General features: G+C 31.7%; 4 protein-coding genes across 11 annotated transcripts in view; 1 reads left to right on the top strand and 3 right to left on the bottom strand.

Annotated features, from left to right (window-relative positions):
• Positions 1-34067, bottom strand: part of Kank (KN motif and ankyrin repeat domain-containing protein 2 kank) — a 39529-nt gene extending 5462 nt beyond the window's left edge. Inside the window, exons 1-7 of one of the 6 annotated variants that reach the window (XM_083043599.1) lie at positions 33865-34067; positions 13320-13414; positions 11901-12100; positions 11128-11368; positions 1803-1909; positions 1412-1492; positions 545-775 (exon numbers count right to left, since the gene is read on the bottom strand). In XM_083043599.1, coding sequence (XP_082899725.1) covers positions 545-775; positions 1412-1492; positions 1803-1909; positions 11128-11368; positions 11901-12100; positions 13320-13365 — 906 coding nt within the window. In that variant the 5' untranslated portion in view covers positions 13366-13414; positions 33865-34067. Of the gene's footprint in view, positions 1-544; positions 776-1411; positions 1493-1802; positions 1910-3511; positions 3667-4270; positions 4659-11127; positions 11369-11900; positions 12101-13319; positions 13415-15289; positions 15521-23032; positions 23154-33736; positions 33817-33864 lie in introns of those variants that run through there. The other 5 variants (XM_083043601.1, XM_083043602.1, XM_083043600.1 and 2 more) reach the window with 5 other exon arrangements.
• A 6387-nt stretch (positions 34068-40454) lies between these two features.
• Positions 40455-51165, bottom strand: LOC145939239 (uncharacterized). Of its 2 annotated transcripts, XM_083043475.1 has the most exons (6): positions 51037-51165; positions 50068-50124; positions 49815-49919; positions 48586-49403; positions 46679-46729; positions 40455-46583 (listed from the first exon to the last, which is right to left on the bottom strand). In XM_083043475.1, the coding sequence occupies exons 1-6, from the start codon at positions 51119-51121 to the stop codon at positions 45702-45704; spliced, it is 1998 nt and encodes a 665-aa protein (XP_082899601.1). In that variant the 5' UTR covers positions 51122-51165; the 3' UTR covers positions 40455-45701. The 2 variants fall into 2 exon arrangements, with proteins under 2 accessions (XP_082899601.1, XP_082899602.1); XM_083043476.1 differs by lacking the exon at positions 46679-46729.
• Positions 49299-62305, top strand: LOC145939240 (vitellogenin). Of its 2 annotated transcripts, none has more exons than XM_083043478.1 (3): positions 49299-49423; positions 60484-61154; positions 61677-62305. In XM_083043478.1, exons 1-3 carry the CDS (start codon positions 49393-49395, stop codon positions 61917-61919), a joined length of 945 nt encoding a protein of 314 aa, XP_082899604.1. In that variant the 5' UTR covers positions 49299-49392; the 3' UTR covers positions 61920-62305. The 2 variants fall into 2 exon arrangements, with proteins under 2 accessions (XP_082899604.1, XP_082899603.1); XM_083043477.1 differs by lacking the exon at positions 49299-49423 and adding an exon at positions 57894-59998.
• Positions 52405-53972, bottom strand: LOC145939241 (uncharacterized). Its single transcript, XM_083043479.1, has 2 exons — positions 53835-53972; positions 52405-53325 (listed from the first exon to the last, which is right to left on the bottom strand). Exons 1-2 carry the CDS (start codon positions 53835-53837, stop codon positions 52765-52767), a joined length of 564 nt encoding a protein of 187 aa, XP_082899605.1. The 5' UTR covers positions 53838-53972; the 3' UTR covers positions 52405-52764.
• Positions 62306-72089: the final 9784 nt, after the last annotated feature.

Raw genomic sequence — 72089 nt, 5'->3', positions numbered from 1 at the left:
TTTCACTTCTAATTAGAGAAAAGTGACCGCAACTTACTTCGAGACGTACGTAATTCGATGATCGTACGATTCACCGAGATTCCTAACTAATTATATATAAGAAAAACTATGGGAAATTACATGTACTCTCCAACATAGAAATCCAAAAGGCTGAGAAATATTCAACAAATATTTACAATCTTAACAACGTTAATAAATTTTAATTTTAATTCGATTAACTTTTTTATTTTAATTATTTTATTTTATTTACTTCAATCATCAATTTATTAAAATTAACGAGAATAATATGTTCCAAGGAATATGTAAAATGTCTAGATCTTCTGGATTTGTGTAAAAATTTAGATGATTAAAAAATAAAAAGGGGGTCTTTCATATAAACATATACTCTTATTCCTCCCTGAGGAGTTAATTACTCCTCCAAAGGTGATTCCTCAGAAGATGAAAATTAGATTTTCATTTGTTTTCTAAAATTTTGGACAAGTCAAAACATAGCTTACAATTAAATAGGCAATTTGCAGGGTGATTAGCGGATGTGCATTCATACCTGTTGATGCGACACCCCGATGTCTCTCGTCATCACACCGCACATAGTTCCCATGTCCCTGGTGGATACGACTCCTGCGTTCTTCAAGTTTCGCAGAGCGGTAGCACGTTGTTCCGAGAACGATTGGCTACGATGCCTATGCAGGATGTCGTTGCAAGAATTTGTTTTACTCAGCTCATCCACTTGTCGCAGAAGATTACGCTTCTCTTCTTTCAAGACCGAGACTTGCACCTGCGAGAGAAAAGGGAAGAAATTACATGCGCGCGTGAATAAAGTGTCGGATAAGCTCGCTAATAACGTGTAAGCTTTCATCGAAACTGATAAAACAGCAAGCGTGAGAAAGTGTGACTTTTAGTTGTGTGAAATGATAGAATGTTATATTACTTATTGATAAATTGCAGAAATAGAGAATCTTTGGTATGTTACAACATTCTCAATTTTTTGCTAAATAAAAAATAAGAAACAAAATATTTAGTGTGCAAGAATATAAAATATTGATTTAAAAAATATTATATTTTTTAATAATCTTTTACGTCGATTTAATTTCATTAATCGAAATAATAAAAAATAATAAAAATAATAGAATAAATTGCGATGTGCAATTATAGATATAAGCTTATGAATCATTGCATTTCTTCGGAAGTGTACGAAAACAATTTCATTGTTTTGTATCGCAACGATATATATCTTCGTAATGGAAACAACGAGATCACGATAAAGCAGTGAGAATATACGTGTATATCTTGTGCTCTCAAGCTGTTTCGCTAGAATGGAAGAGCTCGCTTGGGTGCAAATTACGTGTCGGGCGATGAACGTTACGAAAGTGCATAGGAGGGAAGAGAATATGTGAAATTAGTGAGAACTCACCTGCAGCATGGGAATCGCCTTGACCTGTTCCTCGAGCTCCTTCATCCTTTCCAGCGATGCCGCCATTTGTTCCCTGATATTCTGTGCGATGCAAAAAAAAGGTAGTTCATCATTATTATTATTATTATTTTTACATTTTCCACGTACAACAAAATAAAAATCTGAAATTATTATTATTATTAAGATTATAATTGAAAATCTCTAATAGGAATTAATTGAAAAGAATAGAAATAGAAGCAATTTTCATATAATATACAAGCGTTTTCATTAAAACGATGAAAAAATAAAATTGTTATGCGCAACTTTGTGTTTGTACAAATTTTAATTGCTCGAATTTTAATTTTTGTATAAGTAGAGATTTCTTTTTCTTATAATAACATAAATTTCATACCTGAAGCGCATTAGTACTAAGGTTCGAGTTGCCGCTTCCGACACTTGCATTATCGCAATCTGCCAATTGGGCTGCATTTTGCACCGATGCTGTTTCATGTATACCATCTAGCAAAATGAAAATTCGTTCCTTGAATTAATCGCCGTACTAATTAGTCGTTAAATATTTTGCATAAAATATTCGCTGGAGAAATGCAGCAGTACTCGATATTAAAATATCCACTTTAATCCATTCTTTGTCCTTTGTTAAACTTCAGTCAAAAGAGTTAATTAAAGAGTTAAGTAAATTAAAATTTAAATAATAAATAATAAAATTAATAATAAAATAATAAATAAATAATAAATTAAATAATAAAATAATTCTTCCGATACAAGAGATGGAAATGTATATTCTTGAAAAATAAAAGTCACGCGATTGATGAAATTTATTTTTTATCGGAAATAAAAGATTTTTGCGTGTATTTCTTTATCTTGAGAAATATTTAAAATTAATAATAATATATCCTTTATAGTCTTATTGTTAGACGAGTTCCACGAATAATCTTCTTTATTGTATCATTTCTTACGACACAATAGGTACGAAAGAACAATTAAACTTTTTTTGTGTTATTATAAGTGCATCCTTATGCAATATTCAATAACAAGTTGCATTCACCTATATTTGCTCTTTCATTAGTGTTTGCGCAATTGCATTACACAGCAAAGTGTTATCTCGAATAGAACAATGAAGAAGTGCGACAAATATCATGACGAATTCCTTCGACAATATCGTGACATGTTTCATTTCGATCGTCGCAATATTTTGCAAAATTTTTAGCACGCAAATCGTAATCTTAATTTTAATAATATATCTCGTAACAATTTTTTTAGCAAGATGACAATATAGTTTTGAAGCTATAAATGATAAAAAAAAGTTTCGAAAGAAACAAATGCTAACAAAGTAGTCTTCTTCTACTAATTTTAAGCAAATTTATATTTTACAAATTTTAATTTTAGAAACAGAATTTTAAATTGGAACTTGGTATTGCAAAAATATTAGAAAGTGATAAGTTTGCAATAAATGTGACGACTCGCGCGCCCGACACTTTTTCGCTGAGAAAAAGATGAACTTTAAATTGATTAAAGAAATTTATCATTAAAATTAAGGCCACGAGGTTACTGGACCTCATATATATGCATTGTCATTAATGCTAAAACACTCGAACCACATGCCACGCACGTTGAACATGTGGATTAGGCGAAATAAAAAGTCGATCTCCGGTATGTGAAAGTTTCGCGGCAGAAACAAACGTGTGTCAATCATGAGATTGCGATAAATTCATTAGGAAGAGAATTATGAGCGAGAGAAATTAATAAAGCGTCCACATCTCTTTAACACAAGTCTAAAGCACTTTATTGCACGTGCCTAGGGGATACATATTAATTTTTAATAAACCAATATTTATTTGCAAACTTCAAAAATTAAGTTTTTGAAAGAAATAATCTAGGGCTAAATTTTTTATTTTTATGGAAGAGTATTTTATTTCGACCGAATTGTCAAAGTCACAGATGTAAAAAAAGAAACAATAGTGAATAATATAAGATATATGAACGATGCAACTTGTTCTGTCATATAGCTATATAGAATATTTTGACAAATCGAGTTCTGTTGTGACACGATAACGCGATGACACGCGACAAATAAAAAAATTTCCATTCCAGAACACTAACACTTGGATTTCGCGACGTCCCTGGCACTTCCTTTTTTCGACCGTTCACGTTTCAGACAGATGCACTTGTCGAATATGGAAAAAGGCATCGCGCGTTCCTCGCGTACACGTTAACTTAACAACGTGATCGGATATGAGCATATAAAGAAAAAAAAAGAAAGAAAGAAAGAGATAGAGATTGCGAGGTCGAAGCGGAGCCGGGGGGGATATCATTCGTCTGATAATGAATTCTCATAACTTGTTTGGATTTAGATAAAGTATCTGTTAATTACTTATGTCATCGTCTAGTGACGTCTAATCGAAACGATAAACAATAGCGAGTCGCATCGATCGCAGTTGCAAAAGAAATATGCTGAAAAAACACACTGTTTTTTCATCTCATTCGGAAATTAACGATCGAGAAGTATTGATTGTTCGTTGTTGAAGATCGATGAATAAATGTCGTAAAGTATACTAATTAAAAAAAATTTTTTAATTTACTAATCAGAAAAAATTTAAACAATCCAGAAAAATATAAGCAAAAATATAACCGAATATTATATCATCAATACAGAAATGACAATTATGCACTTTAGAGGCTGTTTTTTGGTATGCATGATGATTCGAACTGAAATCATTTGCACATATCTATCTGCGATGTAAAATTGTATGCCAAATTTCGTTGTTATTGTTTTTCTGGTTGCTTAAAAATTTTTTTTGTCGATGAGTGTAAAGATTTCACAAAAATATATTATTTCGTCTACTTTCAAAATAAACTCACGATATTTCCGCTTCGCCTTCATCTTGCAGAAGGGAATCCTTTTCATGATGAAATTTTTTACCCCCATTTTCACTGTTTTTAGCAATTTTTATATCAAAGTGCTCATTAATTTGTTACTTTCCAGTCCAACCGAATTGTTGGTTAATATTGCACTTTAGTCACTTACTAACTTCACATTGTCGCAGACTTGCGCGTTCGATTTTATATCCAGATTCACTTTATTATGTCCGAATCACCGGTTGATAATATTTCGCGAATAAATTGAAATTAAATTAGCGATTAACATAGCTTTTTTCATTAATCGTTTAATGCCTTTATAATGTGCAGATATATATTATAATCACAATTACTGATTAGTTTTATGAGAAATAAAATTTATTAGTTTTAAGAGAAATAAAATTTATTTCTCGATGCAATCAATATGTAAATTATCGCATTCTTTATTTACTAATTTTAAATCGCTCTATAGATCGATAATTATATCTCGATTCTTTCAAAAGTAGAAAACAATTTTCGTGTAGAATTGCAAGCTAATATTTCGCGCGCGTTTTCGAATTATCGACTATGATCGATGATCTCGTTCCGCGTCCCGGGATCTATGATTTGAAAAACAAAACACTTGACCGCGAAAGCATCGATCTTTCGCCTTCACACTTTAACCCTCGCAATCATCGACGTCCCGCAATTTTTTCCGCGATAACAAGGCCTTGGGATTGATTCATCTCGCCATCAAGAAAAGATATTTAACCGGAAAAGAACATTACACCAAAATTAGTGTTCCCCATTTTTATCGTCAATTCTTGTGTTCCCCATTTTTATCGTCAATTCGGCGAATTGACTGTCGAGAGCGACGAGAATAGTCACATCACGCCTCGTAGGTTAAATTAGATTAGATAGACAACGTCGTTCGTTTGTTCGTTCTCGACGCCCTGATATTCGCGGCAGCCCGGGTTTTATGGCTCTTCAACTACCGCGCGACGACAGTTGACTGCCGGTGATTCCCCGACGAGGCACAACGAACGCTCAGCTGCTCTCGTTAAAAGGTGAATGGTGGAGGAAGGGAAGAGAGTCTCTCTTCCTTTTCGCGGCGGCCTTTTCTTCGTTCGATGCTCCGCCGATTTGCTAATCGCGGAGAAAAAAAAAAAAAAAAAAACACCGGCATCCGGACTCCAGTTCGCGAGAATGAAGATGCTTCACGCTGCTGGTTATCGCGAGTTATCAAACGATTCTTCAAGGAGTCAATCTCGGGGGCGAAATGGCAATCAATTAACTACTCTGTAAAGGCAATTTTATGCCGAAGGAAATTAAATTTCTAAAATTAATCAATTTTTTTTTTTTTTTTAAATTAATTAAAAAAATCAATTAAAAAAAATTTTTTTCAATACGGAAAAAACAAAGATTAAATTTTCGGAGAAATCGACTTTAATTAATAGAGAAATATGTCTGCAAGTTTTTATATTGTTGGTCACACCACATAGATATTTGTGTTGCCGTATAATTTCGGCGAGTTTTTATTTACGATTAAATTATTTTGACTGAAAAAAATATTGCGCTTTCGTATTTCTCGAGAACGAAAATTAATTATATTTGTTGCGCTTGAAAGAGAGTTTCGGAGAGGAAACAAGTACAGTAATAGTTAATGATGCACGGAAAATTAATGACGTACCCGAAAGATTCTCATCGTATCTGTATATCTTTTGCATACGCTTGTATGCATTATTAATTAATATTGCTTGCTCGCGATTATGCAACAATATTTAATCAGCTGTTGAAAATTAACTTGATGCGCTGTACTGTTTCTTTAATAAAGATACACTTATAAAAGTACAAATATATTGGGCGACCTCTTTTATATTTTTAAAATTTAATTATGCACGTTATATAGCAAAATTAATACCTTAATCTCTTTTGCAATCGTGAACAATGACTAATATTCTTTAAATATCGATCGACTGACGTATGTGATTTTAATCAAGTATGTGCAACTACTTTGATTAAATAGTGGTTATACATATAATGGAAAGACGCTAAATAATCGAGTATAAATCGCCATTCATCGATAATTAATTAGGCTATTTATCGTAATTATCATGACATTTTAAATACGCACATTTACGCATTTTATCAACTCAATCCTAAACATGATACACGATATAATTATTCATAATTCACGTTATGACTTGTAATATCGGCGAGAAAAAAGTCTGTACTTATATTTATTTATATCGCGTGATACACGTCTTTTTCGCGATTGTGCTGTCGTCGAATTTGTGTCGCTGTTTCAACGGTTTTGCGATCTTATTTTCGTTCGTTCCCGATGTGCGTGGAAATAGTTGAGCGCGTGTTTAGCTCGACAGGTGCGGGCAACCATATGTGACCACCTTACAGGGCAAGGTTGCACCGAAATGGCTAAGAACTGTGATGGTGAAGTCACGCTATGCCATTAAATCGACCTAGACTCACTATTTCATACTCAGAATTACAGAGTTTAATTTCAAATGAAACTCGAACGGGGTCTGACCGTGGTTATTTTGAAAGTAAAATAAAATTTCGGCTCTATTTATGACATTAGCTAACACCTACAAGGATATTATTACGATAATATACAAACACAAACTCACAAATACACGTGTGCTGCTTGATATTTCTTAATTAACGATGGCGGAAATTATTCTGAGAGTTCACACATTATGGAAATTGTGTTGCATCAATATAACGTGGAAATCATATCTTGCTTTTAAACAGTTGCAGTAGTACAGAGTTACATTATGCTAACATTTTTAATATTTATCGAAAAATAATAAAAATAAACCCTGTACATACGCATATATGGAAATATAAAATGACAATTTTATATATAAAAACATCTATTTTTTTGTATACTTGTGTTTTTTTAATTTTATATTCTAGATTAAAATGTTTTTAAATAAAAACATTTAATATATAAATTTTAATAAATTTGTTATTGTATTATATATTATATATTATTATTATATTATGAATATAATATATTATATAATATATTATATAATATAATATATATTAAAATATAATATTTAATATATCAATTTCAATTCAATTATAATAAAAAAGAGAAATGTTTTTAAATAAAATATTTTTCTTTCTTATTATTTTGTTTCCTTTTATAAATATCATTATCATAAAGATTGTGAAAAAAAAACAAATATTTTTTACACGAATGCATTTGCATCATCGATTAAAAATTTCTAATATAAGAACATTTATTTTTCTGTACCTATATGTTTTCTTTAAAATTTTATATTTTAGACTAAAATGTTTTTAAATAAAAACATTTAATATATATATATAAGTTATAATAAATTTGTTATTGTATATTATATATTATATAATATATTATATTATATATTTAATATATAAATTATAATAAAAAGAAAAATGTTTTTAAATAAAATATTTTCCTTTTTATCATTGTTTGCTTTCATAAATGTCATTATCATAAAAATGTGAAAAGAAACAAATATTTTTTATATAAGAATGCATTTGCATCATAGATTAACGTAGTGTTACGTATATCACCGATGACGAAGTCGCAACTGGAGGGTGTCGCACAACTATGTAACGGCAGTGTAATCGCGGGGTAGCCGCGGTTGCATCGCGTTTCCACGCGTTACAACCGCCGTCGTCGGTTGCAGGGACAACGACCGGAAGCAGGTGGTTCCAGCCATGCACCGGCGACTTCCCCGTCGCGTTTCACAGCGTGCAAAAGTCTCTACATATACATATATATATACCATATTCCTCTTTGCGTGTTCGCGAGGAGAAACGATGGCTGCTTATCTTTGAACCGCGATTTAATAGCACGTAAAAAGCCATAAGAAACGACGCGACGTGCAATTAAAAGTATGTGTAAGTACGTTGCCTCCATTTTCACGTAGAGCGATTTAGTTGATGAGCAATGTCGAGGAAATAGTTTTCATGTAGAAAAAAAAAAATAATTGAGATAATATTTTCTATATTGCTATTCTTTGTTAGTTCATGATGTAGAAAATGCGCATATTTTATTAATTCATGATGTTTTGCACATATTAATCTTCTAAAGTTATAATGATATATCTTGTGAGAATCTCTCCCCTTCTTGTTTTTCGTAGATTTGTAATGCATTATTTATTATTTTTTTTATATAATATATTATCTTATTTTATATAATATATTATATCTTTTTTAATTGTTATAAAATTTTTTGTTTTCTGAAATATTTATATCACTATAATTTTGATTTATATATTTGCCTAATATTTCGTTTATATATTATTATAAATAAATATATATAGTAAATTTTTTCTTTTGTATACATACATAAATAGATATTTTTTTAATCCATAATGGATATCATATAGAGAAAAAGATGATACAATAATAAGGAAAACATCAATAAAAGTGAAACTGTTTTGATATCATTCACATAATTAAAAAATCCTAATAACAATTCACTTTCAAAAAAGTGAAACGTGAACCAACGTAACATTAACGTAAGATTATCATTTGTAAACACCAGAAGAATATTTACAAGAAAAATATTCGAAACTAACTTTGACCTTTGATAAGTTTTAAATTTCGAGGCACAATATTATGTTAGAATTTTAAAAATTAATAAATCAACCTGAGAGTTTAAAAATGCTAGAATAAAATTAAGCGATGCAATTTTCAGTCTCTTTGTTTAAGTTTTACACTTTTCCGCGAGAACACATTGTTGCTATTATACATGTCGCGCTAATTAAGAGTTGATTGGCAGGAGAAGATACAATCATTTCCGCTTTGGGACACATTTCCGTTGTTAATAGTAGTGCCGGGTCGCACGATAAGTCGAGAAACGAGAGTAAGAATGAGCTCTCGTCGACATATAAGGAGATCTCTTCCTTTCGCGATGAGGAACTCTCTCGAAACCGTGAGAAATGTCGCCTTGTGAAACACAATTGACCCGGGTAACAGTTTCGTTAATCGGCGAAAGAGTGAAATGTGCGTGCGAAATGATTATCTTTCTTAGAAGATTAGCGAGTGAGAGTGTGGCGAAATAAAAGATTATAATGACTAATTTTTTTAATCATTCGCGAATGACACGTTTAACTCAACTGGGACACTTCCTGTTCATTGCATTCATCTTTAAATAAAATATCTCTTTCTCATTGCATCTCTAATGACACATTTATGCTGTTCAAAATAGCTTTAGTTTTAAATGGTTTTAAATGTCTGATGAAAATGGAAATTAGATTTTGTTGTAATAAAATAAATATTACTGTTAATTATGTAATGTGTGAAATCTGTTTCAGACTTCTACATTACTTTTCTCGCATTAAAATGTTACATAATGCAAAATTTAGGAACCATTGCACAAACCGTTACGGAATTTGTTTTCTGAGATAAAAGATAAGCTACTTTTTTACGGCAATTATAAAAGGAGTAATTTTAAACAGACATCTCCGATAAAAATTTAAAAATCTGCCAAGTAAAATATTCGATAGCGCAATTTCTTCTTAATTAAAGGCAGACGATGCTTAAAAAAAGTTACGAATTTATAAAATCATGAATTTATAATAATAATTTATAATAATATTTCCTCATCGCATACTGATGATAAAAATTGCTTATTAATTCTGAGTGCGTCCTTTATAAATAAAAAGAAGAAAATTGCATATTCCAGGTCGCATCCCCTCGTTATCGAGAGAGAGACTGTATTTTCCACGATTTCCATAAAATGATATTGCAATTCGAGGAAAAAATATTGAATGATAAATACGTTTGCTTTAACTTGCCAAGGATATAACGCGCGAGAGAGATCATAAGTGCAGCGAACCGTTCGTTCGTTAACCTTACTTCTTTTCTACTAATTATAGCTACGAGATGCGCGCTTTCGATCGACAAAATGTTGTTCAATTATCACCTGTTGAAAGCTCTCGGTATAATTAATTTCTAATAGAAAGTCGATTTATATATGCGAGACTCGTTTCCCTATAATAATTTCGGACAATTCGATTTTTGCGGTGATTAGCAAGCCAGAACTTCGCGAAGTTAATACAAGTGTGTCCATATAACAAGGTGATCGCATAATGAAATAATTAATATGTTCCGGTATCGTGAAATAATTAATATGTTCCGTATATATCGACTTCAAAGGCGGCTGCTTTGAAGACGGAAAAGGCCGTTACCCTCTTTGCGTTGCTTGCTTACTATATAGCAGGTCATTGGGCCATGAAGAATCCCAAGATGGCTGTGAGCGGATTCAGCGCACGGAAATCGAATGTGCGTGAAGTTGTCGGATCTCTTTTATATTTTATACCGATTTGCTTTTACTGCGACCGTTAATTCGTCGCACGATTCAGCGTTTTTTGCGAAAGAGAATTTTTTCGTTTCTTTTAAATAATACTCCGATTTTTCGACTCGCTGAAGCTCGACTTTTAACCGTTAATTCAGAGATCGGATAAATTTTTTATTCCTTAACAAAGTCAGTGATCTTGAAAAAGAACAGTAATACTCAACAGATTGTAAAATCTTAAAAAAATAGTATCACTAATTAATTGAAAAGTTTCTAATGAAAAACGCTGCAAACGTCGAATTCCTGATATGATATGTTAATATATAGAGAATCGCGTAATTAAGAATATAATTATAAAATGTTTAAATATTATTATTATTTCTATGCATAATAGGAGATAATGTAATCCCCCCATCTCTCGTGTGCAGGAATTTTTCTCCTCGGTTTAACCCTTATTATCTGCACGAGAGGGGGCGATTATTATTGCACAACCTGTGTAATTTAAATAATATGAAGAAAACACGATGTTTTTCGCTTTAATCGAGAGATAAAAGGGATATCTTACCAATCTCCACGGGAAATCGATGTTCAGAGACCTTCGATGACCTAGAGGATCGTTTGAGGGTCGCCTCGAAGTCGCCCACGACGTCGCTGAGATCCACAATTAACGAGGGACGCGAATCTTTCTGCTGCCTCAGCGTCGACGTATGATTCGATTTTAATAGAGTAGCAACGCCGTTCGCAGTCGTACATTCTTGCGGTATTTTTGATAATTCGGCTTCTATACCCGCTAGTGCCGGACTCACCTAAAATCAAAAATAAAGAAAATAATAACTAACGTTGTAAAATGGAAATATACTTGTTTGCTACGTCCAAATGTGAATTATGTCGATGCGTTTTGCCGCGCTTTATCGAATGATTTATCTCGAATCTTCACGGTTTCGGCTCGCCTTGTGTGACGAGCATAATCATCATTAAAGTCAGTAAATTCTAACGGTAACCAAGTGTAGAATCAGACGCAAGATGTGTGAAATAAGTCGATACAATGTTAAGATTACGGTATTTTTTACAGAGATGTAAAATTTTTAAAAATCTGAATATAATAAATCTATATTTATATTCAAGTATAAAATTTATCTCTTAAAAAATTTCTACATTTTTGTCAGCACTATAAAAGTCAAATAATATTTATTATATTAATCGTACTTCAAATAAATACTAGACTTATTTTAAATAAATCTTGTTATCTGTACAATATTTTTTAAAGTACTCCATATTACTTTGTACATTAAATATTTGTATTAAATTAAATATTTTTATAATTATAATATTAATTACCAGGCCTAGAAGAACCTCCATTGACTGACATTGTCTACGGCGTTCTCGTTTTCTGCGTCTTTCCGTGCTGAGTCTATCTCTGGTGCTTCCGGCCGCGACAGCTTCGCAATAGCGTACAAAATCCAGATCAATATGATATCCATAAGGGCAGCAAAGGCACTTCGAGCCCGTCGAACCGGAAACGTACGCCTGCGTTCCCACTGTAAAGACAAATATAACACCTCAAAAAAGTTCATAAAAAGCGTTATAAATATTTATCTAAAATAAGATGAGAAAATATTTATATTGTGTTGAGAAAACTAATCAAGGTTGTATTTTCTCAGAAAAAAAAAGATAACGCGGATATAATTTCTACGTAAGTTAATTATATAAATACTTACATAAGTTCTGTTTATTCAAAAACATTATACTTCTTTGAAATTAATTAAAATAAATTATTCGTGTGAATTCTTAATTACAAATGTATTCAAATTTTATATTAATTATTTATTACAATCGATTTATTACGCTTGCTGAAAATGTATCGTTTATATTTTATTTTATTTATATTTTTATAATCAATTTTTTATACCCAGAAGATATTTATATCAAATTCGCGAATGACTAATGATTAATATATTATTCAGAGTTCTAGATTGCAAACGACAATTAAATTAATTAATCATATGATTCTATCTGCGTGTTTTGATTCAAGAAAGAAATGTGTGAGCTCTATTGTTAGAAGCAAATCAATCGGGCATTGTTCTTCCTAGTCGAACATACGTTTGTTCGAGGTTGACGGCCGCGATGCGTAAACCGAAATATGTTGTAACCATTGGCGACTATCCAGAGAGACACGGTAATAATAATCTCGCAAAGTTCATCAACCTGATAAGTACGGAGATTTCATTTACGAATTAAATTATCCCCTTGTATCGCGATATATGTGAGAATGACTTAATAAACTTCGCCTCGACGCATCGCAGTCGATGCCTGAATTAGGTTCTACATGTGTCAGGTGTCTATTTATGCACACAGATACAAATTGGGAAAAATAAATAATCTATGCAAAATAAAATAGCAAAGTATAGCATAAAGAATATAAATAATTATTTTATTAAAAATTTATTACATTTAATCTCATTAATAATAAAATAATTATTTTATTATTAATTTATTTTTATTATATATTTAATCTTATTAATAATAAAATAATTATTTTATATTATTAATTTATTATATTTAATCTTTTATTAATAATAAAATTATTTTCATTTTTAATCTTTCTATTTTTTATTTTAATATCGTGTGGTTTTCACTAGAAAATTATATCGAGCCGATAAATTTTCTGCATTCTTGCGCTTACAATTCCCGGATTCCTGGCAATCAACGATTTCCTATTGTACAGATACATATACACTTTTATTAAAAGTGACTCACCGTTTCCATTAAAAACGCGGGTCGAGGGAACGACAGTCAACGCCATAATTCCGTCTGATTAGCAGACGCGCTCGTAGATTCGTATTTCCATAATCCTGAAAGTGCAAATAAAACCGTAATTAGTCGTGTAAATGTCACAGGGTACATCATGCATGTAGAAATTTTACACGTCTGCAAAAATGCGCAAAAGAGGAAGAATAAAGGCGATAAATTTTTCGAGGGAAAGTCGAGACAATTGGTTGCACATCCTAATTATAATTATTGCGCAACAATTGCCACAATCGTCTGATTTCTCGGAATAATTGCATAATTTTATTAACCATCCGCCTCGTGAGAATCGTCCTGATTTAATCAGCCGCCCCGTCTGCATTTCTTAAATTGTACAAATAGTTTTCTTGCAAAAACTTCGTTAATGCAGTTAATGCAAGATGTAGCAAGCATTCAATTTACGGTGAAAGGATTATTCTATATCAATGAGAATGCACATACTTTTATAGAAAAAATGGCGAAAAAGTAAACGCTCTTTAAACTTGATTTTCATTTCACAGCGTGTTCGCGAGCTAATTTCGTATCCCGGATTTCTGGTCTGACGACAGCAACGCGTCCTCCCGCAGTTTCTTGTCGGTCGGTCTTGTCCCGCGAGCTTTTAATTGTTCGGAAGGTGTGTGCGAGTCAAAAAACTCGGGGATATTTTTACGAACGTTTCCGGCGAAACGCCACCGGAGCTGTAATTTTTTTATAAACACGGCTCTCTCGTGCAGACTCTTCTTGCCACTGAAAAAATTGTATTCTCGAAGTGGAAGACTATAAAAATTCTTCTTAATAGATATTTTCTCTTAAGAATCTTCTAAAACTAAGATAATATACGTATATAATATTTTTAATATATCATATCTAATAAATATATAATTAATATCTCTAATTAATATATAAAATATTATGTATATAATATTTTAATATATAATGTTTTTGTTCTATTCATTTGACGTTATATAGTCATATTGCTGCAGTTATAGTGTTGCAATTTATAGTGCAATGCAATGTTGGTCAGTGAATGATTTTATTTAGTTTATTAGAAGAATGAATGAAGTTAATAAGTGTCTTGAAAAAGAAGACTTGAGAGGATTTCTCTTTTAAGGTAAGAGGATCCTTTTGACGCCTATATTTTAGAACAGAGTATTCTAAAAATAAGTGGGACATTCTTAAAATGAGAATACCATTTTTTCAGTGTGGTAACGTTACTCCTTGAAATTCCACGGTGCTTTATGGACACTTGAAAATAATTAAAAGCTAATGTTTCTTTCTCACTCGCTCCGAAATTGGCTAAATAAGTGTGTTTCGCATACATCATCTTCATATTTAATACATCTTGACATTCTATAATCGAAAGCCCCTTTTATATATCTTCAGAGTAACACAAAGAATATATAAATAATAAAGATAATACATATATATTATTTATCGATAAAATAAAGATTATATATTATGCATTTTTTTTATAATTAAACAATTTCAGAATTTTCGAGCACAATTTTCGCTCGATACTTTTCTTTAACGTCAAATGATAATATTATCCCAAACAAATGAAACACTTTACATTATTATCAAACATATAAAATATAAAAAATAAGCGAAACTCACATTTTATTCAAATGATCAAACTTCCTGTCTAAAATGATTTTTAACGCTACTTGTCTTTATGTTTTTAAATCAAACGCATAATATGAAATGTAACAAACATGATTGCTCATTGATAAGTGTATAATTTCGTGGAAATCTTTATCGAGAGAGTCACGTAGACATAGATCGTTTATCAATCAAATATTTCCGCAGTAAACCGATTCAAAGGGAAGGAGAGAGTTAATGAGTTTTCCAGCGAGCGAGAGGTGATTTCTCGAGTCGAGGTCAAGTCGAGAGTTTTTTCTCGCGACAGAAAACCACCTCGAAGAGATCACTTAAAGGCGACTCACGTATATACGCTGTATAGAGAGACCCGTCGACGATCTCATCGCTGAATGGAAAGTAAAGTCTCGGGGAGCTCCATGAGCTCTCGTGGCCTAATTTCAGAAAAACGACGAACGCGATGATGTAAGTCGATGTGAGTCGCGTGAAATTTTGCACTCGAGAGAAGAAAGAGAACGTGAAATTAAATGTGCGAAATGCGCGAACGTGATATACATCACGTTTGTCCGACAGTGCTAAACTGGATCGATACTGTATTTCTGTCATTGTTGATAAGCCCGCGAGACCTCCTGAGATAACGAATTATAAACGCTCCTATAGGCGCGTATTATAAAAATTGGCGATAACGCGCGACGCCTTCGTGGAGATTGATTTATTCGTTCGATATTCTATATAGGGTGTTCGTTAAAGATTATTTTTTTTAGTCCAGTCATTTTAGGTTTTCTGTGCAAAAAAATTAGAAACTACTTTTTTTTTTTTTTAATCGTTTTATTTCGTTGTTTTAAATAACATATTAAAAATCGAGAATCTTTGTATCGATCTTTGTATTTCGCAAACGGTTCATCGTACGTGAAAAATGAATACAACCATTTTTGTAGAGAATTTCATGATCTTTTTTTTTTGTAACCACCTTAATTGACCTCCGAGCCATACAAAACGAGATTTTCGCAAAAAACTGATTTTCGTGACCTTTCATCTTGAATAACTTTTTTAGCCCTGCCGATATCGTTCTCGATTTTTAATATGTTATTTAATACAACGAAATAAAGCGATTAAAAAAAAAAAAAAGTAGTTTCTAATTTTCTTGCACAGAAGCCATATTTTCGTCTAAAATGACTGGACTATTCCAAGCAAAAATATAAATGAAAGAATTTTATACAATTTGTAGAAAAAAAATTCCTTCATTATAATTATATTAATAAATGTTTTCAAGTCGGACTTTATTACGTTTCGCTAGATTTTCTTTCCAGTTATGTATAAAGCGAGCGATGAAGTAGTGGAAGTAGCGATGAGAACACGGCAGTGAATAATGATTGCGCGTCCTTGCAAGGCTAATTGCCCTTGCGCGACCACTTTTCCTCTCGATTATCTATTAATTTCCAGAAAATTATCGTCATCGCCATTTAATATACACGCATGAATGTGGTAATAAGATACTAGACGCTTTTACACAGCTGTCTCGGTTACGTATATAATCGTGTAGGAGTGTGAAAATATGTGTGTGCGCCAGATAAAGAAGCTTTCAACTCCACCATTTTTCATTTAATGTTATAAGAAGCGGATATTATAGAACATGTACACGTATCATGAGCTCTTGATCAAAATTGAGAATTTCAATTATAATAATTAGTTTATATAACCATATATTCTCTCATTAACCTTTTATAAATGAATGATGTAACTACGATATTATATTCTCTCTTTTTCTTTAATACTGTAGAAAATATGTAAGTGAGAGCAAAGAGAATATAATATAAAGTGGCAGAGTGGCTATCCTACTAAGAGAGGAGAGATAATTTTAATTGATCTAACTTTAATTGTAAAAGTCTTTTCTGAGCAGAGAAAAAAATCAGGAGCTACATTTTCCTTTTAGGACCCCTGATTTTTTAAAAGTAAGGACGAAGATGACGCTTATAGCAATGAGATTTCTGCCTGGATAAATCTTACTATCTTACATAATTTTATTAAATATTATTAAATATTATTAAATATTTATTTTACTAAAAATGCAATTTTTTAGAAGAATTTTTAAAAAGTTTTCAATATTCAATATCATGTTTTCTACACGTGTTTATCTAATTTTAATTTATCTAACTTTAGTTATAGGTCTTTTCTGAACAGAGAAAAAAATCAGGGGCTACATTTTCCTTTTAAGACCTCTGATTTTTTTCTCTGCTCAGAAAAGACCTATAACTAAAATTAGATAAACACGTGTAGAAAACATGATACTGAATATTAAAAATTTTCAAAAACTTCTAAAAAAATTGCGTTTTTAGTGTTTTTAATAAAATTATGTAAGAGATAGAAAGAAGATTTATTCAGACAGAGATCTCATCGCCATAAGCGTCGTCTTCGTCCTTACTTTTCAAAGCAAACTCCGTCAGTAAAACGGTGCCATAAAAATCCTCGTCGGCATTTGTCACCTACGCGGACTGAAAAGAAACGTTCGAAAGTGCCTCGGCGCGGCACCATATTATACACGTTCCTTTTCATTCTCGCTGTATCTGCCAAAAGCGATCGAAATGAACAATCATTCGCGAAGTGAAACGCGGTATTCCATTAGCGGCGTGCATATAAATACATGTACACGAGTGTGCAATAAAACGAAACAATTCCGCTGCGGGAAAATTGTCTTGCCGACAAAGGGAAAAAGTTGCTTGTACAGTGACGAAACACATTTTTCTCTCCAATCAGATAAGACTGCACGAATACAGAAAGAAACTCACGGCGTGTCGCATTGTTTCTTGTTGCGTGCGTCTCTGTGACCTTCGTGACCCACGATTATGGACACAATGACTCGTAAACAATAAGGAAATCGTGCAAGAACAAGATATACTCGAGAAGTCTCTCTCGTATATTGCAATTCATTTTTCTCTTTTCGTTTCCTATATGATGTTATTATATATTCGGAGTTGTATTGTAAATTATCGCTACTATATACAAATTCCTTCGATTGTTTGCATCTGTCTATAATTTGCAACGTCTCTCTTTTCATCTTCATAGACAATCTTGAACTTGACATAGATTTTATAATTGAATCTCTTAGAAAGGTCGATGGGAGAATGTCATTTCCTAAATTTGATAGGTGTGTTTAATAGTTTCTTTTACCAAGAAAAAAGAATGTTGCAAACTGCAATGCGCATTCTTCTTCTGATAAAAAAGTTTATGAAAATGACCTATCAAATTCTAGGTCCTGGAAATAATATTCTTGTCAAAACATAGCACTTTTATGTGCAAAATTTAACAAAATATTTATCATTAAATTGCATGATTCACAAAAGTAATTATATTTTAATCGAAATATTGATTGCATAATTAATTGAATATTAATTGAATTAAATTATATATAATATAATTACATTATTGTTTTATTTAAAATAATTGAATCTATTTTATTATATAATACAAATGTAAAAAGAATCATCAATTAATTTTTAGTTTATTTTTTTCTAATGTGGATTTAATATTTGCATACACTTATACATATAAGAAACAAAAATGTAAAATATTGTATATAAAAATTCTAAAATAAAATATATTTAATTCTCGATTCCGAGATCTCTCAAATCTCGAATCTTTCAAAGTACAATTTTAGGAATCTTTGATGTCTGTTGAATAATGGATTAGCATCCGTCGCCTTTGCATTACGAGAATGTAACATGATACAGCTGAACGCATAACAATCATTAGTAACGCCGTAAAGGGTTAGCGCGAGACATATTAATAACAATTTCCTGTTTTCCCTGTCAACTCTCCGGCTGCCGATCATTTTTTCTCAAAGCGTAATATTAACCGCGATACTTGAAGATAATTACGAGGTTCCGCTACTCCTCCATATATAAATAGGAAGAAACTAAAAAAAGAGCGAGGATAAAACGGAAGATAAAAAAAAATCACGTGCACCGTCTCTCGGAAGTAGACACATGGACCGGATCTCCTGAACGTAGAAAATCAGAAAAGCAGAGATTCCTCGCGAGAATCTCTTCGCGAGAATTTTATTCGGGGGTCGTCCTTCCGCAGCTTGTAACTTATTCGCTTATTCTACGAGCTCGAAAACTCATTTCGCGAATGAGATTGTACCATAAAACGACAAGTTGCAAAGCTTTCGCGCGTCACGTTTTATGCCTGGTGTCTATCTCACCTAACGCGGTTTTAGGGCCCGATAGAGCACGCGCACATAAAGCTTTCAATATATCATGCGTGTTTCTCAAACCCTCTTAAACAACACGCTTGTCGGCCCTTCCGAGAAATGGTATTCTCTATGTTTTCGACCATTCGTCACTTTCAACGCGCGGAAACGGCCAATGACAGCCGCACGAATTTTTACAAATCTTCGTGCCACATTGGCATTCAAAGTAGTTCACGTATTCATCACGATTTTTACATATAGTAAAAATTATATATAAAATGCGTGTCGATCTTTATATTAAATGTAAAATTATTTTAAAATTCTTTTAATTATTTTAAAATTATATTTTAAACAACAAAAAAATTGAGCCAAATTGATTTCAAAGTAATTCATAATATATTCCTCATTATTTTTACATAGTAAAAAGAATATATAAAAATGCCTATGGGTCTTTGTGTTTTAAATGAAAAATTATTTTAATTATTTAAAAAATAATTTTAAATAACAGAAAATAAAAAAAATTGATATGCTGATGCTGATTCAAAGGAAGGATCAAAACGTTCAAAATAAATATAGAGGAATTTGAAAATAATTTTGTCGCGTCTATCTCTGTGCCTGGCTCTTATTAGCTCTTTCCATATCTAATTGTATTTATAAATCAGAATCTTTTTGAAAGAAAAAAAAAAAAATTTTGGATATGCGAAGTAAATTTTAATTAAACAATATCCGTACATATTATATATTTTCTTTTTCATACATGTTTAAAATTATTTTAAAATTTATTATGTACTTTAAAATTTATTTAATAATACGGAAAGAGATATCGTGTATTCAGAATCGATTTTTTCGCAATCCAAGGAACTCTCGAACACATCAATGAGCAACCATTTACATTCTGCTTTTTAATGAATGGAAATAATTCGATAAAGATCGAGATTCAGTTTATATCATGTCTGTCGCTAAAGAGGCAAAGTATGTACACACGCGAAAGATCATACGGCGATATGGATTTGTATGAATATATACATACCATACATACATACACGCGCCCACACACACAGCTTGACCTTACACTCGCCCATTAAGACTTTTCTCAATGAATGTGTGCACACACCAAAAATATCACCGCACCGGATGACGACCAAAGTCAGAACGTATTTTTGTCATCTCCTCCGCGAAGATGCGGTTTCTTTTTCGTGGCTCTCTTTCGCGGTGTAACAACAGGAAGTAACAATTCTGCGACGATGGCAACGAGATCGTATGAAAATCCGCGCGAAACCAAACGCGAATATTTTGAAAGCACATATAAGCGGAAAGGAGCTTTATATATTTAAAAATATTAATGCAATCAATTTTTATAAGTATTCTAATAAACCTAATATGATTATAATACATATGATTATAATATATATGATTATATGTATATAAAAAAATACGACACGAAAAAAAAAACAAGTTAATTAATGTATATATAGCAGAAGACTTTTCAACATTTGACGCGATAGTGTGTGATATTTATTTCATTGATAATTAGTATAATTAATGCAATGGAAATGGATAAAAACTGCTCCATCGCTGATGCGAAAGCATGCTTTGGCAAGAATTTTATTTTTTTATTTACTATTATTTATTTTTGTTTTTTTATTTATTTTTAGTTTTTTTAAATTTATTTTAAATTTATTTTTAGTTATTTCTGGGATCCTTCAAGTTAATAGGTCATTTTCATACGATTTTTTTAGAAGAAGCGCATCATAGTTTGCGACATTCTTTTTCTCGATAAAAAATCTATCAAATATACTTCACAAATCCCGGAAATACATTCTCTCCAATGCTTTTATACATATCTTAGCGCGCCATATAAAACTTGACTATCATTGATCGAGATTTAAAGTCGCAAATATAAAAGCATTGCTTTCGCATCAGCGTCGCATTTATCGTCGAATAACAAATGAACGAGAGACACACATACATTCACTTTAAAGATTTCCCGATATAAAGTGTCTGATAAGTATGTATATATCGTGACACGTGGTTTAGTTGAGCGTAAAATTGATCTCTATTTCGCATCCGCCTTCGACAATGGGACATATAAATAGAGATTAAAGTGTCGAATGTGTGTAGATTGGCTATCGCCGGCGGAATTAGATCGAAACGTTCAAAACACCTACATACGAGATACATTGTATATCTCTCTATATTCATACGTGCTTTTCCCAATTGATTATGCAACAGATTCGATTCTGACATAAGACCATTACATATTTATTGAAAAATAAGTGTGGATAATATTTGATAAATTTGAAAAAAAATATATACATATATACAAAAGAATATATCATGTTTTAAATATGTTATCGAATTTTCTTCAGCTATATATCAATTCAACAAAAATCGAGAGAAATCTTTATCGTATTTAAGAAATTTTTAATATTAAATACGTAATATTATATGAAATTAAAATATCTTCACATAATATTATAATAACAAAACGAGAATAATTAAAAATATTAAAGCAAATACTTTACTAAAGTTTTGATTCTATAATTATAGATCAACATTTATATATTTAATTAAAGAAATTTCACATTTAAAAGAGTCGGATCTTTCTCACAGAGAAGGACAAGGTGGTCGGCAATGTTAGCTTTGATCTAAGCATGGCTGGATATAAAAATTACTAATGGATCTAAAGATAGTGAGAGTCGAAGGACAATCACACACCTATCTTTGCTCGCTGTGTTTGATTTGTGATTATCGCTGTTCATTATATTGCGAGTGAAGTGAATACTGTAAAGGTAGCAAAAGGCCACAAATCTTTTACAAAATAAAATCGCTTATTGATATTTTGTATAAAATATTGATTACATGGTAACATTTAAATTAATTGAATTTTATTGTTTTCTGTCATGAAAAATCTCAAGAAAGCCAAGAAATAATTTAAAAACACTTTCAATAAAAATAAAAGTTGTTAAATATGCAAGGAAATGGTTTAATGACTGATAATTGTTAACAGTCTAATTATTGCTTCAGAAATTATCGAAATTATAAAATATTATATTATATTTTAAATCAATATAATTTAAAATAGTTTTTTGTGCCTATCAATTTTTGCTGTACTTATAATTTATTAAAAATATACAAAATTTTTTTTTAATTATAGGGAAAATAATATATATACATATATAAAATTTTCTCTATAATTAAAATTTTTGTATATTTTTAGTAAATTATAGGTACAGCAAAAATTGATAGGCACAAAAAACCATTTTAAATTATTGATTTAAAATATAATATAATATTTTGTAATTTCGATAATTTCTGAAGCAACAAGACTGTTAACAATTATCAAACCATTAACATAAATAAACGATTGAGAATTTTTAAGTACTCTAAAGCGCGAATTGCTCGTAAAAATCGTTTTATCGCGCTACTGTTTTACACTAGCCGATTTCTACCAGATGCATAATTAGCGTAGATTAAACAACATTATCGCTGCTCGCCGTATCGGAGAATTAATTTGAACAACAAACTGCGTACTGACGCTAGTTATCGGTATACATTTGCATGTTGTTAACATATAGGGATCAAGCTCAATATGTACTTAAAAATTCGAGTCGAATTCAATATAATCAAGTTTCATTTTCTAGGATTCAAATAATACTCATAAGAAATAACATTTCATGTATATTTTCTCATTTCGTTTAATCTAATCTAACTTAACTGGATTTAATTACGCGCGCGAAGCAAGGTTATGTTACTTCGACAATAAAATCTTGAAAATTGCAACGCATGCATAAAAATTATTAATATTGCAATGCGTGCATAAAAATTCGATATTTAAATCTTCACTAAAAATGTGAACAAATAGAAAATTTTCTACAAAAGAAGCTTTCGATCAAAATACCTGCATTTCCATTAAATTCGTGCGTCTCTGTCTCTGTCGTCCGCTCCGCCAAGTTGCATGTTTCTCGAAAGACTGATCCGTACTACTGACACTGACCGCAAGACAGTGAGGTGTCGCCACCTGACGGCGAAACTCAACTTCACAGCCAATGAAGTCGAGCCCTGCGAAGACCACCTCCAACGTCCGTCACGCTGCACGTCTCGCGCGAGACTGAGCCCAATCACCAATCACAAGCCTCCATACGTATGGAGGCTTGTGATTGGTGATTGGGCTCAGTCACGCGCGGGACGTGCAGCCTGACGGATGTGTATGAAGACGCGCGAGTGTATATAGAACCACCCACCACCCACCACCCATCCGACACGCGATCAGTTTCGTGCAACAAGACGTGCAGTATGGCGGACGAGTGGAGGTGGAGACCCGCGAGTCTAATAGAAGCGCAGGTATTTTGATTGAAAGATTGCGGTCGACGGTGAAATCAATTTCGCTCCGGATGTGCAACGTGCAGCGTGGCGGATGTATAGAGACTGGAGATGCGCGAATCTAATGGAAGCGCAGGTATTTATTTAGTCGAAAGATTCTTGTAGAAAATTCTATTTCTTTACTTGCATTTTCTGTTAAAGATTTAAGTGTTGAATTTTTATGCACTATGCATAACTAATGAATATATTTTGATGCATACATTGCAATAATAATTTTTATGCATATGTTGCAATTTTAAATTATTATCAAAGAATAACATGAACTTCGCTTCGCGTGCGTAACTCGGTGCGTATATTCGGTTACGGTTAGGTTAGGTTAGGTTAAACGAAATGAGAAAAATCTATATAGGTATATAGAAATATATACAATATAGAAATATATAGTAGGTTGTGTATATGTATAGAGAGAAAAATTGTAGATATATATATTATACTTCTAGAACAGTTACATTCGAATTTTAGATTGAGTACCTTTCATTGTCCAGCAATAATTTTGGCAATTGTTCAGCCAGTCTCTTAATTCTGCTTAATTCAGCATAGAAAAGCATCATTTCTAAATATTTTTTTATTGCAAGTATAAGTTTCTATTGGAATCTCTCAAGTTTCGTAAAAATCCAAGTACCCAGATTAACAATATAATGAAATTAATATAAATTATTCTTTCCATCGACACAATGTTGTATCATGAAAAGATTCTATTGAAAATCTTTAAATAATAATAATTTAAAATATACAGAGAATAAAAAAGCAATAAAAATTTTTGAAAATTTAAGATATGTAAGATTTACTCTGTAATGAGAAATCTTTAAATATATAATATGAGTTACCATATTATTATATTATATATAAATACACAGAAAGAATTTTCTCTTAGAATTTACTCTGAAAATCATGGTAATTGTGGGACAATATGGTATGGAAAGAAATTTATGACAATTTCTCTGATTAATATTTATCACAATAAAAATAACAATATCTATTACAATAAAATGTAAAATATGTTTGATTAATTTTACTATGTAGTTTAGTAAAATTAATCAAACATATTTTACATTTTATTGTAATAGATATTATTTTTATTGTGATAAATATTAATCAGAGAAATTCTCATAAAACTCTTTTATATTGTCCCACGATTACCATGATTTTCTGGGTAAATTCTAAGAGAAAATTCTCTCAGTGTATGTATAATATAATATAAAAAATGCATACGTCAATGGGGTTAATACGCAAGTGTTGGAGGTAAATTAGAAACGCCCATTTGATTCCAGGCATAAAAGGTAAAGGCGCTTATGTGATTTTGTAGCGCACACTAAACACAACTATATAATCGCAGCTATTAGATCGATGTTAGTAAAGTTACGTTTCCAAACGTGCCATGTGTGATTTCGAGTTTTATTTATATTTTAATTAAAAAATCATTAAGATATAATAATAATAAAATGAGATAAAAATTACATCTATATATATAATATATATTGTGCGAGAAATATTTATATTTTATATTTATTTAATCTCGTATTTTATATATATCTAATTGATTATTCTGTTCCGAGAGAAATGAGTTTAATGAATTAAAGACGAAATTAATAAATTGAAAGAAAAAGAATGCGTGCATTGGAATGACGATCGAAGAAAATACGGAATACAAACTACGTGTTTACGTTTCGACTGATCGTCAAAGATTATTTAGATTAATTCAGCTGCATCCCACTTTTGCTTTCTACGTCGTATTATAATATCTCACCGTGTGTGAGTGCTCCTTTATTGGGCCTGCGGTACACCGGGGCCTGATGCAACAACACGAGGCCTCTCTCGCGCGCGAAGGCGTGCGATGCGTGGGCGCGCAACGTGAAACTTCTCTCTCTCGTGCGTGTTATATGTGCCGGTCGTGAACGCGTAAATGCGGACGAACAAATGTAAAGGGTGCTTAAAACATTCCCGCTTAAAGCACCTGCGAGAGGAGCCTCATTCATTGATTCGCCACGTCATGCGTTAAAGGGATAAGCACGCTCGATGCGTATCTGCATGCATTATTTATGCAGCCGATGTCGCGTCGCTTCTCTTCGATCTTCAGAAATCACGTAAATCTCACATTGATATTTCTTTTTTCTTCTCACGATTAAAACGAATGTCGGCTTCGAATTTAAAACATATATCAATGAAAGTTTGTGTGTGCATTCTGTTATGCAATGAGTACTATATATATTGTTGTGCCTATATATGTCCTATAAAAAATACTCACATATATACAACGTATAGGTACAGATGTATGACTCTTTAAAATGCAAGATACCCCAAAAAAAAAATTTCTTTTCACGGCCATCACACTTTGCTTCACCCGGTACATGGTTACGAATGTAAGCATATGTAGGCCCACCTATCGCAGCCTCTCGTTCGTCCGTGCGCATTTACGCACACACACTTTTACGCATTAAGCACACATGTGTGCTGCAACTTGAATAATACGATTCGTGCGAGCATGTGGGCTCCGCTTCTTTAAGAGTATTTAAAACTTCGAGAACATGTACACTTTGCGCTAATAACCACCATTGAAAGCAAATTCTATATGATAAGCCTTGATTTTTAGCGATAATAACATTTAGTTATTAATTTTATACAATTAGTTTGATTACGATCGCATTTTTGCAACCGCGATAATATTTTATTATTAAATAGTTTGTGATAAACTACAATTTTTTTTAAAAGAAAGGTCAACTTTCGCTGAAATACTTTGCAAACTTGCAATATTTATTAAATGGATATGCAATAGATATTAAATTTCGCCTCGACGACGTTCAAATATTTACATGGAGAGAATTAGTTTTTGCCAAATAAGTATTCATCGCTGGGGGGATGTATTTTATCATTATCAAGTCTCATATTAGTGTATCAATAAATAAACGAATGCAAAATCGCGGTCAAGTATTTTTTTTTCAATACAAAACGATAAGATTAGATTCGCGCAAAGTTACACTCTCTTAGATTTGACTGCATAAAAATATTGAACGCAATTTGAATGATACGTTTTGACGAAGGCGTTAATAGTTAAACAATTAATCTCATATATGAGATTACATAAGTTTAATTTGCACGAATTTGTTCTTCTCTAATAAGGATTCATATATATCTACACAGTTTGAAAATTTGTGTTTTCTTGTTAAAAACGGTCCCCGTTAAAATTTTGGTGTTAAATTAACATATTGCTGTTGTGTTAATTGAACTCAAATGTTAAATTATTAAAATAACTTTAAAAAAGTGTAAAAATAACACAATGTGTATTTACTTTTAATTTTACACAATAAATATGTTCGATATTATTAGTGACAAGATTTATGTGTTAAAATTTACAGAAAAAAATGTTAATTTTACTTTATAATATAAGTGGGGATGATAAAATGTTAAATTAACAATTTTTTTAGTTAATTTTTACATTAAAACTATGTTAATTTAACACAAAATTTATTTTAAGTTTACTTGAAGTTTGCATTTATTTTATGTTAAAATATTAACACAATATTCATCATTTAACATATCCGTGTCATCATTTAACATATCCGTATTATGTTAAATTAACACAAAAATTTCTGTGGACCGTTTGGGACATGTGATATTTGTTAAATTTAACACAAATTTTTCAACTGTGTATATGTATATTTTTTGTGAATAATCTGTAGACAACAATCGATAGTTTTTCCGTATGACGTGTATTTTTGTTTGATTAAAAAACGCGTGTTTTTACTGCCATACTTCTACAATTAAAGTGAACTAATTGTTTGATGAAGAAAAAAACTGAATCGACGGATCTGTTTCCACACATGTTCTAATCATTTGTTTTGTATTTTCCATTTCGAACGAAGGAGATAACTGTTTGGCTGCAAAATATTTCTGTCGCTAGCAATGTATATCAATGTGTAGTAAGTTTAAATTTCAATGTTTAAAGATATCGTTCAAAGATGATGATTAAATGATAGACAGTTCTCAGTATGATTCTATCTGTATCCAATATACGATATCTATCAATCGCACGTTCTCTTTGATGACTATTTATGTTAACGAGGCTCATCGTCGCGTTAAAAATCATCGTAGTCGTATGATTCTAAATAAATCGTCAGCATCTCTCTTTGAGATACTTTATGTGGAAATAAGATCCATCGATCGGATATGATTCAACAAAAAGAATGCAAAGTCGAATCGAAAAAGATGATGTACGGATTAACTATAACATACAAATATTTGCAATGTATCGAAAAAAATTTCTAAAAAAGGTAAAACTGCTTAAAAGGTATTTAAAAAAATATATATTTTGACCAATTTCTCACCACTTTAAATAAAAATTTTATCATCGAATTCAGCGATTTAAAAAACATAAGATGCATAATTTACATGTATAATTTATTTTTTTTAAATATTTTTTCTTAAATAGAAATCAGCGCTTTTTACTCTATATATGTAGTTGATATGGAAACGTCAAGAATAATTTATTAATTTATATTCGTTAGATGTTCTCTTTCTTCATATTTTAATTTAATTCAATTTAATTAACCGTAAAATATCATTTTACATTTGAATTAGCAAACATAAATTTAACTGAAATCAAATGATATGCTATCATTTTTTATACATTACAGTTTATTAATTAAATTTAATTAGAATCGTTGAATTTAAAATATGTCAGATAATAGTATATCGTATATGTTTTCCTCTTATATCAATTTGAAGACATTTGTTCTTAATGAAAACTTGTAGTTAACTACGTCTGCGAAAAGATTACGTATTCGAGAAACGTATTTCGATGTGATTACGTATTATGCGATGACGTCGCTTGCAACGTCTCAAAGAAATATTTCCATAGTTGTCAAAAACATCTCCCGACACACAACTCGTGATTATTTACGTGGTTTCAATCGAGTCGAGAAATAATGTCAAGGTCTCGGCATCGCGAATAAAGTTGCTCATTCTTACATTTTACATTCAGAAATGCCTCTCACGTATGCTAAAAGCAAGAACGAATAAAACGTGTATTTTATGAATATATTTGGTAATATTATGAATATATTTGGTAAATAAAAATAAACATTATTTTTAGGATTTAAAAATTGATGTTTATATTAAAAATAGACTCAAGCTTATTAATAAAAATTAATAAACTAACGTTCATACATTGAAAGCGTAAATGTACAAAACTTAAGCGAAATATTAATTCAAGAATCACATTTGAGATAAATATATGCAGAAACACTTTTACTTGGAAAATTACAAAATTCAATAATAAAATTTGATAATAATAATACTTTCTATCAACATAAAATTGATTATCTATACACGCATGTATTTTTTTCTTTTTACATTAGACATCAAATTTGCACATACTTTTATATCCGCTTATTACATAATTGAGTAATCGAATCAGCGATCGTCTTAACTTTTATTAAAGGATAACTTTCCGTGTCTATGCTTGTATATTTCCACAAATTCCTTCTCAGATGTGCTCTAGGCAGATGGGAAAAATAGCCACTTAATTATTCGACGAGAAATCTGTTACTTGTGTGACGAGAAATATGGACAGCTGCATTCATGTATTAGCAATGTAGGAATGCACGCGATCATAGAAAACTACAATGCATATTTATTCAGAAAATAGAAAATTAAATTGCGCGTTTGAGTTCAAAATTTAATTTTTATCTATTAATTAAGTTTCATATTTATTTTAATAATTTAATCTATTATTATTTTTTAAGTTTTTAATATATTCGTTATACTATTATTCGTCAATCATTTTTACAAATAATATAATTAATATTTAATTAATATTTTATTGCATTAATAAAGAAATATAAAGCAGCGTAAATATTTATAATAAGTACATAATTATTAATTATTTATAATAAGTACATATTTATTTATAAGTACATAAATCTCTTTCAAGTCAAACATTTATTTCATAATTATCGTTACCTTATCTTAAAGAACACGGCGCTTTTCTTAACGATATGACAGTTTACGTTGTGCATTAACATAGGAATGGCACACTATTTGTGTGTGCTAAATATTCTCTTACAAATCGAACTGAGATTATGAATAGAGAAAATGTTGCAAGCTGTTATGTAATAACGTGCGTAGTAATGCGCCAACGCACGTGTAAACGTATTCCGATGCCATCAAGAAGGGAAAAGGACGGAGACGAGAGTTTATTTGCACCTGCTACTGCATTCTCGAGAAGAGCTCATGCATACAATATTTTATGGAAATATCTCGTTAACAGTTAATAGACAATAGCGGGTATATCATCAACAGCAGAAGCTCACGCAAATTAGAATCGTTATATATATGTTCGAATTAATGCTGATTTAACGTAGGTCAAAAGAATGTTTTATTACTCACATTATTAATTTAATATAATGGTATATATACATATTTTTAATTATTATATACACGGTGTTCAGGTAATAATCACTTCACCCATTTTATATAAAATAATAAATAAATATATATATATATATTTATTTATTTATTATTTTGTATTATAAAGAGTAAAATGTAATACTCTCTGACCCATATTGTTACAAACTTAAACGATTTTATTATTCGTATAATATTAAAAAATTAAATAAAATAACAATTACACAAACTAAATAAATTACGTTATTCACATTTTATTTATTATTTTAGATTCTAACAATCGCGTAAACTTTTTCGAGTACAATAAGATTCGTCTTTCGCGTGTGCCAAATGTTAATGTAACATGTAAATGCTTGCCGATAACATACGAACTATCTTTTCGTGTGTTTCACTATCACTTTGGCGCGTGTGTGTAACGTGGCGTGTAAATAAGTGTATATCGCTCGTAAAGCGCGTTTAAATTACCCTTTTATTTCGTTCCGCGGAAACGGCGTTTATGCTGTCTTTGCTTAATAGCGAACTAATCCCCAGGTAAATTACCGCTAGCCGTGTGTAATCCAGCTCGCGAAGGCACTAATTACGCGAGACGGAAAGAATCGCACACGCGCCGGAGGCTGCACGTCGTCATTTCTACAAAAAAATATAAACGCAAGCAAACGCCACTAGATAGACACGCATCTGCATATATACTACTTTCCAATGTAATGCATTCATAATGTTTGTAGTGTTTATTATAATCGATGATCTCACACTTCAAACCTTATTTATATTATTTCGCTAATGAATATTTCGCGTTATGCTAAAAGTATCCTCAAATTTTTTTAAATCTATTTTGTGCTACACATTTTTAATTTCGATAATTAAAAATTTATTTTTTTAATTAAAATTTTTTATATTATTTTATATATTTTGTCAATTATATAATTATATAATTTTTATATAAATTATATAAATTATATTATATAAATTATATTATTATATATTATATATATATATCAATTATATTATTATATATTATATCAATTATATAATTATTTATATAAATTATACTATATTATGTATAATTATTTTATGTATACTGAGAGAATTTTCTCTTAGAATTTACCCTAAAAATCATGGTACCTAATCGTGGGATAAATCACAATAAAAATAATAATATCTATCACAATAAAATATAAAACATGTTTGATTAATTTTACTAAACTGCATAATTAAATTAATCAAACATATTTTATATTTTATTGTACGTGATATATATTGTTATTTTTATTGTGATAAATATTAATCAGAAAAATTCTCATAAAATTCTTTCCATACCATATTGTCCCACAATTACCATGATTTTCAGGGTAAATTCTAAGAGAAAATTCTTTCTATATATGTATATAAAAGAGAGATTTGATAATTGCAGTTTCTTTATTCTCTAGGTTTTTTCAGTATAATAAATTTTTAAATAAAATTGATCAAAATTCTTTTCATTGGATTTAAGTCAAATTGATTAGACTGAAACTTACATTTCGACTTTTTGACATTTTAGATTCACACACTTTCGTTCTTATAGGCCGTTTATCAAAAAGCGAAAGTATTTAATGAATGTCAGTCATTTATTCACGTCGATCTAACCGTTAATAATATTTTCCTATGCATTACGCTCGCGGACATGACTACAAAATTGCTGTCAATCGTATAATGATCGTGACTCGATGCTTAGCATACGCTCTCAAAATGAGACGGTGCACGCGCGCTCTTATGCACGTCGTAGATTTATATTTGCCGCAAAGATTAGCGTGTATACTCGAGACATCACTCACGTATCGTCTTCAACATACGCCTGTGTGTCCTAAAAATACATTTCTGTTTTCTAACAAAAACCCTATCAATAATACCATGCGATATTGCGCCGATAATAAAAAAAATTCTCGTAAAAAATGTATCAAAGTTCATAAATAAAGTTTAAAAATAACGTAGCAATCGCAAGGTGCCGTGATGATAATACCGAAAATTTATCTGCGTATATCCGCGTGTATCCGCGATAACACTACTCGCTACATATAAAGAGATATGAGCTGCGATCGAGCATAGCTAGAATATAAATAACGATAGCGAGCGTTCATAAATAGACGTTCCGTAACGCCGCTCTGCAATATGCAAATCGAAAACTTATTGTGGGTGTCTCTCTCTGCCTGCGATTCGATATGATAATCATACCGTGCCAACCCGCTTACTCCGATATTAAATCCCTTTAGTCTAAGCTAACGCGATAATCTCAGATGACTTCATGGCAATAATATTAAAAAAAGTTAATGTATATATTTTACTAGAGAGAAAAAAATATTTTTTTATGATAATCAAAGAAATGTTAAATTTTTACTAATTGTTTACACACATTTTTATTATCTGAAGAAATTGAAAAATATAGATTCAATATTTAAAAAAAATAATATTAGCAAAAATAATAAACATAAATAATACAATAAGTATAATTTTATATTAAATTTTATGAACATTTAAATATTTTAAATTTTATAAATATTTTTAAACTTTATCTCTAAATCTTTTCAAATTTTATATAAATATTACTTTTTTTTATATTATGGAAGGAAATATTTTTTTTTAATATAACAGTGGCATGTATCGAAAACTGTTTTATTAGTGCAAGTGTCGCGCAGCATAATTATCTCTCATTTTATTGCGAAATTGCACATTAACGCGTCAACTAACAAGGGTTTATCATAAAAAATAATACAATCGACTTCCCATAATACGGGTTATTGACTCTTTAGTACGACGTCCAACGATACGTTAAGTGATACGTTAACAAAGCGCGCAACATGCGTGAAATAATTGAATAATAATTATTATTCAATTAAATCAATAAGCGTATTAATAATGAGATTCACGCTCCCGATTACATGACAAATTAAAATCATCATAACTGATTCCAAACGTATACCATAGCGAATAAATTTGATTATAATTCAGAGCTATATTGTCAGATAATTAATTCATTCCAGAAATTGTTTACGTTTGAGATTATCCCTCTACAGATTTAATACAAATTTTCTCATCATTTTAGAGAGTAATTATGATAATGAGATAACATGCATACTGTTTTTCAACAGACATATTCTTATTCGCTTTTTTATTAAAAAAATTTCTACACAGAAAGAATTTTCTCTTAGAATTTTCCCTGAAAATTATGGTAATCGTGGGGCAATATGGTATGGAAAGAATTTTATGAGAATTTCTTTGATTAATATTTAATAAAAATACTAATTAAAATAAAAATAATAATATATCTATTACAATAAAATATAAAATATGTTTGATTAATTTTACTATATGTATAGTTAGTAAATTTTACTATGCAGTTTAGTAAAATTACTCAAACATGTTTTATATTTTATTGTAATAGATATTATTATTTTTATTGTGATAAATATTAATTAGAGAAATTGTCAAAATTTTTTCCATACCATATTGTCCCACGATAATTTTCAGGGTAAAATTCTAAGAGAAAATTCTCAGTGTATTTGTTATATATATACATATAACATTTTTTTTAATTGAGTCATTTTAAATAAATAACTTATACTGTCAATTCATATATATATATATATATATATATATATATATACACTTACTTATATATATTTATTTTATATATATATTTTAAATTTATTTTATATATATATTTTATATATATATTTTAAATTTATTTTATATATTATATTATATATAATAAATAAATATAAAAAAAATATATATATAAAATATATATTGAAACACTGAAGGATTAAAGATATGTTTAATTAAATACCTATATAGCATCCCTGTAATCACAAAGTTCCTCTCTCGCGTCTTGCTTTACTCTGCAGCTTTTCCGGATAAATCATTCGCATGAACCGATTTATCTGTCCACACAGAAATAGAAAAATGTCCACTAACCTGTCAGCCCTCTCCATTCTCGCATGTCGCCAACCGTGTCATCATCGTCGAGGCTACGATCGGATCGACGCGCTTGCGCGCGTGCGATCGTACTACGACGATGACGTTACGCCGATTGATCCTGGCAATCGCCGGTGAGATCGGGCGCAACAATTTCCACGTACACTGGTCACTGCACAGACTCGGAGAAGTGACTGGGAGATTCTGAGGACCGACGATTCTGGTTCACAACTGGTTCTTCTCCTTCTCTTTCGACCCCTTCCATCGTGGAACACCGTCCTCGGCGAGAGAGACGCGGAAAAAGAGATGCGGGTAAACGTTACGGAAGATCGAGAAGAGAAGGAGAAGGCTGAGGATGTTGAGAGGATGTTGGGCCTCTCGAGACAGGTTGCCCCAAGTACCTGAGGCTAAGGGATATGACGGGATAGAAGTTCTCCGACGCGTCTCGTGTTCGGGAAGTTAATCGTCAGGGTCGGATTTGCGGATTTTGAATAATTTTCTTTGTTGATTTTAATAGAATATTTTATACATCTATTGTTTATTTAATTTTGCAAACATCGGCCTACTTGAAATATGCATTTGTCTTCATTAAACTTCGTTAAGTTACTTATTAATATGAGAGGAAATTGAGATACTTTTCTTTAAACTATATGTTTATTCAACTTTTCGAATTTACTTCACACAAAAATTGCACTTTGAAGATAGTGAAAATATTTTCGAATTTATATCGATTTTTCACTTTTATCAGTATTAGCAAAATGTTTTGTTTCTCGCAAAACTCAAAAGTCTTTTGCTATTTTATGACACAAAGTATAATTTCACTAATTCTTTTATCTTTTCAACAAATTTGCATTTATCTTCATTAAACTTCGTTAAGTTACTTAACATGAGAGAAAATTGAAATACTTTTCTTTAATCTATATATTTATTCAACTTCTTGAATTTATTTCACACAAAAATTGCAATTTTTTGGAGATGATAAATATTACAACATTGGAGAAAAATATAATAAGTACTGACTAAGATAGAAAAGAAGAAAATAAAACTATTTTTGTATATAAATTAAAATGAAGATTTAGTACTTATTTATATAATATTATAAATTTATTAAATATACAAAAGCTTAAGAAAAATGTATTTATCGAACAATAAATATCATTATAAATATCGTGTATTATATTTGTTTCAAAGATTAGTCTATATAAACATATAGTTGATGCTTGATCAATCAGTTTGATATAATATCAGCTTTTTACACTCTTTTGAAAATGACCCAAAGTGAAAAAAAATGATGACGCTAAAATTCCAACAAGAAAAAAAAAGTACTCGTCAGGTGAACCTTCGGCCCTGAATAGGGCCTTTCAAAATTTTATATTGTACTACCTGGACATTGTCGCGATCCGACAAAGAAGGTCTGTATCTTTGTCTCATGTAGAAGACGGCTAAAAAATTGCAAAAATATATGAAAAATATATTTCAGAATAAAAATGTTTCTATTTTTATGTAAAATAAGTCCGTCGTTGTAATTTTTATAAAGAATTGCATTACAATCTTTTTATATTTTTTTTTTTCATTAGTGTCATCAAGAAATTTTGCGAACAGAAATATTTGTTTTTGTCGAAACGATAATAACAAACATTAATAATTATTAATATTGCTTATACAATATATTTTTGATACCAAGATATTAATTAAATGGTAGCTGCAAGGTCTACGATGTCATCAAATTAATTATTTATTAACAACTTAATACATATATAAATAATAATTTGTTTTTAACTGAATGCTCAAGTCAACATAAGATCTAATAAAGCAACTGTAGAGCAGTGGCAATGACCTGGGTGCGAATTCAACAACTCCGACTCCAGCTGGTACACTTTACATATAGGCAACAAATGGATTTCGACTCTTATATCTCTTATTATCTCGAGTTACTACTCAATGCTATCTTTACCCATGTTTTGCAATGCATCCGAATTAGATACACGTTAAATTTCATTATTATTTCGTCAATCAATATGTGTACAACTAATCATCTATAGATTGACGACAATTAGTAAACGGGATATTTTAGTGATATAATAACATTAACAAATAAAATGTTCACATGTATAATATAATTTTTGGTGGTAATTAATTTGAAAAAAATTAAATTAAGAATGCTAAAAATAAAATAAGAATAATTTAATATTGTATTAAATGTAATGTAGTTTATTAAAAGGATTTGAATATTTATAATATATTAAATCTTTTATTTGCTCACATGCGGAATATTGTTTCTTTTTTCATTCTCTTGCCATTTGGCAGTAATAGTCAGTCGATTAGGTCCAGCTGGAGCACTTCGCACGCAACAAATAGATCTTGCGCTCATACCTCACGATGATGCTATCTTCGTGCGTTGAATCGCAGTTCCGTATTTAAAGAGCACGGGTCAAGTACCCGCGCTAAATATCCAGACATTATACGATGACAAGTAATGATGTAATATAAAAAAGTAGTAATTATATACATAATTTAATTATAAAAACATAATTTTATACGAAACATTATTTTATTGAATAAAAAATTGTTTAGTTGCATTTAACTAAATTGTTTGACAGAAAAATGACAATTATTTGAATTAACGCTTCATCATTCAACACATATTTTTTTTAATACGATACAATGGGATATAAAATAGTGTCGAGGAGTTAATAATTAAGAATGCTATGAGAATTATGAGTCAGATCGTTTTATTTTCAAAGTTTTTGCATCATCATTATGCACATCTAACGATCAACTGTGTAATAATACACTGTTCCTGATCGTAAAGGAAGTTTTTTTTCCTTTATATAGATTCAAAATTTTTCCTTTTACAATTATAATTTCTCTCTTTCTTCTCAATTTATCGCGATATAAAGTAATCGAGAATTAAATGGCTATCTGTTATACATTATACAGAGAATATATCGATGTTTCGTTACATACCTCTCTTTTTCGTAATCAAACGACGAGCCTTGCGTGAAAATCATTCGCGCGATATAACTCGTATAATACTGTCGGAATAAATATATCGAGAACGTGATCGTGAAACTGTACACCGAAACGCACATCATTAACATCCACGAACATTCTCGACGAAAAAGACTTAAAGATACGTTTGTAATAACGTTTATATAAGAGCAATTTCGAGAGCCGCGATATAGAGCCTTCTGACAAAAATCATCCCTTTCTCTAGCTTATATATATATATATTATTATAATCGACTACCTTAGCAATATAAGATTACTTCGAGATCAGATCAGAAATTTTCTTCTTAATGCCAATATATTCTCTCTCTTTTCATCTCTTAAATATTATATTGTTACATAAAGATTTTCGCGAGATAGATAGTGTGAACGAAACCGCGCGTTACGGAATGCGCGAATCTTTTTCACATAATAGGAAATTTTCATTTTCTTATAGAATATATATGTGCATAATGCTGCGAAATCCTTCCTTTCTCTTTCCACATATTCGTATACCTATTCATTTTTTATTTTTGCGACATATATAGCACCAGGAATTTATATTTGTTATTTAGTTTATATATGAGAAAATTGCACTCATCCTTAGCGATTTATTCGGAATAAAAGAAGATGAAAATATTGCTTTTAAAAATTTTTAGATCATATTTTTGAAACTTGAGACTGTCTTGTGTAATTTTATCCGAATTCACAAGAATCGAGAGATATTGCATATTGCTCCTTAAACATTATAAATAAAATTGTAATAAAACGAAAGGTTTGTCTGGAGAAAATTTCTTTAATTTAATTACACTTTAATTAATTAAAGTGTAATGGGCAAGAATGTTATTTCCGGGATCCTTCAATTTAATAAATCATTTTCATAGGATCTTTTTATCAGAAGAAGAATAGCAAGTAGTGTTTGCTACATTCTTTTTTCTCGATAAAAATTCTATCAAATTGAAAAGGATTCTGAAAATAAAACATTCTTTCTTCTTCATAAATACTGAAGTAGTGTGGACTTTTTTTTTATTGAAAACACGTTTATTGTTTACAAGCTTTTTCATAATGGCGATTAATCCAATCTCGATAGTAATGATTATAAGAAGGAGTCACCTGTGACCTTTACAAACATGTTAAATACCTGAGAAAAATGTCATCACGAGAGCGCTTTGCTCTATCCTATTATATCGTTCGTGTCTTTTGTTTTTTTGTTTTTTTACAATGATGTAGTCTACCTCTTTGTCGTTTAAGTAATCGAACGTATATTATATTTATAAAAATTGCATATCTTTACGAGAACAGTTACGACGAAGACGAGCAAGAACGAGGCATGTGAAAAGTACATGTGAAAAGAAAAGTAAAAGTTTACGCGAACACACTCTCTTTCTCTCTCTCTCAAGTCACGCAATTTTTAAATTGATATTTCATATAATCATTTCAGAAACATCATCGAAATGTGCGATCGCCGAAAATCGCATGCGATGAAAAAATTCCTTTCCATGCACCGTAACTATCAAATAGTCGCTTAAAAGACGAAAAAGTTTTATAAATATCGCATCGATATACAATGACGGCGGATTTAAAACTGTATCAAATGGCGGTATATTTATTTGTGTTGACTATTTGGCAAGAAATATGGCTAAGAGCACACATAGAGAGCATGTGAAATAATATATTTAGTAAGAATTTTACTCTCTCTTATATATGTATATATATATATTTATTAATTTTTTAAATTTATATATTTAATAAATGATATAGAGTAAAATGCGCTCAAAGCGATTCCGCGCATTTCTAAAAGTATCGAATTCTTCTTATTTATTTAATAAGAAATTATTTATTTCTGTCTCTTTCTCTCTTTCAATTCATATTAATCCTGATTTCAATATATCATAGTAACTGCATTTTATAGTGCTGTATATCGCACTATCGTATATATAAATTATCGAAAAAATGTAGCAAGACATTTTCTATGGTTTTCTGTGGTGGGATTATTTTCTTTTTATGGAGGAAGTGTTGAGACACATAGGAACGCGTGTACGTCCGACTTCAAAAGGCGACCACCGATACTATTTTAGTGTCTTTCTAATTTTACGTTCTTCTATCCCAAAAGGAAAAGACGCTTGCAGAGCCTAATTGCTTTTGAAATAACTTATCCTCCTCTATATGCGTGTCATAAATCGCATTTACAAAATATAATAATAGCGAAGGCGCACACATTGTAATATCTACCTTTTTACTGATCTTTCTGTCTCGGTCGCTATATATATACAGGGTAATTCTATATAAGGGCAAAAAATTTTAGATAATTCTTTTGTTGAAAAAATTAAGGGGGATCTTTCATGAACATATTCCTCTATCCATTTCTGAGAAGTTATACTTCTTTAAAGAGAAAGATGAAAATTAGGTTTTTATTTTCTTTTTTAATTTTGGATGAATTAAAAAATTTAGTGAACATTTTGTTTTGTTTTGCTAGAATCATCCTGTATTTATAAACCATTAATATATTAATTATGTTGCATAAATATTAATCCCTTAACGTGCAAGCTAAAGTTAACTCGAGGAGCGCTTTATTTTATATTACGATGAAAAAAAAAAAATGACTTTTTGTCATCTTGTTGCAAAAAACCGTGTGTTAAGAGATCAATGATGTTTATACAAGTTTATTAACAGTAGAACGTAATAATTGTTGTATAAGATAGTTTTTATTTATTGACGTCTGATCTTTGGGATGATTTTTTGGTATTCTTCATTTTTATTTATGTTTCATTGTTATGTGCAGTCTTTCTATGAGGTTACGTAATTTTGACTACATTGAGTAAAGTATACATATTTTAGTCAATGGCAATAATCCTGAAAATAATATATGCCAACAAAAATGTTCTATTCTTGATAAAAAAAATTTAGAGTTAATCTTTATACTTAACCCAAATTTTGTCATTTAAATTTTTTATTTTAATTGATCTAATAAAAAATTAAACTAAATTTCAAATTAGACTTTTGTTAAAAAATATTAAAATTAACTAAAAGATAAGATGCTGAATATTTAATAATAAGAAATAAATTGTTGTTACTGACATATATATTTTTTGAAATCTATTTTAAAAAATCTATAAAACAATTTATCCATAACTTGTATACTTGTATACCTAAAATATTTTAAATACTTTTTTTTAGAAAAATAATACTACGTATTAAACATTTTAACATTACATGGATACTACCGATCTTTTAATACGTTATAAGATTCAAATTTACACATCAATAATAGATAGTGGAATTATTAAATCTCATATAACTTCAAATATTTGTTAATTATATTACATGCTGCATTAATTTTCAAATGATTATTATAATATATATATATATATATATATATATATATATATGACAATCGAAATGTATCATAATATTTACAATGATATGCGATAGCAAGAAAGTATATGCAAATTTCTTGTTTTATTACTTCTCTCTCTCCCCCATATATCTTCCTAATTCTTACACAGACTCCCATTTACAAAAATTTCCATTTGCACATGCGTACTTATGAATAAAAAAGAAAATAAACGGGTGAAAGGTAAATGGACAAATAAAAATATCAATTTACACAAATAAATATAAAACATATATTTAAATTAAATGCCACAAAATATCTTGCGCTCTGTGATAAATCTAAAGCCGGAGATTGAGATCTCTTTTTCCGGCTCCTTCATATGAAATTACAGTGTGCCAAAGAGACAAATAGACCAATTATCCATTCAATATAACGGTAACGCATGCACATGTTTCAACATGATATAAAGCAATATATACCTCCTCCGATACACTCTTCGAGAATTAAGTGTGAACATTATACGCGCTATTTAAAAAAAAAATCTACAAAAAAATCGCTAAAAGTCATCGACGATCTAATTCGTTGGACGAGTCCCTCCTCGCCTCATCGATATATTCAGTCTTAATCAGTTTATCAAACTATCGTACACATATCATTCCATCGCACCACAGTTTCGCGCTAATAGATTTGTTAATTAAAATACTAATCATTTTATGTCGCGCACGCGCGCTAACGAGGCAAAAGAAATTGAATAAAAAAAAAATAATAATAATAAAACGGTCGCTCCTTTCTTTCTTTTTGCCCTTTTCTTTTTAGAACAAAATAAAACCTTTTGACGTAACAAAGCGTTTTGTCTGCGCCCGAATCGATTTTTTCGTCTCTGTGAAAATAAGCGAATTAAAGGTAAATTCATAGAAATCTTTCAGTTGATTGAAAATCGGTTTAAAATTTCTATCTCTATTGTCCTTCTTCTATTGTGTCAGCAATAGTAGAAAAGTTTTAGTATTTTAATTGTGACGAAAAATGTGACAAAAATTTAATAGTATTTCTAATTTCTCAACTTTCGAGATTCTCGCAAAATAAAAATTTCTATGAACCTCTTTCAATTGGCTTCTTTTTTACAGAATCGATTTAAGAGAGACCGCGGTATTCCCTATTCTTTATCGACAATAATAAGAGTGTGAAAGCCAGCGGAAAACGCGCCTTCTTAGTGTCTTATAATTAATAAAATAATTATTGCTACACTAATTCGCTTATTCGTGTGTGGACCGTACTATATTATTGCTCTCGGGATAGTTCTGGATAATAATGTGAAAAAATCTACGGCTTTAATTGGGGATCGAGCCAACTTTTAGCCGGGAAGCGGATTTTTTTTTTTATAAACGGCGCTCGTTATCAGTGTCGCATCGTTTCTCGAGATCGCACGAGATTTTATCGGATTTATATAATCGTCTCGTGCAGAGCAATGAACACTAAATGTGGTACATACACGGTTGATTCTTCAGGGAAACGGGAAAACCGATGTTTGCGCATTTTGTTGTTTTAATTATGTATTTTGGGTGAAATATAAAGCTGCCTAATTTTCGTTCACCTCTCTTTCTCTCATAGAACTTAGAAAAAATGAAGTTTCTGAAGCAACATATTAAACATTGTTGCGCAAATTTTATTCTTAAAGGATGGAGAAAATTTATATTTAATATTAAATGCGATATTACGCGGAATATTCGCATATTTATATGCGCACGAGAGATTACACAGGCGTCTGTACTTGTCAGAGCATTCAAAGTTGTCAAAATGGAGATCTCTTCTCTAACTTTCTTTTTTCCTTCTCTATCTTCTTTTAACGCGTTCGTACAGATGTATGTTATACATATATCGTTCTTACGAATTCTTACGCAATTATGCAGCTAATTGATATAGGTACGTGGATTAATTAATTGTTTACACAATATTTATGTACAAGTTATCACGGTTTCAGGTAGCCGAGAGGATCAGTGGCGATGATGCGAAGCATCGCTTTATACTGCGCGGTTTATTAAAGAAATTCAGCACTCTTTTATACTCGATATAAGTTAACGCGCGCGCACGCACACACAAACACACACAAACATGCAATATTCCTCTTCCTCTTCCGTTTTGCGAATAATTTTCGCAAAAATTGACCTAATTTTTATCATTTCCTAATTTTTCGTTGCGCCCATTAAGCATTTTCTTTTCTTCGTTTTCTCTTCTAACCAGGCGAGAGAAAATAACGACAGAGACAGCACGAAAAGCACTTCTTCCGACGAAAAAAAAAAAAAAAAAACAGGAAACACGCTACATTTCTGTCGTCGAACACAATATAAAGACACGTATACAATTATCCTACTAATCATTATTCTAAAAATCAATATAATCAAATATCACAATCTATGATAAGAAGTACGCATATCCTGCGTCCTGTCGCATTACTAATCTATAATTAGGTATAATTAGATTAGCTTTGCGCGCTTTTTATCTATCAGGAGATTGCAATGCGCAGGGGATGCAAATTATAAGGAGAGTACGTAGAAAAATAAATAAATCGTCTTAGATAAAAAGACAACGGAATCGATAGCTTGCTAATTTATCCAAGTTCGCGGATAAACCTACATAGTGGCTTATGATTTATTCGATCAATAGTGTTTATGCGCGGACAGAGCATTAAAAAAATCAAACAAACCTACGTCTCGCAAAGATGAGATTTTTTTAGAATAAAAAGAAAATTTTGGAAAATTTTAAATAATTTGTTATTGCATTTATATATTATATTGTATTTAAATATATAAATTTATTCTTCATTTATTACAATATGTTATGCATGGAACAATGCAGGGTGATTCATATAAAGCTTAACTATTGGGCAAAAGTTGCAGAATTTCAAAGAGGATATAATATCATGACTTGGAATTGCCTTTGGGTGGCGTTTTTTAAATAATTTAAAGATCAACCTATTAGTATTAAAAAAAACCACATAATTATTTCTTTCTTAAAAACAACTGTGTTTTTTTAAACCAATTGATTCCTTAATTTTGTGTATAAAAGTATTGAGATGAGATCAAAATGAATATTTTATATTATAAGACATAATTTATATAAAATTGTCAAATTAAAATATAAAATCTCATAAATAATTGATTTTTTAACCACAAATTTATATAAAAAATTGAGATGGTTGCATAAAAAAAAAGTTGATCTTTAAATGATCTTGAAAACCACCATCCAAAAGCAATTATAGATCATGATATTATGTCTTCCTCTACAACTTTTGCCTGTTAAAACTAAAATAAATCACTCTGTATAGTTACAGGACATTTGAATAATACTATAACTATTGTTTTAAAATATATTAAAGTATTTAATTACATATGAAGAAAAACATATCGAGACTTTTTGAGCAACATTTAATTATTGTTAAAAAAAATTTTGTAACATTTAATTAAAGTTGTTAACAACTCCGAGATATGTAAAGTTATATTAATTTTGTTTTTACGATTATATTATTATCAGTGCTTTAATTAATAATCACTACATAGATTTGCGCGTCTTTTACCGGATAAATTCGTATCTATAAGCACAAGTAAACGCAGATTCGCGTTAAAAAGACAAACAAACGAAGTAGTTTTTTCTTGCTATTAAAAAAAATAAATTATTATTTATCTGATAAATAAATGTGATTGTATCAGATATAGAAATTATTATTTGTGATATTATTATACATACTAATATATTTAATATCGATAAAATTTTAAAGTTTCATCCACTGGCCTCTTCAATTTGTATATTCGTGCAATTTCATTAAAAAGAAAAAAATATCACTCGATTCGTTCCTAATTATATTTACATCGCGAACTGATCTCATCTTATTACGAGACTCAATAATGCAGAATGAAATCGAGTTAAAAAAGAAGTCGCTCACTCGAGAAGTTACGATTTTCCTATTATTAATCTCCATGGCAAAAAACGGTAAAAAAGAAACAAGGGAATTATGTATATATAACGTTAAATAATGGCGCTTCTCGTTATCGTAGAGTACACACATATGCAAGAGAGATAAAAGATCGTGATTGATAAAAAAAATATATATATGTATATATACACTGTATGTACAATCTGCATATTCATCTTATGAGGAAATAAATTGAAATTCTTTTCATCTATGGAAAAAATGTGTATGTGTGTTTAGTCTCGAATGCTAAACATTTTCCTATATACAATATGAGACAATAATAATAATTTGCGATCTATTTACAAAATTTCTGCACAATTTGATAAAAAATGCACGACACGTATGATGGTATTTTGTATCACGAAAATAATTGCACGCTCACAATTTTATAATGTCAAATGCTATAATGCAATTATTAATTTCTAACTAATGAAAAAAATCTTAGCGATATATTCAATAATTTAACTAGGAAGAAATACGTTGGAATTAGATTTCAAGATGTAAAAATAAAGGATGCTTCATAAATCATGATACGCCAAAAAGAAATTCTAAAATAATTTCGAATCCTTAAAAAAAAAAAAAAAAAAATTCAACATGATGACGATAGATAATAAAAATAAATTCGTGATATCGCGGTTTGATAATTGATTTAACATTTAAAATCGCAACGTCGTTTGATTCATATCTCACCGAAATATTTCCAATACAAAACGCAAACTCTTATATATACATTTTACTCTTACATCTTGAAAAGCATCTAGAAATCACTTAATAAAGTAAGTCCTCATGATCATTGATTACGAGATAGTCGTAACGCGCATCATTGAGAGAAGAGGATTGACGGAATGTTCTGCGACATTACAAGCCATGTAATAATGAATAAACACACGGTACAATGTGAGAAAATTCTGTGCAGAAACTTTACACGATATCGCGACCATTCATTGTTCAATCAAGACACACGTTCAATCTCCTGTACCTCTACCTATTTTTCTACTTTACGTTAAAAATTTAGCGAATAAACGAGTGTGTGAAATACCTATATCGACATCTGTGTTCCTTCTTCTCTTCTCGTGAAAAGTTCAGATATATATATGTTCAAATACGCGATCGTCATATATGGATGTTGCCAATTGGGAATCCTTTCTTGATATTCTATGGCGTTCTACGACGTATTCGTGATATCTGATGCTGAAAGCTTCAAGTGTATTTTGTGCGATATCACGCACGAAATTGGAAGATTACATCGCGCCTCGGAGACGCGATGCGGAAGCATTTTATCCAAGGACAGACAGAATTTTTGGCGATCGATCGCGCAAGATATACTTACATCTCCATAGCGTAGAATGACGAAAACAAGAGCCTTTTCCCCCCCTCCCCCTTTCGATAGGCTGTGGACGCGACATCATCGACTGCAGTGGCAGCAACGACTAGGACGACGACGACGTGGGCGACGACGAAGAAAGAGAGGGTGTCGCGAAGGAAAGGAGGTAGATAAACGACGCCCGCGGCAGACAGTCCTCAGCCCGGGGTGGGTGGGGTCTTGTGTCAGTGAATATTGAAATTGTACTGTTTGCGGCTGGACGAGATGCGGAGCCACCGGCTGACAGCCAGCGGCTCCGGATGACAGTTCGACCAGGAGATGTCACCGAAATGCGGATACGGCGACGACGTGGTCGTCGCCTCGAACTGGATCGACGCGGACGTCGAGTAGTCCTGAGACTGAGATTGGCAGCTCGACAACGACTGCTCGATCTGGTGAGACTTGCCGTGCCTCTTCTGCTGCCGCGACGACATCGCATTCGCATGATTCAGCCTCTTGCCGTTGATCTGACTGGCGTGTTGCTGCTCCAGCTGCTCCACGGGCTCGAACAGATTCAGGCTCGGCATGGAAGCCTGTATCTGCTGATAGCTCCTGACCGAGACGGGCGACTGCGACGAATGACTGTTCGGGCGTGATGATTGTATCTGCATCACCAGCTGGGACTTGGCGTGATCCTTGGTAGTCGTGGTATAAACTGGAGAGTATATAGACATGGTCTCGGCGTCGATGTCCATCGGGGTCTCGCCCTCGAGCGAGACTGTCGCGACTACCGTAGGTGGTTGCACGCAGGTGGTTGGCAGTGGCATTGATGATATGACCGGCATCGCGGCAGGAGTCGTCGTGGTGCTGGGTATCACGGTGGCCACTGCTGGCGATTCTTCGTTGTTCGCGCCAGGTAGCGGAGACAGCGACGGCAGCATCACGGATATGGGTCCCATCATCGAGTTGGATTGTTGCTGCGACGAGCCGCCATCGGTGCTGCTGTTGTTGCCGCTGTTGCTGCCGCTGTTGTTGTTGTCGGTTGTTGCGATAGTAGAGTTGACCACCAGAGTAGACTCTAGACTCCGCAGCTCCTCCGCGTTGGCGAAGTCCTCTTCGAGCTTGGTCTAAAAAAGAGAAGCGTTGGCGACTCGTAGAGTAAGAATCGTAAATCCCGTAGGAGAAGGTGGCGTTTAAATGCCCAAAAGAAACCATGCCTTACAGGTTTAGTGGAGCCATGCGGGGCCAGACACCGATAAAGCAAATCAACAGCCTGCAATAACAAAAACAGAAAACAAGTATCAACCGACACCCTCTCTGCCTTTGCCTTTTAACGCGCGGTATCTCATTCTATCTCGACACTGATTCGACTTGGGTCGATCAATCCGTGTTTGTTTTATAGCAGAATAATTTTTTTTATATCTTTCTTTACTTTGAATACAAAATATTTCTCGTATCTAAATATGTTTACTAAGATTGATGATCATCACACATGGCAAAAGTATAAAAAAATTATGTTTTATATATTTATATGACAAATTAAAAAGAAAATATTTTAATATATCTTTTAAAATGGTTTTAATTTTTTGTTATATATTCTCTGTAATTATTTATTAAAACTAAACTTTATAAATATAAATTGAGAATTAAGAAGGCTATATTCTTAATATTTAAACTTTATAATTAAAACGTTTGTGATATAATCTATGGTTTAATTTAGGAAAATATATTATGTAGCATTTAATATTACTAGAATATATCTAGAAATATGCTATTATCATGATAGAATACGTATGTATTGTCAGATAGATTTATATATTATATTAAAAATATTCTGTGAAATATAAAATCGAAAACGTAATATTAAAGTCGTATAATGCAAGTTTAAGAAAATGAGCAGGTATATTGGATTCATTCCTATAGAAAGTACGTAGAAAACATGATATTCTTCTGATATATTTTTCAATTTGGGACATGCTTTTTCAAGTATCTCACATCTCTGATTCTTGATAATCATTAGAATTTCTTTAGAAAGAATGCTTGAATAAATAGTTGATAAAAGTTAACATCTTGCAATCATTTTTATTTGTGATATATGTTGGGGAATAAAATCCCAAGTGATTTACACTTAAACTACATGAAAGACGCTTCTGATTATTGTAATTTTAAGTTATTTTTTTATCTTTAAGTTATTTATTAATCTTTATTAAACTTTGTTTATGGGACGTACTTGACTCAATCTATTTCTACCAGTTATTGAGCAACTTTGAAACTTTGCAATATCATATAACAAAATATTATCGTCTCCATTAAAAAAAAAAATAAAATAAAATAAAATAAAATATACTTATATGTAGTATTTACATAATTTTTTCCATTTAAATATTTCAAATTAAATATAAAAAATATAAAAGTGATATTTTAAAAATCAGAAGCTTTTCTGTGCAGTTCAAAGTGGAAATCACTTAAGATTTCATCATACAAAATATATCTCAAAATAAAAGTGATCCATGAAATGTTTTCATGAATATTTATTAAATAATTTAGTTATTTGTACTTCGATCTGAGTAAACGAATCTACCTTTTCATCGTTTCACACACAAAAAAAGAAAGATATTTCTACATTACTTTCTTTACACCTGCTTTTCAATATCTGACATTATGAGAGTATGCAGAAATGAAAGTTCTTTCAAAAGCGTAATACAAAATAAGAGAATCAACATCATGCACAATGTCTCAAACTTATCGTAAAGCTATACAATAATTTTGTTCGGAAAGTAAGAAAGCCACATATTTGTATATATCGCTCGCATTTTCTTCAAATGCGTTACGAAAAGAATAATAAATCCAACACAAGAGAGAAACTGTATATACTTATACACAGATTCGCCTCAACCACATACACCGATTAAGAAGTTGAAACTTTCATTTCGTCAGCTACGCCAGCAATCTCGCTCCTAGGCACAGATTGCTCGCGCAGAGAAAAAGATTGATCATAGTAACATGGCATATGAAGAAGAATCACATCGAGGACACTACAGAGACGAGATAATGAGGAGAGAAGTGTGTATAAGAGAAAAAAAATATTGCGGGAAAGAAAAACCAAAAAAAAAGTAACCGTTCGCTCACCTTTGGCAGTGGATAAGTGTCTGGCAGCGATAGTACGGGCGGCGAGCTCGGCGACACTTCCGGCTCAGCGATGGAAACTGGGGTATTTGGGGTAAGAGGAGTGTTTAGGCTCGATGCCGCCGCGGTGGCGACGGCAGCTGCCGAGGACACGGTGACGGTTCCCGAGACCGTCATCTTCGTCGTTTGCCGACTGCCGCCGCCGCCGCCGCTGCTCGGCTGCTCCTTCGCGGCCCTATGCTCCGCGAGGAGCTTGTCGAAGGTTTTGCTGCGGCCGACGACCGTCCGGCGCAGCGAGACGGTGTGCGCCTTGCACGTGAGCGACCTGGTGCAGGGTTTGCCAGTCTCCTCGTTCCAGACGCCGCAGTGCCGGTCGGGATCGTATTCGCGGTCCTTGAGCAGCGAGCGATCCGTTTTGAGCCTCTTCCGGCGAGGTTGACTGCTGCTGTTACTGTTGCTGCCACTGATGCTGGGGCTTTTGCCTGGACTGCTGCCGCTGTTCGTTGATACGTTGAGGCTCGAGGGCCCGGCCACGCTAGGGGAAGCGCTTTGCACCTGGATCGGCTCGAGGGGCGATCGGGGTGATAAGGAGATCGGCAGCGAGCCGCTTGCAGACAGATTCGTCTGGTCCGCAGGACGCTTGACGATCGTGTGGTTCAGCTTCGCGACGCCAGTGGTGGGAATCGAAGAGGACGAGGATGATGTTGGTAGTTGAGTTTTCTTCAGCTTGGACACTTTGCAGAAGGGGTTTTTCACTGTCGGCTTCACGATCGGGTTCGGAGGAGGCGGAAAATTCGGTGTGCCTGAAGGATGACGACACTCTGTGGCAAAATAGAAAACGGTATTTATAATTTCTTTATATATCTAATATCTATATATTTCTTTATATATCTATCTTTATATATATCTATAAAAATACGTATATAATCCTTTTTTACTTTAAATTACATTTTACTTTAAGCTACATTGCTATTAATTATTTTATGTATAAAATACTTTATATTAAAATCACACATTAATAAATTAGGAATCAAAATTATTTAATATTTATCTATATTCACTAAACAATTAAGATTTTTCATAATATATCTTGTAATTATTAAGAAACATCTATATTCTATATTTCTTTTGTAGACACGTCATAATTATAAATATAAATTCAATTGAATTTATAAGTATAATTATACTGTCTTACTAAACTAATATAACGATGAATAAATGAAAATACATACCCATATGTTGAATAAAGGCTTGCGGTTTCACTATGGCATTACAAATTTCACATACCACTCCGTAAAAGTCATCTCTTTCCGGACAGAAGCCATATAAATCAATATCTGAAAAATATTTCATTAAATTAATATTATAGCAAATGAATAAGATTGAAATAACAAACTACAATATTATATATTATTTTAAGAAGATATAATATTGAGAGAATATTTAAAAAGATATAATATTGAGAGGATGAGAACTATAAATTACCTTCTGCAGAAAGTCGTGTGACTGAGCTTGACGGTTGAACTTCTGTTTCCTCATCACCTAAAATATACAATATATATTTTTATAATAGCATTAAATATTATATAAATTTAGTTATTCCAAAAGAAACAATAATCCTTAATATATAATTTAAATGTTTGATAGTATAAAATATGTATTTCATCGTGCAACAAATTAGAGATTATATTCATTTATGTATTGTGATTAAATTGAAAAGGAAAAGATACTTTAATGTAATTAAATATTAATTCAAAATATTATTTACATACTACTCTATCATTATTCATCTATATATGAAATATAATCTATTAAGAAATTATACAATATATGTGTTCCATTTTTTAACTATACATATATGTGTTATATATATAGTACGATTATTTAAATTATCTAACACTTATTTTTTAATAATTCTAACTCAACATTTAAACAGAAATGTGAAATAAAGAACACAATGTTGTGGTATAAAGTTTCATTTTTTTATTTTCATCGTATACATGCACAATTCACGGCTTCTGTACAGGATTCATCCAAAATCCGCGAAAAGTAAATGTCGAGTCTTTTTATATTTTTTCAATAGCAGTAGAGAGACTTCTATTGAATCTATTCGACATATAAATTATTTCATTTTTCGGCGGTCGAGATTGTACGCTCGCTCTTACAAAATTACATAATTGTCAGTCCTGAAAATCATTTTTCACGCCGACAAGGGGATCAGGGGGCTCGAAAGAAAAAAAAAAAAAAGAAAAAAAAACAACGAAACTTATCGCCCCCCGATGCCGATGGATACCGAAGAAAATATCACACCTCTCCTTCGACGCTCGCGCGCGCGCAGGGAGCGACAGGGGAGCGTCGAAGTGAGGTTAGGGTACGCGCGAGCCTCCGACGCCCCCGCCTCCTGGGGGACGCGGCCGCGGCGTCGGAGGATTCGACAGGATTGAGCGCACTTACTCAGCGGCTTGTCTCGTCCGATTCTTTCGATCCAGCTGGACCAGGGCTGGCCGTGAAAGAATGTTGGGCTGTCACTTCCCGACATTGCCAATGGCGCTCGCGTTCCGAGTGAAACACGGCGCGGGTCCACGCGTGTATGTCGTAGCGTGGCGAGTGTTATTTTTTCTCTTTTTTTTTTTTTTTTTCTTTCCTTTTTCTTTTCTTTCGGGAGTCGAGCCGCGTGGATGGATCGGAATTGTCAGGCGCGGCGCGGCGATATTATAATAACCCCCTGTACTCCACTGTGCTCTCTCCTCCCTCTCCTCCTACTCTCCGCGTGTGCGACATGCGCTTCTTCCTGTCTCCGTCCCCGCTTCCGCCAGCTGTTCACAAAGTCGTACGCGTGCACGCGCGACGAGATATATATATATATATATAAATGTAAATTTTATGTGTATATAATATGTGTGTATATATATATATATATATATATGCGGTTTTTCGAACTCTTTAAATCTCGACTATGACATATCGGTTCCGCGAACGCGTCGTCATCGCGCGATCGAGCCCGGTTTGTTGCTCGTCGAGAGAAAATCGTCTATTCCGCGTGGCTCGTCGGCGACCGAATATATATCACACACACTTACACACGACGCTCGTCGCACGCGCGCACAGCGAGCACTGCCGCTCGGCGCGGCAGTGCATTGGTCGGCCGGCGTTTGACGTCACGAGCCGACGACGCGCGGCGTCGACCAATCGCGATAGGTCGAATCGCGGCGCTCGACTCGATGCTGCGCGCAGTTCATATTCTTCGGTGCTGCTGCCGATGCAGGATGCATAGTGTGAATACGCGTATCTCTCTCTCCATCGGTTCCAGCGGCCTTTAATTCCCCGCTGCCATTCACGTACGTAAGTTCATTGATAAAGTTCTGTTGGAACCTTATTCCGTGTAAACAACGTCGTATCTTGCGCATATACACACTCTCCGGAAAGTCATTTGCTTTCTCTTTACGAGAGAGACTCGAGCAATATATATTATTAAATATAATTATATGAATATTATTATATATAATATTTATATAATTATTTAATAATATATATATTGCTCGATAATATATATAATATTTATATATAATAATATTCATATAAATATTGAATATTATATATAATATTATATATAATAATTTATATTATAATATCATAATATTAATTATATATTATAATATTAATTTATATTATATTATATAATATATAGTAAATATTAAATATTATATATAATTATATGAATATTATTATATATAAATAGTTATATATGTGTATTTTTTATTATTTTAAATTTAATTTTATCGAGCTACAGAGTACAAAAATACTTTAAGAAACAAAACAATGTATGTAAAAAATCTCCTTTTCTATTTTTTCATACAAAAATTCACGCGACTAATTCTATTTTATATAAAAACACGATAATTATATGAACTTACAATCATGACGCTTGTTTCGACCACATCCATCTTCCTCATATTATCGAGAAACCGGATTGATGATATAATAATCTTGAATATAACGACTCTTTTGAAAACCGATTCGCGTATCTCTTCGAAGAGACTGTTTTGACTAGGAATAACCGCTGTCGTCAGCGGCCATAAATATTGACGATCGTGTTCCCTCTTATTCTCTAGTGCTAAAAACACAAATACTTAATTTTACAGTCTTGATACGTGTTTAATTTAAAATTCGCGGTCCGCTCTTTTAACCCGCGAAGAAGGATATCGGATTCGGTTGCGCCTGGGCCGGTTGGGCGCTGTTATTTACATCGCCACGATGGGCCTGGATCGCCTGCCAGTTGATGTACCAGAAGGGTTGCTTGTCCCTCGGCCAGGTCTTGATTCTATTCACCAAATCGATGTCACCGTGAGCGTCCACGGGTAGATCGGACGGGATTATCGTGCTCAAAGCTGGTGCAGCTGCAGCTGATGCGGCTGCTGGTGCAACCGTACCGCCGCCGATTCGATTTCCGAGCAAGTCGGTTCCGAAACCAACTGCCTGAGTCCCTTGACCGGTTTGATTTGTTGGACCCGCTTGACCTTGACTCGCGAAACCCGTTTGACCTTGATTCGCGATGCCCGTTTGATTTTGATTCGCGATCCCCGTTTGACCTTGACTCGCAGTGTTTGCTTGTTCCGCTGCTATTCGCTCGTCTATATACTGAGGTAGAACCTGAGGTAGACGATTGCTATTACTGCCAGCGTGCCATGGTCGTTGCGATTGCACCAAGCAAAACACGATGCTCAGAAGTACGATGTGCTTCAGCTGCAATGGAGAGCAATTGCGATTTAAAAGAATATAAAGGACAAAAATTCATGTTCAATTCTCATTTTGAAAAATGTAAATTTATTAAAGCAACCCTTTTGTGTACATAAAATCGCGAAATTAATATAATATCTAAAATTATGGAAATTATTTTCTAAATAAAATACTACTCATATATTTATTGAAACTATTTATATAGTCATATTTAATATAATGTAACATAAGATATAGATTATAATATTAGTTATTAAATATTGCAATAAATATTAGAGTGAAACGTATATACATACTATAAAAAAATAATAAAACCAAATTAATTTTAGTAACAAATATCAAAACAATAATGTTTTTTATTAAAATGATCAAAAAATGAATAAATTTCTATTAAAAAAAAATATCTGTTTATTAAAATATTTTACTAACAATAAAATATTATCTAAAATTGTGAAAATTATGCAATTAATATAATATTCATTACAAAATATAAGATATTGGAAAGATCTATTTACCATGATTGTCGAATGTGTCGAGGTATCTATGAACTTGATAAATAAGTAGTTTCACCAATAGTATAATATTTACTCCGAGATTAAAAAACTCAACGAGATCGTACGGTTTTACCGTTCAAACTTGAAATGCTGGTGTGGCAAGCGTCTCTTCTGATATATAAATCGCTTAGCCACACTACGATTTCCCCCACTACGAAATTGAGTCATGCATCTGTTGGGAAACTTGGTTGTATCTTCCCGTTGAATTCGCGATATCGTGTAGGATGCGAAAGTCTTTCCGAAGAGCAACAAATCTCGGGGCACTGGATAAGAAAGTATTCCCCGAAAGCGTGTCTGGGATAAACCAAATTTCGCCAAGAATGCAGTTCGCCAATTTGCAATTTATGTCTTTTTTCAATGATAATTTATGATCTATGCGATAAAGTTATGTCGTCTTTTTAAACTTGATTTATTCACATGTAAATTCAAGAATAAAAGAAAAATTTATGAGGTTATTTAATTTTTATATGAATTCTTATGTGATTTTGTTAAACACAGAAAGAGAAAAAGTAAAAAGTAATTCTATTTTATTACAAATTATAGGTTTTTGCATAATATAAATATGCATATAAATATATATGTATATATAAATGTAATTTTACACATATTATTTAGATAATAGATACTCATTTTTGATAATTAAAAACATTTTGTTTTGATATTTACTAAAATTAATTTGAAAAGTTTTATTATTTTATAGTATGTATATACGTTTCACACACTCTAATATTTATTGCAATATTTAATAACTAATATTGCATAATCTATATATTATGTTATATTATATTAAATATGAATATATAAATAATTTTAAGTAAATAATTAGTATTTTATTTAGACATACAATAGATAATTTAAAATTTGTTATGATAAATTATGCAATTGCAGAAGACCATTTTCTTATCAATAATAGTAACATTAACAATATTCTTTGTATTGTTAATGCTATTTATGATGGGGAAGGGGATGTTGCTGGGTATAAAGCTTTTCTCTCTCCCTTTCCCTCTGAAATCTGACATTAAATCGACTAAGTTGTCAGTATTTTCGCACTTATAGAACATTATTTTATTAAGCAAAAAACTATAATTTATTACTTAATGTTAAGTATAAATTTGGTTTAATGTAATCGCTCGTCCAGAGTTCTAGTAATCCCCTATCTTCCCTTTCTTCTTCCCTCTTCTTCCTTGAAACAAAATCTTAAATACGTCACTGTATGTTCGAGTTCTTATATATATATATTTTATAATAACGAATGAAACTGCAAAGTCAGCATTGCCGATGAATTTCATGCTTTCCCGGCTTCGCCAACACATTACGTCTGCGGTTATATTTATCACGGCCTTTTATTGTGGTTTTAACGAGAGATTATACTACTGATGCATTTAATTGAGTCGATAAATCTACGCGCTCGTTGTGAATCCATCGATATTATCGAGTTTTTTATTTATATTTTATTTTATTTATACGATATAAATTTTCCAGAATAATGGCAACTCATAAAAATAATGAGAACTCATAAAAATCCGCGACTTAGTCAGAAAAATAATAAATATCAATTAAAAAGTCTTATCTAAAACGATGCCGTGACCTCAGGGAGACCTTTAGAAATCGTTGATTTTTACAAATATAATTTTGCTTTTTCAGTATTATGGACTGTTTCTTCATCGATATCTCACTAATAATTTGAAAGACAAAAGAGGCTAAATTTAAAAAAATCAAATGTGTATTTGACAGTTTATATAGTATAATTAACATTTAACATTTATAATTCGTGTGTAAAAGAAGGGATAGAAGATATAATAAGGTCAGGATAATATAAATAATATTTTTACAATAAATATTATATCATTTTTTCAAACATTTTATTGCAAAACGTTTATTTACATTTAGTGTCACATTTGGAATTATTCTAAATACCGGCAAGATTTCTTTCAAAGTGATTAGACAAGGTTTTTACATTTTCTTATGAGTTATATGGTCTTCGTGTTTGCGCATCTATAATCTTTATCGAATATTTTTACGATTCTCTATTCTTGCAAAATGCAGTTGGAGTAAATTATTTATTCTTCATGTCGCTCGGCTGTAACGAGATTATGTCACGTAAAATTGAAGGCTGATGCTATACGGGTTTATGGAAACAGCTGTCAAACCGGGTTTTTCCCATCCCGCGTTTCGAACCATCAGGCATGGTAAATTTCACAGCGGATTATCGGCAACATCCGTAATTCCCGTTAACGTGATAAAGCGAAATCTCGCTGCTCTTAGCGCGGATTTCTTGTCATTATTGTTAGAATTGTATGAATGGCAAAAAATATATATTTATTATTCTAAGATATACATATATCCAAAAACACCACAAATCATTAATAAAATTCGTAATAAAAATATGACAGATATGATAGATATATTTCTAAAAGAATGTATTTATACGCACAATAAATAAAAATGATACACATCGCATTTTTTCTAAAATAATATTACACGAAAAATATTATTGCAAAATATTATTTTCTATAGAGAGAATGCGTCGTTTTCAATTATATTAATTATTGAATAAAACACGCAAGCAAATACAACAATATATTTTCTTTTTGAACAATCACTTTGAAAAAGATGGGGTATGCAAATAATTCTTAATTTATTATGACTAAATAAATATTTTTGAATATTTAAAGGATAGAAATGAGATTTTTAATATCGCAATTAAAAAAAGATTATAAATATATAGTTAAATATGTATATAGTTTAATTTTTATAATTATAAATATCGTATATATACAGAGTTTAGTCGTAATGATAGAACATTAAATTAATTAATTCGGATTTATCGAGTTGCACAAGATTGTTGTGGATATGAATAATACTAAAAGAATGTAAATAATACTTTTCTCTTGTAACTTTTATAGCTTCGAATAATGTTTGAATTAGTTCATTCTTCTCATATTTATATTATCTAGATTTACTGTTATTGTACATCGTTGTGTAAGTGAGAATCAACATTCTCGACATGCCTAAAAGCTTGTCATATTCATTTACATATTTACAATATAAGTAATCGACTTGGAATCGCCTACGTCATTGAAATAATAACTGCGTGTCAGATACTGAATTGCCTGCTTATCCAAATAAAAAACGTTGATCTCTGATATGTATAGATATCAGTATGAAGTATAAATAAATAATAATTACCGCGTTTTGCGCGCTCTATAATAACTGGAAATTTTAATGATTTTAACATGCGTTAAAATATATTAATTATGGGTATATAAGTATATAAGATAATAGAAATACAATATTAATCTTTTTTATATAACTTCTTATTTATTTCTGTTTTCTTTATTAATTATGATTTATTTTTCAATATGCAATTAAATTATATATATATATATATATATATACAATATATATATGTATATAATTATAAATTATATTAATATCTTGATGCGATAATAACCTAATTTATTAATAACTTTTATATTATATATAAATAACAAATTAATTAATTGTTCATTAAAATAAATTTTAGATAATGCATCGTTTTTTAATCGATTAACACATAAATATTCTTTCATCGCGTTGATGTGATACGTATAAGTAAAATTTTAATAGTTTATAGAAATGTGCGCTCACACACTGTACATTTTTCTCTCATTGTTGAATAAAACTTACGGCGCAGAATCATCGATAAGAAAACCAGTTTCAGCACAGTGTCTTTAGTTAAATTATGATAATTTATTGTGTCGTAATATTCGTATTCGTTCATTTTAATAAGTCAGAATTATCATCGCGTGTATACGTATATATATGTGTGCGCATTTGTAATGTAATATTGAATAAGAAAACTAAATATATTATATATACATATAATAAATTGAGAAGAAATGAGATATAATTTTTTTTCAGTAAGAGAAACAATTTCTGAAAATTTTTTAAAAGACTTTTTTCATTATTTTATAAAATCCTAAAATTTCCTATAAGATTTTTTTTTTACATACATCTATTCCCTAATCACACGACATTTTTATAATCATCGCAAGACTGTATTCTGATAAAATGCATACGTTATTCTCGAATCGAAAAATATACAAAGCGCATATAACAAATGTATATAATGATTCGATCTTATCAATCATTTTACTTAATTTAGTAATGAGTAGCATATGTAATAAGTGAGATTTTATCTATGTGTTAATGATATTGCCACTTATTTTATCGCTTGTAGATTTATTGGATACATACATACATGTACTTTGTTTTAATCCAGAAATTTGCAAAGAAGATGAAATGTATTTAGAGCTACACGAGCGCAGAATTATGTTATATCACTATATCACTACGTTTCCCTTTCTGAACCGTCGTAGACCGCGTGTGCGTGTCAAGCGCACTTTGCCATTTATGAAATCATTACAATGACCTTGGGTCAATAAACGTACTCCTTTGCATCCAGTCATTTAGATATTTTATATTTCAATTGTGACACGGTCCGCATCGAGTCTTACCATGTCATATATTATGAGGCGTGCGTAATTTATTTTAAAGTTCATAATCTTGGTTTTAATATTATATTTACATACGTTTTTATAAATTAAATATCTTATTTTTCGGAAATATTGTATATATGTATATAAAATTGAAACACATGTTGCGTGTCCTTTTCACCTTATTGTCTTTTATATTTTGTTTTATTTTTAATTATCTTTTTTTATACAAGTTTAGGATTATATTTGCAATCATATATATTTATATATACAATAACCCTTTAGTACAGTGGCGCTGAACCACTCATAGGGCAACAGAAGAAGGGGCTGTAAACAGGACGTTATTATTTCATTCGTTCTTTTCGTTGCCCTGTCAATCATATCATTAGAAGTATATCAATTGGTACGACATGTAAACAACATTGCGTACTTGATGCCACGTGCGATATAAGAGCGACTTTGGGATTTTAAACCAGAGTTATCCACTGGTCGTTGAGAGATTGATCTTTGGCGATGGATTTCGTTATAGTTTTGTTTGTTTTAGGGTAAGTTCATTCAATTAAGATTAATTCATCATTGTTTATTATTGGTATCGTTCATAGAGAATGGATTAAAATCTAATGCGCGAAAATTACAACACAGGATCTTTTCTTTTTGCGTGGTTTTGTCGTATTTTAAACGTTCTCGAAATCATATGCGAAATTAATTCTTATATCTTGTAGAGTATCTCCATATTTTATAAATACAAGCTTTATTAAATTTTTTTGTTGAAAGCTTGAATGAGAAAGTAACGTTTAAATAGAGTTTGACATCACTATTTTATAAATATTGAAAAGGTGTAATATGTAAGTTATACATGTATCATTGATGTTACATTAATATTCAATATTGATCCATGTAATAAGGGAAATTGATTTGAGCAACAATGTAGTTTATAAAGAAAGTATATGTTACGAGAAAAAAAAATTGCAAGATTTAGATTATAATAAAAGATTTTAAAGTGCAGCTTTGAGGCTTAGGTTTCTTTCGCAAAACTGAAATGTATGACATCACAGATTAAACAGATATCTGCTTTATGTTTAATTCAAACTGCAATATTTTGTAATTTATCATAAAACATATATTTTTTGCACCGTTTGCTTTAATTGAACAATATATCATTATCGCAAGATTGACAGCGATGTAATATTATATATATTATTTTAATACAAATATGTGTGAAATATAGACATCTCACGTTTTTTTTAAGTTTAATTATATGTATATATATTTAATATATTAAATATATATGTGCGCTTGAAAATAAAGTTTACTTTAGCGCGTTGTAGGATCAAGTTGCTAACTAAACATCGAAAACGCGATTCGTCTCTCTTATCATTTAATAGTGTCACTTATTTTTTCATCCGCTATACTGATCTGCTCTGTCGAATTTTTAAAAATATCACTTTTTGTCCAACAAACGCTTGATTTTCCCGTGACAAACGGAGAACGGCTTCGAATAAATTGGAGCTCGTTAATCGTAAGAAGAGGTCAGTAGTGCAGTTTAGCCGCTCGTATAAGAGCAGCTCGAACATCAGTAACTCCATTAAAGTGGATCAACGTTGCACGGTGTCATGATGAACGTGGTAGTGATACCGTTCTTCTTAGGTGAGAATTTCGAATTGTCGTTGCGTCTCACGTGGAGAACTCGGGACCGGTTCCAATCGGGGTAGTTCGCCGCTTCCCGATATCCCTGCGATCGATTCTCGGTTTTGTTTCGAATTATCTCCCGTAAGTATCAACACTGGATCGCGATGTCGGCGAGTCAAGTTCAAAATGCGTGGCAAAAATCGAACAATCACGTAAATATGCGAGCACTTATCGGAAACCGCCGTGGAAAAAAAAGCCGCCTTTAACCCGGGAGAGAAAGAGAGAGGGAGATAATAGAGATATCGTAACCGGGCGCATTGATGTCATACTCACGCCGCTCTAATCAAGCTCCATTCAAGCTCCTAATCGGCCGGCCCATTCAGACGTTCTCGCGAACGGACCACTCGGTCACACACAGCGGCATAAGAGTATAAACCCGTGTCCACCCCCACTCGCGCAATGATACGATGCTTCTTCTTCTTTTTTTATTTTTTTTCCCCCAGCCGCGCATCTCACTGCCAATGAGACGTGGACCCATGGACCGGAGTACACGTTTCAGGTCCAGGTGAACTGCACCGCGATTTCGGACGAGGACGATAGTGTACGGCTGAATTTGGAGTCGAAGCTAATCTGCCAGCCGCTGAAGATCGGCCACTCGTTGAGCTGTCACTTCGAGGACTCGAAGGCGAACAGCTTCGTCGCGGATCGTCTGAGCCCTCTAGAACCGGCGATGCCGGTCGGAGAGGTGAGCCGACAGCCAGCCTACGAGATCAATGAGGATCAATTCGAGATCAAGTTCAACAGACGCGGACTGGACGATCTCGTGGTGAACGAGAACATTCAACCGCGCGAGCTCGACATGATCAGGATGATCGTGGGCCAATTGAGCGTGGGTACCACCCTCGACGGCGTCGGCAACGACGTGACCTTCGACGCGATAGAGAACTTCACCCAGGGCGAGTGTTACACGACTTTTACGATCGACAAGAAGCTCGTGGGTCGTTCATTGTACGCGAAACCGGGTTACGTGCTCAGGCCGGTCCTTGGATTGAAGGACGGAAAGCTGATGCAGATCAGAAAAACCAGGAACCTACGTATGTGCGCGCACAAGGTGCCCTATTTCTTCGGCAGCGCCGAGACCTTCCGAGAAGAGAGCGACATTATATCTGATGTAGTAAGGACCATGTTACAATTTTTTTTACAATACATAATTACAATATACAAAAAAATGTGCAATAATGTGCCAAATAATAGATGACGAGTTATGTATGTTAACAATCTTCAATGTTTATGGATAAATATACTTAAGTTGTCAAAACTCTACAAAATATAGATAAGTAATAAGATAAGTATATGCAAGAAATAGAACTTTTATTCATTATAATATTTTGTTAGTTATCAGATCAATCTTAATTTATTCTATAAATTTAAATGTCATTTTAAATTTAATTAAAACACAATTAATTGTAATATGCTTATAACTTGTCTGTGTGTTTACGTTTAGTCAGCTGATTTCTGTCAAGAAATATTAATAAAGATAGTAAAATATTGTAAATATATATAATATGTTATAATACCTTATCCGCGAATATTTTTTTGACAGAAATCAGCTGATAACTGTCAAATCACTATTAATCCAGTTTAAAGTATTATAACATATGTTATTTAAAACTTATACGTTCTCTCTCTTCCACAGAGCTTGTCAAATGGACACATCATCGTAACATCGACAGAATTCATATCTAGCACATCGAACGTGATAACGACGAGCAGAATAACCGAGGCGGCGGTGGTGACGACTCTTTACGAGAATGTAAGGCTCAGGCTCGAGTCAATCCAATCCGCGAAGAGCGAACCGCCAGCTGTGAAGGAAGCGGAACTCGCTAGTATCTTCATAGGTAGATGGATAATAAACGACTCGTCCGAGGAAGATGAATAACAATATCGAGAACTGTCGCGTTTTCCGCGCACGAACGCGTGTGAGACACGAAATTAAGAAATTCTTTCGTTGCAAAGTGTGACTTATATCTTAATTTGATTCACCTATCTCTATTTATCTCGTGTAAATTGCAGCTATATTATGAGGCTGCAACAAAGCGTTTTCACGTTCAACAAATTGCAAAAATTATCCTGTGTGTGTGAATGGCGATAATTAGAAATTAAATCGAACTGTATATAAAACTGTTACAACTTTAATTAATAAGGAAAAAGTGTTGTTACGTAAGAGTGCTATATTTTAATGTGCAAAAGTGTATAGTAATAATAAGGTCTTGTTACTTGTATAATATTGTAAAAGCGGTTTGATGAGAAATAAAAAATTATACTTCTAAATTTCATTTATAATATTCATTTATATTTGTTTCTTAATTTTATATATACTAGAACAACACAAGCGCGCGCTACGCGCGCGCCATTCTTTGATCTCATATTTTAAAAAATAATTATTAAAATAATAATATTTTTTTGACAGAATCAACTGATAACTGTCAAAAAATATTAATCGAGTTTAAAATATCATAACATATTATTTTAAACAAATTATTATTTTAATTTTAAAAATATATTATTTAAAAACTTAATTAACAAATTGGCGCTTAAATCAGCTGATTTCTGTCAAAAAATATTATTAAAGCATTCATTTGCTAATTAAATTTCAGAGTAATAATACGTTATAAAAATTAAAGTAGTAATGTTGATAATAATTCATCCTCGATTAATACTTTTTGACAGAAATCAGCTGATAACTGTCAAAAATAATAACCGAGTTTAAAGTAGCTAATTTCTATAAAAAAATATTAATAAATCTTCTCGTCCATAAAATCGTAATTAGTTTCGACGTTGTGATTATCTCGATTATCAAAACAGTCTTACAGAAAATTCTATTTTTTTTGTTCGCACTTGTTTTAGATTTAAATACTGAATTTTTATGCATTGCATAATTAATTAATATATACTTCTTTATGTATTGATTGCAATGCATGCATAAAAATATGTGAATTAATTATGCAATGCATAAATATTCATTACTTAAATCTTTAACAGAAAACCAAAAAAATAGAATTATATACAAGAATCTTTCGAACAAAATATCTATGCTTCTATCAGATTCATGCGTCTGTACACACACATCCAACACACTGCAGTCTCGCGCGAGACTGACCGCAAGACTCTGAGCAGCGGTATCGCCAAGCGCACCCGACACCCTACACATCCTCCACGCTGCGCATCTCGCGCGAGACTAATTCTCGAGACATTGTGATTGCGAGACTGATCGTCAGTCTCGCGCGAGGCGCGCAGCGTGGTAGACGTATAGGCTGTGTTTGGCGATACCGCTGCACAGAGTCTTGCGGTCAGTTTCGCGCGAAACGTGCAGCGCGATGGATGTGTGTGTATGTACAGCCGCACGAATCTAATAGAAATGCAGATATTCTGATCGAAAGATTCTTGTAGAAAATTCTATTTTTTTTAATTCTCTGTTAAAGATATAAATAATAAATATTTATGCATTGCATAATTAATTGACATATTCTCAGGCATGTATTGCAATCAAGGCATAGAAAAATATATATTAATTAATTATGCAATACACAAAAATTCAGTATTTAAATCTAAAACAGAAGTGCGAACAAAATAGAATTATCTATAAGAATCTTTTGTGAATAGAGATAATCATAACGTCGAGATACGATTTTATAGACGAAAGTATTTATTAATATTTTTTCATAGAAATTAGCTACTTTCGCATGGGGTCAGGGGTAAAAAAGTATCGTTTTCTAATATTTAAAGACGAGCCAAAAATTCATCGATCATATATTTTAATAGTACATTGATTACAGAATCATTTGGTACCAAACAGACACCAGCGTACAAATTTTTTAATACGATAAACATAAAATAAATATGCGTCGCACAGGGTCCGCGTCAAAAAAGTATCAATTTCTAATATTTTAAGACGAGCCAAAAATTCATCGATTGTACATTTAAATAGTACATTGATTACAGAATCTTTTGGTACCAAGCAGACAACAGCGTACAAACTTTTTCATTTGCTATACATAAATTAAGGATGCGTCGCATAGGGTCAGCGGTAAAAAAGTATCGATTTCCAATATTTAAGACGAGCCAAAAATTCATCGATTATACATTTAAATAGTACATTGATTACAGAATCTTTTGGTACCAAGCAGACAACAGCGTACAATCTTTTTCATTTGCTATACATAAATTAAGGATGCGTCGCATAGGGTCAGCGGTAAAAAAGTATCGATTTCTAATATTTTAAGACGAGCCAAAAATTCATCGATTGTACATTTTAATAGTACATTGATTACAGAAACTTTTGGTACCAAGCAGACAACAGCGTACAAACTTTTTAATTTGCTATACATAAATTGAGGATGCGTCACATAGAATCAGCGGCAAAAAAGTATCGATTTCTAATATTTAAAGACGAGCCAAAAATTCATCGATTATAAATTTGATTAGTACATTGATTACAGAATCTTTTGGTACCATGCAGACACCAGCGTACAAATTTTTTAATATGATAAATATAAAATAAGGATGCGTCGACAGGGTCCGCGTCAAAAAAGTATCGATTTCTAATATATTAAGACGAGCCAAAAATTCATCGATTATACATTTTAATAGCACATTGATTACAGAATCTTTTGGTACCATGCAGACACCAGCGTACAAATTTTTTAATACGATTAACATAAAATAAGGATGTGTCGCACAGGGTCAGCGTCAAAAAAGTATCAATTTCTAATATTTTAAGACGAGCCAAAAATTCATCGATTATACATTTTAATAGTACATTGATTACAGAATCATTTGGTACCAAGCAGACACCAGCGTACAAATTTTTTAACTTGATATACATAAAATAAGGATGCGTCGCATAGGGTCAGCGGCAGAAAAGTATCCATTTATAATATTTTAAAACGAGCCAAAAATTCATCGAATATACATTTTAATAGTACATTGATTACAGAATCTTTTGGTACCAAGCAGACAACAGCGTACAAATTTTTTAATACGATAAACATAAAATAAGGATGCGTCGCACAGGGTCCGCGTCAAAATAGTATTAATTTCTAATATTTTAAGACGAGCCAAAAATTCATCGATTATACATTTTAATAGTACATTGATTACAGAATCTTTTGGTACCAACCAGACAACAGCGTACAAATTTTTTAATACGATAAACATTAAATAAGGATACGTCGCACAGGGTCAGCGGTAAAAAGTATCGATTTCCAATATTTTAAGACGAGCCAAAAATTCATCGATTATACATTTTAATATTACATTGATTACAGAATCTTTTGGTACCAACCAGACAACAGCGTACAAATTTTTTTAATTGATATACTTAAAATAATGTTGCGTCGCATAGGGTCAGCGGCATAAATGTATCAATTTCTAATATTTTAAGACGAGCCAAAAATTCATCGATTATACATTTTAATAGTACATTGATTACTGAATCATTTGGTACCAAACAGACACCAGCGTACAAATTTTTTAACTTGATATACTTAAAATAAGGTTGCGTCGCATAGGGTCAGCGGTAAAAAGTATCAATTTCCAATATTTTAAGACGAGCCAAAAATTCATCGATTATACATTTAAATAGTACATTGATTACAGAATTTTTGGTACCAAGCAGACAACAGCGTACAAACTTTTTCATTTGCTATACATAAATTAAGGATGCGTCGCATAGGGTCAGCGGTAAAAAAGTATCGATTTCTAATATTTTAAGACGAGCCAAAAATTCATCGATTATACATTTTAATAGTACATTGATTACAGAATCTTTTGGTACCAAGCAGACAACAGCGTACAAACTTTTTAATTTGCTATACATAAATTAAGGATGCGTCGCATGGGGTCAGCGGTAAAAAAGTATCGATTTCTAATATTTTAAGACGAGCCAAAAATTCATCGATTATACATTTTAATAGTACATTGATTACAGAATCTTTTGGTACCAAGCAGACAACAGCGTACAAACTTTTTAATTTGCTATACATAAATTAAGGATGCGTCGCATAGATTCCGCGGCAAAAAAGTATCGATTTCTAATATTTAAAGACGAGCCAAAAATTCATCGATTATACATTTGATTAGTACATTGATTACAGAATCTTTTGGTATAATGCAGACACCAGCGTACAAATTTTTTAATATGATAAACATAAAATAAGTATGCGTCGACAGGGTCCGCGTCAAAAAAGTATCGATTTCTAATATTTTAAGACGAGCCAAAAATTCATCGATTATACATTTTAATAGTACATTGATTACAGAATCTTTTGGTACCAAGCAGACAACAGCGTACAAACTTTTTAATTTGCTATACATAAATTAAGGATGCGTCGCATAGATTCCGCGGCAAAAAAGTATCGATTTCTAATATTTAAAGACGAGCCAAAAATTCATCGATTATACATTTGATTAGTACATTGATTACAGAATCTTTTGGTATAATGCAGACACCAGCGTACAAATTTTTTAATATGATAAACATAAAATAAGTATGCGTCGACAGGGTCCGCGTCAAAAAAGTATCGATTTCTAATATTTTAAGACGAGCCAAAAATTCATCGATTATACATTTTAATAGTACATTGATTACAGAATCTTTTGGTACCAAGCAGACAACAGCGTACAAACTTTTTCATTTGCTATACATAAATTAAGGATGCGTCGCATAGGGTCAGCGGTAAAAAAGTATCGATTTCTAATATTTTAAGACGAGCCAATTATTCATCGATTATACATTTTAATAGCACATTGATTACAGAATCTTTTGGTACCATGCAGACACCAGCGTACAAATTTTTTAATACGATAACCATAAAATAAGGATGCGTCGCACAGGGTCCGCGTCAAAAAAGTATTAATTTCTAATATTTTAAGACGAGCCAAAAATTTATCGATTATACATTTAAATAGTACATTGATTACAGAATCTTTTGGTACCAACCAGACAACAGCGTACAAATTTTTTAATACGATAAACATTAAATAAGGATACGTCGCACAGGGTCAGCGGTAAAAAAGTATCGATTTCTAATATATTAAGACGAGCCAAAAATTCATCGATTATACATTTTAATAGCACATTGATTACAGAATCTTTTGGTACCATGCAGACACCAGCGTACAAATTTTTTAATACGATAAACATAAAATAAGGATGCGTCGCACAGGGTCCGCGTCAAAAAAGTATCAATTTCTAATATTTTAAGACGAGCCAAAAATTCATCGATTGTACATTTAAATAGTACATTGATTACAGAATCTTTTGGTACCAAGCAGACAACAGCGTACAAACTTTTTCATTTGCTATACATAAATTAAGGATGCGTCGCATAGGGTCAGCGGTAAAAAAGTATCGATTTCCAATATTTTAAGACGAGCCAAAAATTCATCGATTGTACATTTAAATAGTACATTGATTACAGAATCTTTTGGTACCAAGCAGACAACAGCGTACAAACTTTTTCATTTGCTATACATAAATTAAGGATGCGTCGCATAGGGTCAGCGGTAAAAAAGTATCGATTTCTAATATTTTAAGACGAGCCAAAAATTCATCGATTATACATTTTAATAGTACATTGATTACAGAATCTTTTGGTACCAAGCAGACAACAGCGTACAAACTTTTTCATTTGCTATACATAAATTAAGGATGCGTCGCATGGGGTCAGCGGTAAAAAAGTATCGATTTCTAATATTTTAAGACGAGCCAAAAATTCATCGATTGTACATTTTAATAGTACATTGATTACAGAATCTTTTGGTACCAAGCAGACAACAGCGTACAAACTTTTTAATTTGCTATACATAAATTGAGGATGCGTCACATAGAATCAGCGGCAAAAAAGTATCGATTTCTAATATTTTAAGACGAGCCAAAAATTCATCGATTATAAATTTGATTAGTACATTGATTACAGAATCTTTTGGTACCATGCAGACACCAGCGTACAAATTTTTTAATACGATAACCATAAAATAAGGATGCGTCGCACAGGGTCCGCGTCAAAAAAGTATCAATTTCTAATATTTTAAGACGAGCCAAAAATTCATCGATTGTACATTTAAATAGTACATTGATTACAGAATCTTTTGGTACCAAGCAGACAACAGCGTACAAACTTTTTCATTTGCTATACTTAAATTAAGGATGCGTCGCATAGGGTCAGCGGTAAAAAAGTATCGATTTCTAATATTTTAAGACGAGCCAAAAATTCATCGATTATACATTTTAATAGTACATTGATTACAGAATCTTTTGGTACCATGCAGACACCAGCGTACAAATTTTTTAATACGATAACCATAAAATATGGATGCGTCGCACAGGGTCCGCGTCAAAAAAGTATTAATTTCTAATATTTTAAGACGAGACAAAAATTTATCGATTATACATTTTAATAGTACATCGATTACAGAATCTTCTGGTACCAAGCAGACAACAGCGTACAAACTTTTTAATTTGCTATACATAAATTAAGGATGCGTCGCATAGATTCCGCGGCAAAAAAGTATCGATTTCTAATATTTAAAGACGAGCCAAAAATTCATCGATTATACATTTTAATAGCACATTGATTACAGAATCTTTTGGTACCATGCAGACACCAGCGTACAAATTTTTTAATACGATAAACATAAAATAAGGATGCGTCGCACAGGGTCCACGTCAAAAAAGTATTAATTTCTAATATTTTAAGACGAGCCAAAAATTTATCGATTATACATTTAAATAGCACATTGATTACAGAATTATTTGGTACCAACCAGACACCAGCGTACAAATTTTTTAATACGATAAACATTAAATAAGGATACGTCGCACAGGGTCAGCGGTAAAAAAGTATCGATTTCTAATATTTTAAGACGAGCCAAAAATTCATCGATTATACATTTAAATAGTACATTGATTACAGAATCTTTTGGTACCAACCAGACAACAGCGTACAAATTTTTTAACTAGATATACATAAAATAAGGATGCGTCGACAGGGTCCGCGTCAAGAAAGTCTCGATTTCTAATATATTAAGACGAGCCAAAAATTCATCGATTATACATTTTAATAGCACATTGATTACAGAATCTTTTGGTACCATGCAGACACCAGCGTACAAATTTTTTAATACGATAAACATAAAATAAGGATGCGTCGCACAGGGTCCGCGTCAAAAAAGTATCAATTTCTAATATTTTAAGACGAGCCAAAAATTCATCGATTGTACATTTAAATAGTACATTGATTACAGAATCTTTTGGTACCAAGCAGACAACAGCGTACAAACTTTTTCATTTGCTATACATAAATTAAGGATGCGTCGCATAGGGTCAGCGGTAAAAAAGTATCGATTTCCAATATTTTAAGACGAGCCAAAAATTCATCGATTATACATTTAAATAGTACATTGATTACAGAATCTTTTGGTACCAAGCAGACAACAGCGTACAATCTTTTTCATTTGCTATACATAAATTAAGGATGCGTCGCATAGGGTCAGCGGTAAAAAAGTATCGATTTATAATATTTTAAGACGAGCCAAAAATTCATCGATTGTACATTTAAATAGTACATTGATTACAGAATCTTTTGGTACCAACCAGACAACAGCGTACAAATTTTTTAACTAGATATACATAAAATAAGGATGTGTCGACAGGGTCCGCGTCAAGAAAGTCTCGATTTCTAATATATTAAGACGAGCCAAAAATTCATCGATTATACATTTTAATAGCACATTGATTACAGAATCTTTTGGTACCATGCAGACACCAGCGTACAAATTTTTTAATACGATTAACATAAAATAAGGATGCGTCGCACAGGGTCCGCGTCAAAAAAGTATCAATTTCTAATATTTTAATACGAGCCAAAAATTCATCGATTGTACATTTAAATACTACATTGATTACAGAATCTTTTGGTACCAAGCAGACAACAGCGTACAAACTTTTTCATTTGCTATACATAAATTAAGGATGCGTCGCATAGATTCCGCGGCAAAAAAGTATCGATTTCTAATATTTAAAGACGAGCCAAAAATTCATCGATTATACATTTGATTAGTACATTGATTACAGAATCTTTTGGTATAATGCAGACACCAGCGTACAAATTTTTTAATATGATAAACATAAAATAAGTATGCGTCGACAGGGTCCGCGTCAAAAAAGTATCGATTTCCAATATTTTAAGACGAGCCAAAAATTCATCGATTATACATTTAAATAGTACATTGATTACAGAATCTTTTGGTACCAAGCAGAAAACAGCGTACAATCTTTTTCATTTGCTATACATAAATTATGATGCGTCGCATAGGGTCAGCGGTAATAAAGTATCGATTTCTAATATTTTAAGACGAGCCAAAAATTCATCGATTGTACATTTAAATAGTACATTGATTACAGAATCTTTTGGTACCAAGCAGACAACAGCGTACAAACTTTTTCATTTGCTATACATAAATTGAGGATGCGTCGCATAGATTCAGCGGCAAAAAAGTATCGATTTCTAATATTTCAAGACGAGCCAAAAATTCATCGATTGTACATTTAAATAGTACATTGATTACAGAATCTTTTGGTACCAAGCAGACAACAGCGTACAAACTTTTTCATTTGCTATACTTAAATTAAGGATGCGTCGCATAGGGTCAGCGGTAAAAAAGTATCGATTTCTAATATTTTAAGACGAGCCAAAAATTCATCGATTATACATTTTAATAGCACATTGATTACAGAATCTTTTGGTACCATGCAGACACCAGCGTACAAATTTTTTAATACGATAACCATAAAATATGGATGCGTCGCACAGGGTCCACGTCAAAAAAGTATTAATTTGTAATATTTTAAGACGAGCCAAAAATTTATCGATTATACATTTAAATAGCACATTGATTACAGAATTATTTGGTACCAACCAGACACCAGCGTACAAATTTTTTAATACGATAAACATTAAATAAGGATACGTCGCACAGGGTCAGCGGTAAAAAAGTATCGATTTCTAATATTTTAAGACGAGCCAAAAATTCATCGATTATACATTTAAATAGTACATTGATTACAGAATCTTTTGGTACCAACCAGACAACAGCGTACAAATTTTTTAACTAGATATACATAAAATAAGGATGCGTCGACAGGGCCCGCGTCAAGAAAGTCTCGATTTCTAATATATTAAGACGAGCCAAAAATTCATCGATTATACATTTTAATAGCACATTGATTACAGAATCTTTTGGTACCATGCAGACACCAGCGTACAAATTTTTTAATACGATAAACATAAAATAAGGATGCGTCGCACAGGGTCCGCGTCAAAAAAGTATCAATTTCTAATATTTTAAGACGAGCCAAAAATTCATCGATTGTACATTTAAATAGTACATTGATTACAGAATCTTTTGGTACCAAGCAGACAACAGCGTACAAACTTTTTCATTTGCTATACATAAATTAAGGATGCGTCGCATAGGGTCAGCGGTAAAAAAGAATCGATTTCCAATATTTTAAGACGAGCCAAAAATTCATCGATTATACATTTTAATAGCACATTGATTACAGAATCTTTTGGTACCATGCAGACACCAGCGTACAAATTTTTTAATACGATAACCATAAAATATGGTTGCGTCGCACAGGGTCCGCGTCAAAAAAGTATCGATTTCCAATATTTTAAGACGAGCCAAAAATTCATCGATTATACATTTAAATAGTACATTGATTACAGAATCTTTTGGTACCAAGCAGACAACAGCGTACAATCTTTTTCATTTGCTATACATAAATTAAGGATGCGTCGCATAGGGTCAGCGGTAAAAAAGTATCGATTTCTAATATTTTAAGACGAGCCAAAAATTCATCGATTGTACATTTAAATAGTACATTGATTACAGAATCTTTTGGTACCAACCAGACAACAGCGTACAAATTTTTTAACTAGATATACATAAAATAAGGATGGGTCGACATGGTCCGCGTCAAGAAAGTCTCGATTTCTAATATATTAAGACGAGCCAAAAATTCATCGATTATACATTTTAATAG

Source organism: Prenolepis imparis, unplaced genomic scaffold (genome assembly GCF_030444845.1).
Source record: "Prenolepis imparis isolate NDT839.2.m4 unplaced genomic scaffold, iyPreImpa1.0 SCAF_8, whole genome shotgun sequence".
Classification (NCBI taxonomy): Eukaryota; Metazoa; Arthropoda; class Insecta; order Hymenoptera; family Formicidae; genus Prenolepis; species Prenolepis imparis.
The sequence above is the reverse complement of the archived record's forward strand: the minus strand, read 5'-3'. Positions and strand labels throughout refer to the sequence as shown.

Coding starts and splice junctions, on each gene's coding strand:
- LOC145939240 (XM_083043477.1), top strand. CDS start 59,965: ATGATGAACGTGGTAGTGATACCGTTCTTCTTAG. Junction 59,999..60,483: donor AGTGATACCGTTCTTCTTAG/GTGAGAATTTCG, acceptor TTTTTCCCCCAG/CCGCGCATCTCACTGCCAAT. Junction 61,155..61,676: donor GCGACATTATATCTGATGTA/GTAAGGACCATG, acceptor TCTCTTCCACAG/AGCTTGTCAAATGGACACAT.
- LOC145939239 (XM_083043475.1), bottom strand. CDS start 51,121: ATGTCGGGAAGTGACAGCCCAACATTCTTTCACGGCCAGCCCTGGTCC. Junction 50,125..51,036: donor CGGACGAGACAAGCCGCTGA/GTAAGTGCGCTC, acceptor TGTATATTTTAG/GTGATGAGGAAACAGAAGTT. Junction 49,920..50,067: donor CACACGACTTTCTGCAGAAG/GTAATTTATAGT, acceptor AATATTTTTCAG/ATATTGATTTATATGGCTTC.